The 63,558-nt window shown below is 45.9% G+C and overlaps 2 protein-coding genes across 2 annotated transcripts; both read left to right on the forward strand.

The window, feature by feature from the left end:
* Positions 1-443: 443 nt before the first annotated feature.
* LOC308170956 (immunoglobulin-like and fibronectin type III domain-containing protein 1) lies at positions 444-15,196 on the forward strand (the record flags this gene model as incomplete). The annotated part of the gene is made up of 23 exons (XM_080545810.1): positions 444-483; positions 4,385-4,411; positions 5,327-5,449; positions 5,544-5,683; positions 5,943-6,042; positions 6,206-6,232; positions 6,408-6,459; positions 6,630-6,822; positions 7,773-7,886; positions 8,306-8,474; positions 8,898-9,170; positions 9,485-9,718; positions 10,933-11,048; positions 11,375-11,516; positions 11,634-11,927; positions 12,046-12,348; positions 12,587-12,772; positions 13,218-13,346; positions 13,485-13,564; positions 13,724-13,916; positions 14,119-14,415; positions 14,787-15,077; positions 15,192-15,196. The coding sequence occupies 23 exons, from the start codon at positions 444-446 to the stop codon at positions 15,194-15,196; spliced, it is 3,528 nt and encodes a 1,175-aa protein (XP_080401936.1).
* Positions 15,197-21,135: 5,939 nt separating this feature from the next.
* On the forward strand, positions 21,136-42,143 carry LOC308170957 (immunoglobulin-like and fibronectin type III domain-containing protein 1; the record flags this gene model as incomplete). The annotated part of the gene is made up of 21 exons (XM_080545811.1): positions 21,136-21,175; positions 23,272-23,298; positions 24,415-24,537; positions 24,634-24,773; positions 25,029-25,189; positions 29,940-30,135; positions 30,375-30,488; positions 30,804-30,972; positions 31,508-31,780; positions 32,095-32,445; positions 33,948-34,072; positions 36,740-36,881; positions 37,428-37,721; positions 37,922-38,221; positions 38,367-38,543; positions 38,844-38,972; positions 39,162-39,470; positions 39,626-39,711; positions 39,863-40,055; positions 40,279-40,575; positions 41,794-42,143. 21 exons carry the CDS (start codon positions 21,136-21,138, stop codon positions 42,141-42,143), a joined length of 3,996 nt encoding a protein of 1,331 aa, XP_080401937.1.
* Between the last annotated feature and the right edge of the window lie 21,415 nt (positions 42,144-63,558).

Below are 63,558 nucleotides of genomic sequence, written 5' to 3' on the forward strand. Positions count from 1 at the left end.
AGGGGGTCGTTAGACAGGCTGTCAGCCGTCAGGTGGGGTTTCTCAGCAACGGTGCCAGCCTCGGTGGCAGCTCAGCGAGTCATGGCCCTCCCCTTAGACATGGTATCACAGTCACCATGACATCATAATGAGAGAGAGTTAGATTTGCGTGAAGACGTGAAAGGTTGCAGACTTTAAATGTAGGCAATGTGTCAGTGGCAATGTGTTAGTATCAGGCAACAGTTATGATAACACAACGCACATTTTCAGCAGGTTCAAATAACCCCTTTTGATATTTATCCAATGATATACTGTATAGTACATGAAAACAATAGGATATGATATTTGAGGGAATTTAATTAAGTGAGCCGTGTAGATACAAAAGCAAACTTATATATGAATTGTTTTACAGCCATAAACAGCTCTAGAGCTTTCTGAATTGACCTTCGATTCAAGATACCATCATGTCTAAGAAACCAACAGAGAACCAGGTCCCAGGGAATGGTAAGTCTCTCATCTAACTCCTGTCCTTCTCTCTTCTTCTTCACCCACACTAGATAATTATTGTGAAATAAGGTTAAATAGCACCTTTAAATAGGCCACATTGTCACAAATTGCACAGTGTAATTCACTTCAGAAGCAATCTTAAGCAAACCCAAGGACTTCACAGGACCACACCAAGTGAAAAAAGAGAAGTCAAAACACTCTGCCCTTCCTCTGCGCAGTGTGTACCCTCTCAGACATCCATTACCCTCCACCCGTCCCCTGTTCTAGGTTACTTGCTGGCTGTCAAGCAGTCTTTGGTTTATGGTTTATAGTGGTTTATATAGCCTTGTTTATGGAGTTAGCCTTTATAAAGGTGGTGAACTATCACGTCCATTCAACATGGAATTAAATGAGAAGATGATGTAACAGAAAAGTCTCCTGCTGTAAAATTGTTCTACCAATCCTCTCCTCTCCAGTCCTCTCCTCTCCAATCCTCTACTCACGTCTCCAGTCCTCTCCTCTCCAGTCCTCTCCTCTCCACATGAAACAACAGAGATTGAGGTTGAACAGATAATTTCAACCTCAAACCTCTTGGATGTTTGGAGCACAGATCATGTTCTTTCTATATCACATGGTCCTCTTCAAAACACAACATGTAGATATGTCTCGAATGGAACACTCTTATTCTATGAAGCTAAAGCCCAAAGCCTCCCTCTGGTGATGCATAATTGCGGCCTAAGGAACCATTGCACCCCTACTGAGCACAGTAGCAGTTACCAGCTAAACTTCTGTGCATTCACGTATCAGGCAATGGAAGCCGTCAGAAAGCTACACCATGAAGGATCAGGCGTCATACAACATACATGTTACATACAGTACATGTTACCTTCCAGAGGCATGACGTCATGGAGATGATCAACACTAACATATTGTTGAAATATGTCAGAAATTATGTTAAACAATGTTTAATGCTAAATGTCCTTTCAAAATTGAGCAAACAGAATTCCACAGTGCTCCACGACGTTGATTCACCTGTGAATAATCGTTAAAACGCCAGCTCGGCAGAGAGCCTGTAGGCTCTGATGACACATGATATATGGATGTCTTTCACAGCCATTATCTCTGCTCCCAGATGCCCATCTTTAATGTACCGGAGCAGCGTGCTGTAGCATACAGGCAGGGGGGCAGAGTAAGTGGCAACAGTTAAAGCAGCCTCCAGATGCAGCCAGCGTGGTCTGCAGGCAGTGGTCAACTCTTATGCAATCACAAATCGAAGAGAATTTTAGAAGCGCGACGTGGCAAAACATTTTGGCAGACGATTTTTCAATTAAACTGAAGTTGCATCAATAGAAGATATTAGACCCATCCAGTTCCCATTTAGAGCATAGAAATCAGAGGACGGGCTTATTGTAATGCATGTTATGGATACAGGAATGGCATCAAACAGACATGTTTGATACCATTCCCTCATTCCGTTCCATGTATTGCAATGAGCCCGTCCTCTGATTTCTACTTCCCACAGCCTCCCCTGGTGTTCTACCTCCACTAGCCTGCTCCCCTGGTGTTCTATCTCCACTAGCCTCCCCTGGTGTTCTATCTCCACTAGCCTCCTCTGCTGTTCTACCTCCACTAGCCTCCCCTGGTGTTCTACCTCCACTAGCCTCCCCTGGTGTTCTACCTCCACTAGCCTCCTCTGGTGTTCTACCTCCACTAGCCTCCCCTGGTGTTCTACCTCCCCCAGCCTCCCCTGGTGTTCTACCTCCACTAGCCTCCTCTGGTGTTCTACCTCCACTAGCCTCCCCTGGTGTTCTACCTCCACTAGCCTCCTCTGGTGTTCTACCTCCACTAGCCTCCCCTGGTGTTCTACCTCCACTAGCCTCCCCTGGTGTTCTACCTCCCCCAGCCTCCCCTGGTGTTCTACCTCCACTAGCCTCCCCTGGTGTTCTACCTCCACTAGCCTCCCCTGGTGTTCTACCTCCCCCAGCCTCCCCTGGTGTTCTACCTCCCCCAGCCTCCCCTGGTATTCTATCTCCACTAGCCTCCCCTGGTGTTCTACCTCCACTAGCCTCCCCTGGTGTTCCAGGTCCACCAGCCTCCCCTGGTGTTCTATCTCCACTAGCCTCCCCTGGTGTTCCAGGTCCACCAGCCTCCTCTGGTGTTCTACCTCCACTAGCCTCCCCTGGTGTTCTACCTCCACTAGCCTCCCCTGGTGTTCCAGGTCCACCAGCCTCCTCTGGTGTTCTACCTCCACTAGCCTCCTCTGGTGTTCTACCTCCACCAGCCTCCCCTGGTGTTCTACCTCCACTAGCCTCCCCTGGTGTTCTCTCTCCACTAGCCTCCCCTGGTGTTCCAGGTCCACCAGCCTCCTCTGGTGTTCTACCTCCACTAGCCCTCCCTGGTGTTCTATCTCCACTAGCCTCCCCTGGTGTTCTATCTCCACTAGCCTCCCCTGGTGTTCAATCTCCACTAGCCTCCCCTGGTGTTCTACCTCCACTAGCCTCCCCTGGTGTTCCAGGTCCACCAGCCTCCCCTGGTGTTCTACCTCCACTAGCCTCCCCTGGAGTTCTCTCTCCACTAGCCTCCCCTGGTGTTCTACCTCCACTAGCCTCCCCTGGTGTTCTACCTCCACCAGCCTCCCCTGGTGTTCTACCTCCACTAGCCTCCCCTGGAGTTCTCTCTCCACTAGCTTCCCCATGTGTTCTACCTCCACTAGCCTCCCCTGGTGTTCTATCTCCACTAGCCTCCCCTGGTGTTCTACCTCCACTAGCCTCCCCTGGTGTTCTACCTCCACTAGCCTCCCCTGGTGTTCTACCTCCACTAGCCTCCCCTGGTGTTCTATCTCCACTAGCCTCCCCTGGTGTTCTACCTCCACTAGCCTCCCCTGGTGTTCTACCTCCACTAGCCTCCCCTGGTGTTCTACCTCCACTAGCCTCCCCATGTGTTCTACCTCCACTAGCCTCCCCTGGTGTTCTACCTCCACCAGCCTCCCCTGGTGTTCTACCTCCACTAGCCTCCCCTGGTGTTCTACCTCCACTAGCCTCCCCTGGTGTTCTACCTCCACTAGCCTCCCCTGGTGTTCTACCTCCACTAGCCTCCCCTGGTGTTCTACCTCCACTAGCCTCCCCTGGTGTTCTACCTCCACTAGCCTCCCCTGGTGTTGAATGAATGGAATGAATGAATGGTCTTTATTTGTCATTGCTATAGTACAGGTACCAAACAACGAAATTTGGGAGGGGTGGGGTGAGGCTAGTGGTGTTCTACCTCCACTAGCCTCCCCTGGTGTTCTACCTCCACTAGCCTCCCCTGGTGTTCTACCTCCACTAGCCTCCTCTGGTGTTCTACCTCCACTAGCCTCCCCTGGTGTTCCAGGTCCACCAGCCTCCCCTGGTGTTCTACCTCCACTAGCCTCATCTGGTGTTGTACCTCCACTAGCCTCCCCTGGTGTTCTACCTCCACCAGCCTCCCCTGGTGTTCTACCTCCACTAGCCTCCCCTGGTGTTCTATCTCCACTAACCACACCTGGTGTTCTACCTCAACTAGCCTCCCCTGGTGTTCTACCTCCACTAGTCTCCCCTGGTGTTCCAGGTCCACCAGCCTCCTCTGGTGTTCTATCCTCACTAGCCTCCCCTGGTGTTCTACCTCCACTAGCCTCCCCTGGTGTTCCAGGTCCACCAGCCTCCCCTGGTGTAACATTGTGTCTGTGGTAAAGACTCAGATCACCAGTAGCTCAGTACGGGTTGCCAGTCCTTACTTTGACGTAGATGTTTGCTTTCCGTTGTAGGTCCTCATGTATTGTGTATGTTATGTGGCGTAGTGCTGAGCTCCATTTAGGATGTGAGTGCCTTTTCATGTCAATAAGCTGCAGTGCCATTGTGTCAGTATCTCAGCTGTGTGTCTGCCTCTGTTCATGTGCTTCCAGGAGATGACGACGTGCCCGCGGGTAAAGGTAGGAGGGACACGCGTCACGTGACCAACATGCACTCCTCCTCTAAGCATGTTCACACAACTCCTTAGATGTGTTACATCTGAAGAATCTCTGTGATTCCCGATTCACTTCAGGATGGGGGAGAAATTACACTCACTGAAATAAAAAGATGTCGGCCTACACATATACGTAATTGGTCTTCCATATATCATATATGGCCCCCTGTCCTCTAGTGAAGACCGATATGATGTAAAAACAGTGAAATTGATCATAATGGTTATAAAACCCTGTCCTGGGTGTCAAAACAAGTATTTGCTCTTTTTTATATATATACTGTATGTTTTCAAAAGGACAAAGGAATATACATCAACCTTTTCAGTTAATAGAAGATTTTTTTTTTTTTTACCAATATTCCTTTCCAGGACAAGGGTTAATCTTTCAAATATTTACCATTACCATTTACTAATGAGCTAAATATCTACTTCACACAAATTACCATCCGCTATTGTTCACTGGGGTGAGGTATTCCATTTGGTATTCATTTTAAAAGTATTTTTTGTTCATTATTGCTGTATTAACCAGTATATCTTCATAAATACTTGGTTTACAAGAATAGTTTTATAAATACTTATTTGTCTCTATTCATTGGTTCATTTGATTCCATTCTTTTGGAAAGGAAATAGTGAACTCTTGTGGAAGGTACATGTAAGTACAAGAGATGGAATACTACCCTCTGTATAATACGGAAGCTGTGTGCATTTGAAAATGGTGTGAGAATAATATATATATATATATATATATATATATATAGTGTGTGAAAACTTTGAATGGCATTTTCTCTGTTAGTTAATTTGAGGCGTACTTTGGTTGCGTGCCTCTTCTGTGGGTGACAAAATGTGTGTGTGATTCTAAGTGGTTGTTTTCTGTCGGCAACAGTGTGTATCAAGAGGAGATCCAGGGTGCCAGGGGTCATGATCACTCAGTACGTGGAGAGGGTCCCAGGGGGGAAGGCCACTCCAGACTTCACCCGGAAACCCGTTCCTCTGACCATCCAGGAGAGTAAGGGGCTGTTATTGGTTTAACTCATTCACAAAGTGTTAGTGAACAGTTTATCTCTAACTGTAATTTTTAAAAATCTTTTCGTCTTTCTCAGCTAAATTAGCCTACTTTAAAGCCGTGGTGAACGGAATCCCTGCTCCAACTGTCACTTGGGGCCGTAATAAATGTGAACTGACTGATCCAGAGAAGTATATCAACAGATATGATGAAAGAACAAACGAATATTTTCTTGAGGTAAAACACCTGCATGCCAACACAGTTCATACCTCCAACAGGTGTCTGTTCTGTATAATTTAGAGGAAATGCCAATAACCTTCACAGAAGAAAATATGTTAGATACAGTACAGTATACTCTAATCTAAAATACAGTAGATACTATAACTCTACATACAGTATAAACTAAAAGACTATAAACTAAGAGATCTTCTCTGCACACTGTGGAGATGCTGTGAGAAGTGTGAGGTCACATCTCAGTGTGACGTTGTTCCTTCAGATGCCCAACGTCTCCTCAGAACAAGCTGACACCTACAAATGTTATGCCACCAATGAGTTTGGACAAGCGGTCTGCGTTACCACCTTGAATGTGATAGCAGGTGAGGATGTTGAGAATGACTTAGGGGAGGAAGTTGAGGTTGACTGAGGGTAGAATGTTGCGGATGACCGAGGGGAGGATGTGTTGAGGATGATAAATGACACTGTGCATGATAATCAAAACTACAAATCCTCAATATGAAAATATGTTTCTCTAATTTTCAGTTGGATTCAAGAAGCCCAAGCCAGAAGGTGTGAAAAACATAAATCTGTTAATCTGTCATTCTGTTTATAGTACATGACCATCTAGCCTGCGCCCCGGGCCGATGTAAAAGTTGGATGGGGGGCGCATTATAAATAAAATTAACATTAACATCTCAGTAGGAATGAGGAGATAATAGCGAATCATCTTTTTGTTATTTTCTAGTCGCCCAGACGTCTGGAGCACCAGAGGACTTCAGAAAAATGCTTAAAAAGAAGTAAGTCAACTTTATATCATTTGAAAATCCCACTCTTCTTCTAGGCGTTCTTCATTTATCAAATGTCTTATGTTATTTTTATTATTATAATAATTATTTGAGTTATTAGCTATTATAGCCAAATGACACGTGGTTTCCCTTTAGCACTAACTGCTCTAATCCCCATTCAGAGTTGTTCGTACTAAACCAGTACCACCGAAGAAGAAGGAGGGTGAGATTGATCCAAAGTTCTGGGAAGTGTTGCTGAGCTCAGCTAAAAAGGATTATGAAAAGGTCTGCCGTTCGTATGGAATCACCGACTTCCGCCCGATGCTGAAGAGACTCAACCAGATGAAGAAGGAGAGAGAGGATGAGCAGAAAAAGGTATTGGTAACAATGTACTAGATTTACTAGATTTTGTGTTTATAAAATTATTAAACATTAACTGTACAACGACGTTTGAACACACAAACCTGAGATCCCTGCACTGGCTACCAGTCTCTCTTAATCTCTTAATTCAAAATACTCCTAGTTACATACAAATCACAAAATGGTCTTGGACCAAAATACATATCAGATCTCCTCCCATCCTATATTCCAGAGAGGCCCCTAAGGTCAACTGAGACTAATCAGCTAATCATTCCAAGAGTGAAAACAAAACACGGTAAGGCAGCATTCAGTCACTCTGCCGCATGCTCCTGGAACAAACTCCCTGAAGAAACCAAAAAGGCCCAAACCCTACAAATATTTAAAACTAAGCTAAAAACCTGTTCTGCAGCAGTTATGATTAAACACTAGCACTCTAACTATGCCTTTTATCCATTAACTATTATCTTATTAAATGTTTTATCTTTTTACTTCTTATACCTGCAGCAGTTAGGAGTTTTATGATCCATAATCCAAGCGCTATAAATTCACTGTAAATATAGGCTAAATGTTTTTATCAAACGTGTCATTTTACACTGCGATCTCACAAGATAGCGGCTAAACACAGATGCAGTACCTGCAATCTCACACACCATATGAGGTATTATTGCAGTAATAACACTTTTATCTATATATTTTTATTCATTGTCTTATTATGTTGTTAAATGTTAATCTATTTATTTTCTATATTTAAAAATAAATAAATAATAATCTTACCATCCTCCTTTTTCTGTATTTGTTAATGTTATAAGCACTTTGAACTGGCCCTGTATGACATTTGCTATACAAATAAACTTGCCTTGCCTGTATGAAACCCTTGCTGGTGCAATTGCAACCTGATCTCATTAATCATGTGTGTGATCTCCCTGTTATAATCCTCCCATGTCTCTCTCCCTGTTGTCATCCAGGTGGTGGAGAGTCTTGAAAAAGAGAAACAAATCGAAATGCAGACAGACGGCTCAGCAGAGTTTTCACTGAACATGAAACTCAAAGACCCGAACAGTAATATCTACCTCTATAAGGTGAGCTGTGTTGGACCACCATGCTAGACAGTAAATCTACCTCTATAAGGTGAGCTGTGTTGGACCACCATGCTAGCCAGTAAATATACCTCTATAAGGTGAGCTGTGTTGCACCACCATGCTAGCCAGTAAATCTACCTCTATAAGGTGAGCTGTGTTGGACCGCCATGCTAGCCAGTAAATCTACCTCTATAAGGTGAGCTGTGTTGGACCGCCATGCTAGCCAGTAATTAACAAATCAATAACAATCACTCATATTCTGTTTTGATATGTGAAACTGTTACAATGTTCTCTACACTGAACAACCTTGCCAACAGCTGCTTTGAGAGACAGGAACTGTCAACTGAGGCGCTGTGATCATGAAGGATGATGAATACTACAATGTTCTGCTAAGTAACTGTTATTTTCCTGATTCTCAGGATGGTGTCCAGGTTAATTACGGTAATGGTGATGATCATGGCAATAAGCACAGCCTGAAGCAGGAGGGGGAGAGTTACGTGTTCAGCATCAAGGATGTGAAGCCTGAGGACTCTGGCTTCTACCAGGTGGATGTGGGGGACACCAACGTTCTCTGCACAGACTTAAACAGTGAGACATTATATTTTTGGGGCATTTGGCCTTTATCCAGAGTGACTTACAAAAAAATAATTTTGTCTAAGTAAGTGAATCATCTTTCTATTAGTCATCATAAGAGCACATCTATACTAGGACCTGGGGCCAGTCACAATGTTTTTTTGTACATTTTAAATGTATTTACAGTAAATAAACTGTACAGAGGGGTAGTAGGGAGGAAGAGGTTTTTAGGTGGGACAGTTAAGATGTAGCCTGAAGAGATGGGTCTTCACTCTAGGGCTGAAGATAGGTAGTGACTCTGCAGTCCTGATAGCAGTGGGAAGCTCGTTCCACCAGAGACCACGTCTCACCATCATTTTGCAACTATACATTGTACATCACATTTGTTTCCTTGAATGTGTCCAAGATCTAATTTCTGTGTATTTGTTCTCCCTCTAGTCGTTTCAACAGAGTTTGTTGCCAAGCTGAAGGACGTGAAAGCCAAAGAGGGAGAGGGCGCTGTCTTTGAGTGCGTCCTGTCCAACCCCGTGCCGTCCATCGGCTGGTTCAGGAACAACGTTACGCTGGAGCACGGGGACAAGTATGACATCACTGTCTCCGAGGATAAGCTCACTCACAAGATGGAGGTGAAGGGCTGTACCCCGGCTGACAGTGGCGTCTTCACCGTGATGGCCGGTGTCACCCACAGCAGCGCCTCGCTCGCCGTGGAAGGTGGGACCGCTTCTCTAGACCAATCATCAACAACTAATAACTGACCACTACTCTTAATAGTATGTTTAAATACTGTATGTTTTAGGGCCTTTCTGCTTTATTGGGATAGAGACAGTTGAGGTTGACCGGAAGGATGGGAGAGAGAGAGAGGAGGGATGACATGCAGGATATGTCGATCGTCAGGATCTTTATAATGTACAATTTACTTTTAAAAGCAATTAGTGCTTTTAAAATGCTCCCATGTAAAATGATGTTTATTGAATGAAGCTAAACCTAACCTTCTCTGACCTCTTCCTCCTGCATGTCCCTGTCAGCTGGTGATGGGACAGACAAAGGCACCGGCTCTGGAGAGGCTCTGGACCAGCAGGCAGCAGCGAAAGGAGCCGGGGATAGTGGGGATGGAAGAGATGGAGGAGATGGAGGGGACGGCAAGGGTGGTTCTGGAGATGGTTCTGGGGGAGATGGGACTGGTGGAGATGGGGGTGATGGAGAGGATAAGAATAAGAAGGGGGTCGGAACTGGTCCCTTGCTCCCTGAGACTAAAATAGGTAAGGAGTTCCAAAATCCATCTCTGTCTTTCTCTGTGTGTCTCTCTCTCTCTCTCTCTCTCTCTCTCTCTCTCTCTCTCTCTCTCTCTCTCTCTCTCTCTCTCTCTCTCTCTCTCTCTCTGAGGTTTATGAGTAGCTAGAAGACGTGATGCAATGGATAAAAATACATCACCTAACTTCATTCATCGAAAAAAAATATTCCATCTCAAATCATCAGTTGTGAAGTAATAACACCATTGAGGTAACAATATGCAACTAACAGCTGTGAAAATTCAAACTTCAAAAAAGTAATTGCCAAAAATATGATTAATGATGAGCCTGAACAGGCTCAGGAAGTGCTTGGGGACTTAGAGTTATTTAGGGTTCAATCTACTTCCTAACATGTTTTGGAGTGCTGTCGACCAAGGTGGCTTACTGCAGCACTTGACACACAAGTCATTACCTCCAGTGAAATATGTCATGGATACAGAGCCTTGTTGAGAGACAGTTTGATGAAATATTTTTGTCCTCTTTAGATTCATAAGGGCAGCCATGTTTGTGGGCACACTGCCCTTTGAGAGTTGAGTCAGAAGTAGAGCAGTACTTGCAGTACCTCACAAATAGCACTAGAGGGAGACATTTACCAGCTGTGCTGGATGGTGTGACTGGTGGGTTGAGATACTTCGGTGTATGGCATGCATGGGCGTAGGAAGCATTGTGGGTGAAATAATGTCATTGGGGGTCTAGGGGTTCTCCCCCTGAACATTTTTAACAGAGTAGATGTCATTTCCTGTATTCTGGTGCCTCTTAACAGGTGGTTTGATCTGAAAATACTGCAGAGTGGATAGACTGATGCACTGATTTATTTTTGACATGGTAAAAGTGGGGGGGTCTAAACTAATAAGTACTGTTGTTCTGTATATTAATAATCTCAAGCACATATTCAAGAAAATGTCAACATTCATAATAAGTAACAGCATTCACATTACCATGCATGTGATAACAGTGAAAGCAATCACATTACCATGCATGTGATAACAGTGAAAGCAATCACATTACCATGCATATGATAACAGTGAAAGCAATCACATTACCATGCATATGATAACAGTCCCAGTATATAATGTTAATAGAACACAGTATATTTACTTTGTTCATTAGTCTACTTGACTATTAAAAGTTGAGTTTGGAAAAGCAACGTGTCAGATGTTGACCGTGTGTATTGTGCTGTGTAGAACCCACCATCGTCAGCGGGCTGTCAGACGTCTATGCGGTCCGCGGCCAGCCAGCTCAGCTGGAGTGTAAGCTGGACATTAAGTGCGATGGAGCTTGGTTCAAAGATGGAGAGAAGGTAAGGACTGATTAGGTACTGCGTTCAGAATACCTAGCTCATGAGGCTGGACGCAGGCAGCATTACATGTAGTTGTTTTTTTGACAAAGCATTTGACCTCACTGAACTCCTTCAGCGCCCAGGGTGAATAAAGTCACACAAATGGTCAACATTCTAGAGTGCGACTTTATTCACAAAAAATACATTATGATTCTTCATTTGTAACCAATCAAAGTGTTGTTGCTAGGTAAATACCACATAAAATGCTTGGCACTCTGGGTGAGTATATTATGAGTGTTTGCGGAACTCTTTGGCAGTTGGTGAGTTAATGTCTTTTGGCTTTTTAGTTGTCTCCCAAAGTTGGACTCGACATATCCAAAGTTGACACGTCTCACCAGCTGAAGATCGCACGCAGCCTGGACGAAGATGCTGGACTCTACCGTTTCGAGGCAGGAGGATGCAAATCAGAGGCAAGCGTCAGCGTTGGAGGTATGTGAGGACTTCCTAGTGCAGTAAAAAAACAAAACACTGAACACTATACCGATGAGCGATGTTTATATGACGGTCACCTCCAGAGCACCAGCCATTTGTTTCCTCGTCTCCTAGATATTCCGGAATTTGATGCTGACGACCTCCTGAACTTCTCCAAGCCCGTGATCGTGAAGGTGGGTCAGACCGCTGCATTTAAGATGCCCTACACCCCCCAGGAGGGCCTGCAGGTCCAGTGGTTTAAGGACAGCGTGGAGCTCAAGGACAGCGGGGGGGTAAAGGTCATGAAGGAGACCAATCACAGCCGCTTGCTGCTCAAGGACTGCCTGCGCTCGGACGGCGGCGAGATCAAGATCAAACTGAGCAACCTGTTTGGCGCTGTTGAAGCCACTTGCCAACTCATTGTCATCGGTAAGAGCACACACACACACACACACACACACACACACACACACACACATACTCACACACTTCTATGTTCTTGTTAGATTATGACTTTACATTGAAATATCTTCTGTTTGCCTTTCAGACAAGCCCGGGCCGCCCGAGGGCCCAGTGGAGGTGGTGGAGAGGTCCTCCACGGTGATCGAGGTGAAGTGGAACCCACCCCTGGATGACGGCGGCATCCCTCTCACCAACTACATGATCGAGCGGCAGCAGATGGGCCAGAGCATGTGGATCAAGCAGGGGGACGTCGCTGCTGACAAGACCAGCTACCGGGACCGCAACGTGGCCCATGGCAAGAGGTACCTCTATCGGTTCTCGGCAGAGAACCCTGAGGGCCTCAGCGATCCACTGGAGACGGAGAATTCCATCATGGCCGGAACACTGAGTGAGTCAATCAGAGGCCTTTATCTTCTTCCTCAGAGGGCCGCTGTAGCTATTGTATTACACTCATTGTTTTTAGCTCCTGTAGAAGTAAGCCTTACAATAATGACATCCATGTCCTTCTGGAGGTTATTGTATCCGTATTATAAACAGTATCTGTCACCCATCTAGAGATAGAATGGGACTTTCTGTTCCATTACAATGCTCTCAATATGGTGATTGGTTGTCGTCATATCCGTTAGTCTTCCCTAACCCACCTGGGGCACCCAAAGTGGTCAGCACCTCCAAGACGTGTATCAAGCTGACCTGGACTGCTCCCCCTGAGAGAGACCCACCTGGACCCAAACTCATGGGCTACCAGCTGGAGAAACGGAAGAAGGACACAGCCCAGTGGATCGCTCTGAACACTGTCAACGAGCCCATGGAAGGTCAGAAGGTCTTCAGATTAAGCTGCTCTTCTGAACACACAGTGTTTAACAACAAAGAACCACCATTACATTGGATGCCATTAAACAATCCGTGTTTGGTACATCCATTTTTGTACTTTAAATGTAATGATATATTCTTTTATTATTGGATTATATAACGTATGAATGCCTCATGATCTTAGTTCAACTGTTGCCCCATTAGAACCCAAAATAAAACCTTGTATACAACGCAGTATAGCTTCAACTATTGGTTGGTCAGTACTTGCAGATCCGTCTATGATTCTGGTTACATTTCTTCAACCCCATCCCTCAGCTGTTGTTTAAATTCAGAACTGTAAAGTCAAAATGATAGTTGGTCTAATATCCTTACTCAAAGAACACAGTGACATTAGAATGCACATTTTAACTGTCAATGGTCATTTATTGTCTCTCTCATCATCTTCAGGGGAAAGCTATGCGTGCAAAGACGTGACAGAGGGGTCTGAGTACCAGTTCAGGGTGTCGGGCATCAATGTGTCTGGAGCCGGAGACCCCAGCCCCCCCTCTCCCATGACGTGTGCCAAGAATCCGAACAGTCAGTTGCTTTCAAAGATGTCCGCCTCTGGAAGCATATGCCCAATGGCTTCATACCAACAAAATTGTAATGAAGTTTCCTTTGATCCAAGTTAGGGTAAAATTCCTAAAAGCGTACCTCTGTGTGTTTGTCATTCAGTGAAGCCGCAGTTCAAAGATCCTGAGGACTTCATGGTGGTCAGAGCTGGAAATTCTGTGAGAATCAAAATTAACTACGAGGTAAACATCAGAGTCCACAGGAAGGGGGAGACAGGCTGCAAATCATCACAATTTCTGTTATTTGTTTGAATTTTACCGTCTTGTTACCGTCTTGTCACAATGAAATGTGTGTGTATCCATCCTGCCTACAGTATGTGATCATTATATCAACCATTGTAGGCGGAGCCTCCCCCCGACATCACCTGGCTGAAGGATGGCGAGCCCGTCTCCGCCTGGCTCAACGTCATCAACAAAGATGGCTCCTCCCAGTTGGTCGTCCCCTCCTCCAAGCGCTCCGACTCTGGCGTCTACACCATCATTGCCAAGAACTCGGTGGGCCAGGCCAGCTTTGACATCGAGGTCAGAGTCACAGGTAAAGCCAAACATAGTCCTTCATCATGCTCTACTGGCCAGTGGAGATCTGCCGAGTGTGTTTTTGATGGTTCCAAAGCACAACGTTAAATGAGTGGGACATTACTGATATTATCTGCCGTTTCTTCATTCATGAACATACAGGTCACGTATGTTCTCATGTCACGTATGACCTTATGATCTCCTCTCCTGTGTGTTCCCAGATGAGCCCAAGCGCCCCGGGGCGGTGGCGTTGGAGCAGACGGTCCACGGGAAGGTGGAGGTGTCATGGGAGCCATCTCCAGACGAGGAGATAGACGACCGGCTGCACTACCTGCTGTCGGAGCACGACTCCAACAGCCGCAAGTGGCGCACGGTGGCAGACCGCCTCTTCTGCAAGACCTACACAGTCCACACCATCCTGCCGGGGAGGGAGTATCACTTCCGCGTCTACGCCAAGAACGACATGGGCCTCTCTGACCCGTCCGACTCCCCGACCTGGGGCATCAACAGCAACAGAGGTCAGTCGGACTCCAGCTCATGTTTACTAAACAATAATAATACAACTTTATACGATTCTGTCTGCTCTGCTTGCAGACCCCCCACACACACATACACAAACTGCAGCCTTGGGGTCAAGTCTATTTAAAGCTTGTCGGAGGAAGGGAATGAGTTCTTGAATAATTATTTATTATTCTATTTCTGTAACTCATATGCAGCATTTGATTTGATTTCCAGAAGCGCCAGGTGAGGTGAAATGGAATAGTCCCCAATCTCCCTTTTCATTTGCTTGTCCTCTCATTTGATTTGTATTCCAGATGTATTATATACATTCCACTTTTTTTTTTTTTTTACTCTCTAGTTCTGATAACAACGAACACATCAACTGCAGTCAGCTTGGACCGACCTCCATCCATCCTGGTCCCCCTGAAGGCGCACACCCCCCCCAAGGGCTACCAGCTGTACATGACCTGCGCCGTGGGAGGGTATCCCACCCCAACGGTCCTGTGGTACCTGGATGGCGTTTGCATCAACTATGACCACAATTACTACATCACCAACGCGCAAGGTGTGTGCTCCATCTACATCCTCAGAGTCGCGCCCAAGGACAGTGGCGCCTACCGGGTGGTGGCAGTGAACTCCTTTGGCAAGGCGGTGTGCTCCACTAACCTCGTTGTGAAAGGTGAGAATCCCAGCAGACAGACAGAACTGTGCTGTGCATCTGTTCAGAGATGTGTTGTTGACGAAGGCCTATTTTACTCCCTTAACGTTCTCTCTTTGTGTCTTTTCTCCACAGACTGAATCTGAAGCTTGAACATTTGTTTTCTGCACATCCTCATCTAATTATATGTATTAAAATATATATTTTAATAGTTTGCTGCACACATCTTGTGGACTATTGTTGTGTATGTATGTTTAATGTTTTGCCTGTTGTTCCATACTTTTATGTAGATTCAACTATTTGATGATCTTAGTATTTAAACATTATCTAAAGAGGCTTTCCTCTTTTTCGTTTCTTTCAAAACAGTTTCCCAAAAGGTTCGAAATGTACTTTGGAAAACTACAGTAAATTAGTTGACTGGCATTCCGTATGTTCTCTGTTGGTTATTTCGCCTGGATTTCATTATTTTCACACACGTTCTCTGGCGTGACAGGATCACCTGAACAACGAGCACAGAGGCGGCGGATCCTGACATTTGCAGTATCACTCATATTAATTGCATTTATATATAGCGTCTTTCTAGACATCAAAAGCGCACACATAAGAGGAAAGAACACACCTCTTCACTACCGTTGCACAGCACCTGCCTGGGTGATTCCACAGCAGCCATTTTGTGCCAGAAAGCTCACCACACATCAGCTGTCCGTGGAGAGGCGGTGTTGATATCGCTAGCGCCCACTGTACCACAGCATTGTTTTATGTTGCAGTAGGAATAGCTCTGCCTCGGGGAGGTTCCAGTTAATAACAGACTCTATCAGGAGTCCTCCCTCACACCGTCACAGATGCTCCAGATCCTCATCATACGTTACGTGTCAAGTGTACATTTTCATTGCATTTCCAAAAATATCCACTTAAGCACCCTCAATAAATCTCTGAGGATCATAATGATGCAGATATAGAAAGAGTCCTGACTGCGTCTCCAGTCACATGACCCTAGAAGGAAGCCTCTCTAGCGGAGGCTCGCTGGGAACTCTGGAGGTTTACGCCCGGCAGGGGAACACTAACTCCAGATCCACAATCGAATCATCATACAAATGTCCCATTGACATCAGTGCAACATGCAAATCCTTATGCAAATGTAGGAGATGCAGATCAAGTTAGGATTCCACCCATCATGAAGTAGGCTGGGAAATAAGTATTGTACACATCAACATTTTGGCCAGTTAATGTATTTCCAATGAGCCTATTCAAGTGGAATTTGCACCAGACTTTGGTATTAACTCAAACAATCCAGACAAAAAAAACTAAACATTAAAGTCCATATGTAAATAAAGTTATGTGTAATAAAGTGGAATGAAACAGGAAAAAAGTATTGAATGCACTAACTGAAATGAATTCAATTCATACAGCTTCAAGGCGCTTTCTGTATGGAGTAACTAATCGCCCGCAGTATTTAGGTGTGATTTTGGCCCATTCCTCTACACAGATTATCTTTAAATATTTTTAGGATTGCAGGGGGCCTTCTTGTGAATCTGGATCTTCAGATGCTTCCACAAATGTTCAATTGGGTTTAAGTCTGGTGATTGACTGGGCCATTCCAACGATTTTCTTTCTCTGAAAACAATTGCGAGTTTCCTTTGCTGTAAGCTTTGGATCGTTGTCCTGCTGAAAGGTGAAATGGCAGGAGGTTCATCTCAAGAATCTCTCTGTACATGGCTCCATTCATTGTTCCTTCAATGATATGAAGTATGCCAGTACCACGAGAGGAGGAACAGCCCCACACCATGATACTTCCACCTCCAAACTTCACTGTTGGTATAGTGTTATTCGGTTGCCATTTCTCCTCCAAACATGGTGTGTTGTATGACAGCCAAAAAGTTACACTTTGGTCTCATCTGACCGGAGTACATGCTCCCAGTAGTTCACTGGCTTGTCCAAATGTTGTTTGGCAAACCATAAACGAGCTTCGACATGTATTTTTTTCAGTAGTGGAGTCTTGCGGGCTGAGCGTGCACAGAGGCCATGGTGGTGGAGTGCGTTGCCTACCTGCTGCCTCCAAGTCTTTCTGGAGCTCTTTCCTAGTGGTCCTTGGCTCTTTGGATACTCTTCTAGGTATCCTTCTGAGTCCCTGATCAGAGATCTTGCGAGGAGCTCCTGTGCGTGGCCGGTTGATGGTGGAGTGATGGTGCTTCCACTTACGGATAATGCCCCCACTGGAAGATTCAGTTGTGAAAAACGTCTGTAGCCAATTCCATTCCAATCTCCCTCCCCTCCAGCTACCTTTATCTCTTGAGTCCTGAACATATCTTAAACTAAGAGATTTGTATTTGGATCAAAACACTCACAACACACATATTAAGCTGAATGATTGGCAATGAACAATGTTGCTATTATTGAGCAACTACAAGAAACAAAGCTTCTTGGTGTAACTTTAGACTGTAAACTAACATGGTCAAGACATAGATTCACTTGTGCAAAAGATGGGCCGAAACATATGTGTAGTCAAGAGATGGTTTTTTCAACACCACATCTGACCAAACATGTCCTGCAGTCTCTAGTAGTAGCCTATCACAATTAGATTACTGCCCGGTGGTCTGGTGACCAGGTGACTCTGGTCAGGCACTACTAAAACACATCTAGGGAAGCGACAACAGGTTCAGGACAGCAGCTTTCCCTGCAGAGCACAATGAGAGCAAACATAAACAACCTGCCTGACCGACTCTTCTGGCTTAAAGTTGATGAGAGGTTAAAAGCACCACTTCTTTCATTTGTAAAAAAAAAAAAAAAGTATGAATGCTCTGAAATCACCTGTCTGTTTGTATAGGCAGCTTACACTCAGTCTGATGCACACACATACTCCAGCAAACATGCCACGAGTGGTAACTACACTAAGTCCAAAAACTAAAACAAATTTGAAACAACATGCAGTGCTGTATAGAGCGATGGTTGAATGGAACGCCCTACCAGGTCATATCTCGGCCCTGTGGTAGAAGCTGTTCTTCAGTCTGTTTGTCTTAGCGGCCAGGGTCCTGAACCGCCTTTTCGAGGGCAGCCTGGTAAAGTGTACGTACCCAGGGTGGGTCGGGTCCCTGGAGATCTTGGAGGCCTTCCTGAGACAGCGTGTAAAACTAAGGCTGTGAGCAGTGCTGACTTTTATTTTGTTTAAATGTTTTGTTATTATGTTATTATGTTATGTATGTTGATGTTTTTCTTCTTTGTTATGTTTTGTAATGATTTCTTGTATATGAACCCCAGGAAGAGTAGCTGATGCTTTGCTTTGCTTTGCATCAGCTAATGGGGATTCTAATAAATCAAACCAAATCAAATATTCTATGAGGTCACATGACCAATTACATTCTATGAGAGGTCACATGACCCATTATATTCTATGAGAGGTCACATGACCCATTATATTCTATGAGAGGTCACATGACCCATTACATTCTATGAGAGGTCACATGACGCATTACATTCTATGAGAGGTCACATGACCCATTACATTCTATGAGAGGTCACATGACACATTACATTCTATGAGCATGAAGGTGTATTGTAGGATACGCTGCAGGGGTGTGTGTGTGTGTGTGTGTGTGTGCATGCATGAATGCATGCGGGCCATGGGGTTGAAGATGGTAAATTACCACCAGGTCAGAGGGTGATGTTAGTGTTTTTACTCCTGTTGTGTCTTTGGGTCACATGGCCATTTAGGTCAAATGGTAAAATAATGTTAACATCAAATGTAAAATAGCTGTAACCTATGGTTACCTAATGTCTTTTTCCCAAATAAAATGTCTCATGTTCATCTTTAATGGCCTATAAACATCGACTTGAGCTCTCCTGTTACTGGAGCCTTGGCTAAATGCTCAGCATTATCTGTCATACACTGATGGAACACATTGACAGAATCTAGAATGTTGTTATTGCTCTGAACGAATGCCAAAACTATGTTAGAATTATTATAATGATATCAAACGATATCGTTCACCAGAGACAGGGGGGTGGCGGGCGGACAGGGGGGATGGGAGATTAAGCTCGATTCCACAATGATTGTCAACACGTTTTCCATCATATCAACTACGAGGTGATCAAATTCATGGAGCAGGGAAGAGATCCCTCCCCCCCTACACACACACGCATTTCTGCGTGTTCCACTAATATTTTATCACCGAACAAAAAGAGGCGAGGCAGCTGAGAAACAGAGAGAGAAGACAGAGCTTGTCTGGTCTGACGGACGTCCTGAACCGCTGAGAGGTGAGTCCCTTCTCTCTGCTGAGTGCGTTCCCCAGGTACACACACACACACACCTGGGGAAGGTTTGAGCCATTTAAATATGTCCTGTGTCAGTCTTAATAATGTAGAATTCCACTGCATTGGAAAGTATTGTACATTAAGTTTGATTAATACTGTTCAATAAAGATAGTTATATATGAATATATACCGTTGAATGAAGACAGTTTAATATTTGCTTGGAATGTACATACATTTGAATGTCCAGTATGTGTCTCAGTGTGTGAGACCTCCAAGTCTACTACAGGTGTAGCTAAACGGTGCTGGTGTACCACAACAGATAATGATATTGATAATAATATAGATAAGGATATAGATGCTGATTGAATATTGCAGTAACAGTCAAATATCACCTGGTTTCAAACATAGAATAGGTGTCGAGTTGAATGCTAAGAATTATGGAAATCTCACAATGCAAAATATGTGTTCGCAATTTCAGAAAAATATATTCTTGTACTTGAAAAGTTCGTTAACCGCAAACAAAGAGAACATGAAGAGCGTCCTTGATAACAGCTTATTTCATTTCATGCATTCACGGGGTACTTCTCTGGGTCATTCATAAACAAAAGGAGAGATAACAAGAAGAAATAACAATGGACCAAAATGTATGTTTATTCATCAAGATTATCCTATGCAGATTGCCATGATGACATGGCTGTGAAAGTGTGCCTATAGTTTTATGAGTTATGTGACCTATCTGACGCAGATTGCCTGTCTCGCCTTGTGGGTGGACTAAGTAGGACTCCATGAAACAGAGAATCTCATAAATATGTTTACTATCGGTTTAGCATTACGGCAGATGCAATACGTATCAAATCCATTCTTAATATAACTTTATTAGTCAGAGTCTGGATTTGTGAAGGTCAAATATAATGGGGCACAGGCAGAGAGAAAAAGCAGGGAGTTATCGATGGACTTTTAGACTTCAAATAAGGTCTGTTTTGTAACCACAGTTAGATGTAAGTCCATTGTCATAACTTAAGAAATAAAGCTAGGCCAGAATTCAATCAATCATAGATATACACCTTCTGCACGGCACTTTCAGAAGAATTTGTATAGCAGCCAGTGCTTGAGAGAGGAAGTTGATGTAGAAATCATTAGTCGGTGTGCCAGATGGACTTCCTGGCAGAAAGGTCTGCCTTTGCCAACAGAGCATCATGGGACGGTCTCTAATCGAGTGTTAAGATACAGGATTTACAGAATCATGTCAAAGTCACACCAGCCCCACGGTCACACCACGCTGGCTCGGTACTAAGTTTAGGCCCGGGACGGTGGGCCATTAAAACTCTGGCACGGCCGTCTGACTCCAGGGGGTCGTTAGACAGACTGTCAGTCGTCAGGTGGGGTTTCACGTTCCTCAGCAACGGTGCCAGCCTCGGTAGCAGCTCAGCGAGTCATGGCCCTCCCCTTAGACATGATATCAGTCACCATGACATCATAATGAGGAGAGAGAGTTAGATTTGCGTGAAGACGTGAACGGTTGCAGACTTTTAATGTAGGCAATGTGTCAGTCAAGTATCAGTCAACAGTTAAAAAAGATAGCCTAAATCAGATAAATCTTTCAAAACACAAGGCACATTTTCAGCAGTTCAAATTTCCTGAATAACCCCTTTTGATATTTATCCAAGGATATATAGGCCTAGTACATGAAAACAATAGGATATGATATTTGAGCGAATTTAATTAAATGAACTGTGTAGATAGATACAAAATCTAACTTATAAATGAATTGTTTTACAGCCATAAACAGCTCTAGAGCTTTCTGAATTGACCTTCGATTCAAGATACCATCATGTCAAATAAACCAGAAGAGAACCACGACCCAGCGAATGGTAAGTCTCTCATCTAACTCGTGTCCTTCTCTCTTCTTCTTCTTCTTCACCCACAATAGATAATTATTGTGAAATAAGGTTAAATAGTGCTATTATAATAATGGACCAAATTGTCACAAATTGCTCAGTGTAATTCACTTCAGAAGGAAACAGCAATCTTATGCAAACCCAAGGACTTCACAGGACCACAGGAAGTGAAAAAGGAGAGGTCAAAACACAGTGCCCTTCCTCTGCGCAGTGTGTACCCTCTCAGACATCCATTACCCTCCACCTGTCCTAGGTTACTTGCTGGCTGTCAAGCAGTCTTACCAGAGGGGGTTTATAGCCTTGTTTATGGAGTTAGCCTTTATAAAGGTGGTGAAGTATCACGTCCATTCAACATGGAATTAAATGAGAAGATGATGTAACAGAAAAGCCATGTGCGGTAAAGTTGTTCCACCAATCCTCTCCACTCCAGTCCTCTTCTCTCCATTCCTCTACTCACGTCTACAGTAGACCTACAGTAGAGAGTCCTCTTCACATGAAACAACAGAGATTGAGGTGGAACAGAGAATTTAAACCTCAAATCTCTTCGATGTTTGGAGCACAGATCATGTTCTTTTTATATCACATGGTCATCTTCAAACACAACATGTAGATATTTTGGAAGATCTCAAATGGAACACTCTTATTCTATGAAGCTAAAGCCCAAAGCCTCCCTCTGGTTAAGCATAATTGCGGCCTAAGGAACCAGACCAGTCACTTGTAGGATACATGTGTCTGAGCACAGTAGCAGTTACCGGCTAAACTTCTGTGCATTCACATATCAGGCAATGGAAGCCGTCAGAAAGCTACACCATGAAGGATCAGGCGGCATACCTTCCAGAGGCATGACGTCATGGAGATGATAACAACACTGCAACAATATTAAGAACGATTGATCGTATTGAATGAATACTCAGCACCCAGCCGGCATGTTACCGACCTTCAACACTAAAATATTGTTGAAATACAGTATGTCCGAAAAAATATATATATATTTGGACAGACAGAATTTTTGTTATTTGAGCTGTTTACCAAAACATCTTCAAGTTACAGTTATATAATGAATATGGGCTTAAAGTGCAGACTCTCAGCTTTAGGGTAAGGGTATTCACATCGAAATTGAAGGAAAGGTTTTGGAATTACAGCTGTTTAATATGTAGCTCCCTCTTTATCAAGGGACCAAAAGTAATTGGACAATTGACTCAAAAGCTGTTTCATGGGCCAGTGTGGGCTATTCCTTCATTATTTCTTTATCAATTAGGCAGGTAAAAGGTCTGAGTTCATTCCAAGTGTGGCATTTGCATTTGGAAGATGTTGCTGTATACGCACAACATGCAATCAACGGAGCTCTCAATGCAAGTGAAACAGGCCATCCTTAGGCTGCAAAAACAACCAAAAAATCCATCAGAGAGATAGCAGGAACATTAGGAGTGGCCAAATATAACTATTTGGTACATTCTGAGAAATAAAGAACGCACTGGTGAGCTCGGCACCACAAAAAGGTCTGAACGTCCATGGAAGACAAGAGTGGTGGATGATCACAGGATCCTTTACATGGTAAAGAAAAAGCCCTTCACAACATCCAGCCAAGTGAAGAACAGTCTCCAGGAGGTAGGCATATCATTATCCAAGTGTACCATAAACCGAAGACTTCACATGAACAAATACAGAGGGTTCACCACAAGGTGCAAGCCGTTCATAAGCCTCAAGAATAGAAAGGCCAGATTACACGTTTGCCAAAAAACATCTAAAAAAAGCCAGCCCTGTTGTGGAAGCGCATTCTTTGGACTGATGAAACTAAGATCAACCTGTACCAGAATTATGAGAAGAAAAAAGTATGGAGAAGGCTTGGAACGGATCATGATACCACATCATCTGTAAAACAACGGGTTGCCAGTCCTTACTTTGACGTAGATGTTTGCTTTCCGTTGTAGGTCCTCATGTATTGTGTATGTTATGGGGCGTAAGGCTGAGCTCCATTCAGGATGTGAGTGCCTTTTCATGTCAGTGAGCTGCAGTGCCATTGTGTCAGTATCTCAGCTGTGTGTCTGCCTCTGTTCATGTGCTTCCAGGAGATGACGACGTGCCCGCGGGTAAAGGTAGGAGGGACACGCGTCACGTGACCAACATGCACTCCTCCTCTAAGCATGTGCACACAACTCCTGATGTTACATCTGAAGAATCTCTGTGATTCCTGATTCACTTCAGGATGGGGGAGAGATTACACTCACTGAAATAAAAAGATGTCGGCCTACACATATAATTGGTCTTCCATATATCATATATGGCCCCCTGTCCTCTAGTGAAGACCGATATGATGTAAAAACAGTGAAATTGATCATAATGGTTATAAAACCCTGTCCTGGGTGTCAAAACAAGTATTTGCTCTTTTTTTTATATATATACTGTATGTTTTCAAAAGGACAAAGGAATATACATCAACATTTTCAGTTAATAGAAGAAAATGAAAAGAAATACCAATATTTATTTCCAGGACAAGGGTTAATCTTTCAAATCCAAAAAATTGATTTGAATTACCATTTACTAATGAGCTAAATATCTACTTGACACAAATTACCATCCGCTATTGTTCACTGGGGTGAGGTATTCCATTTGGTATTAATTTGAAAAGTATTTTTTGTTCATTATTGTTGTATTCACCAGTATATCTTCATACATACTTGGTTTACAAGACTAGTTTTATAAATACTTATTTTGCTCTATTCATCCATTGGTTTATTTGATCCCATTCTTTTGGAAAGGAAATAGTGACCTCTTGTGGAAGGTACATGTAAGTACAAGAGATGGAATACTACCCTCTGTATAATACGGATGCTGTGTGCATTTGAAAATGGTGTGAGAATAATATATATATATATATAAATAAATATATATATATAGTGTGAAAACTTTGAAATGCATTTTCTCTGTTAGTTGATTTGAGGTGTACCAACATTTAATCTTCTTCAACTTTTCTCAGATTTCAATGTATGACATCATTTCAAAGCTTACAATCTGCCCTTTCATAATCTGTCAAACTGAAAAATGACTTACCCCTACTTGTGGCCTTTTTCACCAGACCCTGTCGCATATACTTACATAAACAACATTTCTAATGTTTTGTCATTTTTGTCATGTCACTTCGGTTACGTGCCTCTTCTGTGGGTGACAAAACGTGTGTGTGACTCTAAGTGGTTGTTATCTGTCGGCAACAGTGTGTATCAAGAGGAGATCCAGGGTGCCAGGGGTCATGATCACTCAGTACGTGGAGAGGGTCCCAGGGGGGAAGGCCACTCCAGACTTCACCCGGAAACCCGTTCCTCTGACCATCCAGGAGAGTAAGGGGCTGTTATTGGATGAACTCATATTCACAAAGTGTTTGTGGACAATTTATCTCTAACACAGCATTTTTGGAATCTTTTCATCTTTCTCAGATAAATTAGCCTATTTTAAAGCCGTGGTGAACGGAATCCCTGCTCCAACTGTCACTTGGGGCCGTAATAAAGGTGACCTGACTGATCCAGAGAAGTATATCAACAGATATGATGAAAGAACAAACGAATATTTTCTTGAGGTAAAACACCTGCATGCCAATGGAATACACAGTTCATACCTCTAACAGATGTTTGTTCTGTATAATTTAGAGGAAATGCCAATAACCTTCACAGAAGAAAATATGTTAGATACAGTACAGTATACTCTAATCTAAAATACAGTAGATACTATAACTCTACATATAGTATAGACTAAAACAAAGAGACACACTGCACACTGTGGAGATGCTGTGAGAAGTGTGAGGTCACATCTCAGTGTGACGTTGTTCCTGCAGATGCCCAACGTCTCCTCAGATCAAGCTGACACCTACAAATGTTATGCCACCAATGAGTTTGGACATGCGGTCTGCACTACCACCTTGAATGTGATAGAAGGTGAGGATTTGAGGATGACCGAGGGCAGGATGTTGAGGATGACCGAGGGCAGGATGTTGAGGTTGACTGAGGGTAGAATGTTGAGGTTGACTGACGCCGGGTGCACACAGGGCCATTGCGTTGCACCGGAAGTCATTCATCTCAATGGGGCCGTTGCGTTGATCAGTTGCCTTGCTCTGCATTGCGTTTCTTGACCATCAGGGTGCGGCAATCAGTCAAAAAATGTCAGCTTTTTGCGTTGCGTTGGATCCGGAAGTAAACCGGAAGTAGTTTCTTGCCCGGAGCTCTCGCCTCAGATTTTAAATCCTAAATTTTGGCCGCCATTGGCTAAAATCTGTAATTTGGCTCTACAAGTGTTAATATGTCATTTTATGAAGTTTTTATATGTTTTCAGGCGAGAAAGTAACCATATATATTCACAAAATGTGTCCAGTTTATCAAAATAACCCGTTTATATATCTGATCTGACGTTTTTTTCCCCACTTCTGTGGGAAACTTCGCTAGCAACACGAGTAGAGTTGTTGCGTCTGCATCGCACGTTGAAGTACGTCAAGTCCATCCCAACAGGTTGCGCCAGAACGACGCAACGCAATGGCCCTGTGTGCACCCGGCGTGAGGGGAGGATGTTGAGGTTGACTGAGGGTAGGATGTTGAGGATGATAAATGACACTGTGCATGATAATCAAAACTACAAATCCTCAATATGAAAATATGTTTCTCTAATTTTCAGTTGGATTCAAGAAGCACAAGACAGAAGGTGTGAAAAACATAAATCTGTTAATCTGTCATTCTGTTTATAGTACATGACCATCTCAGTAGGAATGAGGAGATAATAGCGAATCATCTTTTTGTTATTTTCTAGTCGCCCAGGAGTCAAAACCACCAGAGGACTTCAGAAAAATGCTTAAAAAGAAGTAAGTCAACTTTATATCTTTTGAAAATCCCACTCTTCTTCTAGACATTCTTCATTCATCAAATGTCTTACTCTCACACCAGAAGATTGATCAGCAAATATTGATTTGACAATTGTAACTCTCTCACGGCTTTGGTTGTGAGGAGCAATAAAGTATTTTTTGGCCAGAACCCAGATGGTACTTTTAGAGTGTAAAACAATGAACAATTAATCTTATAAATACTGAATTATATTGAATATATTGTAAGCTATTAATTATTCTTGTATTTGTAAATAAAAAACATATATACATAACAGTACAGGCCAAAAGTTTGGACACACCTTCTCATTCAATGCGTTTCCTTTATTTTCATGACTATTTGGTACATTGTAGATTCTCACTGAAGGCATCAAAACTATGAATGAACACATAGGAATTATGTATTTAACAATAAAGTGTGAAATAACTCTAAATATGTCTTATATTTTAGATTCCTCAAAGTAGCCACCCTTTGCTTTTTTGTTGTTAATAAAAGATATAATAATAATATTAAATATAATATGTGTTAATGTATATATATATATATATATAATATTATTATTATATATGTTATTAACAACAACAAAAACATATTTATTAACAACAAAAAAGCATATGGTTGGTAATATGTATGTAAGGAATTGGTAAATATAAACCTGTTATGTCAGATAAAAAAGACGGGTTCTGATTAAATAAAGATTTCATGGTAAAAACAAAAAAGATCTATGATTGCACAAGGGGTTCACATACAGTACTTTCAAGCACCACTGTATATATATATATATACAGTATATATAAAAATATACTATACAGACCCCTTAATTTTTTGCACATTTTGTTGTGTTATGGACTCAATTTAAAATTGATTAAATTAAAACAATTTGCCATTAATCCACACACAATATTATTATTGATTCAAGATGGTGGCGCGTTCGCACGCGAGGCTGGAAGGGCTCCCGACGTCGGGGCTTTTTAGCGTATTTAAGTACGTTAGTCTGTATGTACATTTTTATGTCAGTACTTATAGGGAACTGTTGTGTAAATAGTACCTACAGCAGACTAGACTTACTAGAAGTTGGTGCGTAAAACGAGAAGACAGTAACAGCGGAGTTCCTGAAGCAACAAAATATCCCAAACGATATCGCTCGCTTACCGGGAGAACAATGGTACACAGTCCCGTCCCTGAGGCGCAAACGTCGGCGTCGAGACCGTAAACAACGCCGAGGCCGCAGGGGAGGCCTGCTAGCTAGGCTAAGGAGAAGCCCGGATAAACCTGCTTTGCATAGTATATTCCTCTCCAACGTAAGATCCCTAGCTAACAAGATGGACGAACTGAGACTGCAGGTTGCTTCCAACAACACCGTGGGGGACAGCTGTGTGATTATTCTCACAGAAACCTGGCTCAACGGTTCCATCATCGACTCTGCGGTCGCGCTAGAAGGCCACACTTTACACCGAGCCGACCGGACGCTGCTTAGCGAGAAGACGCGCGGGGGCGGCCTCATTATATCTACGAAGGACAGCTGGTGCTTGAACACGAAAACTGTAAGTAGCCACTGCTCCCCAGACCTGGAATACTTGACTGTTAAATGCCGACCCACATACCTCCCGAGGGAATTCAACGCGGTGTACATAACAGCTGTTTACATTGCACCAAGCGCAGATGCTAGCTTAGCATTGGCGCGGCTACATGACGTCATCAGTGGTGGACAGAGCGCGGATCCTCAGGCAGTGCACATCATCGCGGGGGATTTCAATCATGCTGACCTGAAGGTAGTACTACCAAAGTTCTATCAGCATGTTAAATGTGCAACACTGGACAAGGTATACACCAACACCAAGCGTGCTTACAAGGCTAGACCGCTAGCTCATCTAGGCATGTCTGACCACGTGTCCATCCTCCTGATCCCAGCCTACACTCCCATGAGGAAAAGTGCTCCCATCACCACTAAGACTGTCAGAACCTGGCCAGCAGGGTCCGCTCCACTGCAGATCTGCCTGAATGACACCTCATGGCAGGAATATGAGCATGAGGACCTGGAACAGTTCACGTCGTCGGTTCTGAACCACATAGTGAACTGCACCAACTCAGCCACCGTGGACAAACGTGTCCGGGTCTACCCCAACACGAAGCCATGGATGACTGAGAAGGTCCGAAAACTGCTCAAGGAGAGGGACAACGCCTACTCAGCGAAGGACACACTGCTGTACAGCACCACCAGGGCTAACCTAAACCGTGGCATCCGGGAGGCCAAGGCAGACCACAGAGAGAAGATTGAGGAATGCTTCCTGAGCAACGACTCCAGGCGGGTGTGGCAGGGGGTTCAGCACATGACAAACTTCAGAGCCAACAGGCTCACAGCCGCGGAGGACGACCCCCTGCTGGCGGAAAAGCTGAACTCCTTCTACGCCCGGTTTGACGAGGGGCGAACGGAGGTAACCACAACACAAACACCACTCTCTCCAGCTCTCAGCAGCCTCACCCTCACAGAGCATGAAGTGAGACGCGTGCTGAAGGCGGTGGACCCCAGAAAAGCCTCAGGGCCGGATGGCGTCCTGGGACGGGTGCTGAGGGACTGCGCCGACCAGCTGGCCGGGGTTTTCACCAACATCTTCAACCAGTACCTGTCCCAGGCCACCATCCCACCCTGCCTGAAAACCTCAACTATCATCCCAGTCCCGAAGAAAACCACGGTGAGCTGCCTAAACGACTACCGCCCGGTGGCACTCACACCAATCATCATGAAGTGCTTCGAGAAACTGGTCCGGGCCCACATAGTCACACGCCTCCCGCCCAACCTGGATCCATACCAGTTCGCCTACAGAGCCCACAGGTCCACAGAGGACGCCATCGCGACGACTCTCCACTCCACTCTATCCCACCTGGAGAGGGGGAACAGCTACGCGAGACTGCTCTTTGTGGACTTCAGCTCTGCCTTCAACACCATCCTTCCAGACAGGCTAGTGACCAAACTACTAGACCTGGGACTATCACACTCCATCTGTGCATGGATCAAGGACTTCCTGTCTGACCGCCCCCAGAGGGTGCGGGTGGGCTCCCACACCTCCACAGCCCTCAGACTCAGCACTGGGTCCCCCCAGGGCTGCGTGCTAAGCCCCATCCTCTACAACCTCTACACCTACGACTTCACCCCCGTCCACCCCAGCAACTCCATCGTAAAGTTTGCAGACGACACCACCGTGGTGGGCTGCATCTCGGGGGGGGACGGGGAGGCGTACAGGGATGGGTGGAGCAGCTGGGCAAGCTGTGCAAGGTTAACAACCTGCTGCTGAACCAGTCAAAGACCCAGGAAATCATCGTGGACTTCAGGAGGAAAAAATCTGAGGTCCAGCCCCTGCTCGTCGATGGAGGGAGCGTGGAGAGAGTCTCAACCCTCCGATTCCTGGGGGTGCACATACAGGATGACCTGCCATCATCAAGAAGGCACAACAGCGGCTCTACTTCCTGAGAGTCCTCAGGAAATACCACCTCAAACAGGAGCTGCTTGTGACCTTCTACCGCTGCACAGTGGAGAGCATCCTCACCTACTGCATCTGCGTGTGGTTCTCCAGCTGCACAGCCGCAGAGGAAAGCGCTACAGAGAGTCGTGAGATCGGCCCAGAAGATCATCGGCGCCCCCCTCCCCTCTCTGGAAGAGCTGTACAACACACGCTGCCTCAGGAAGGCCTCCAAGATCTCCAGAGACCCATCCCACCCTGGGAACGAACACTTTGTTTGGCTGCCCTCGGGCAGGCGGTTCAGGACCATGTCCGCAGGGACAAATAGTTATTATTTGAGTTATTATTTGAGTTATTAGTTATTATAGCCAAATGACATGTGGTTTCCCTTTAACACTAACTGCTCTAATCCCCATTCAGAGTTGTGCGTACTAAACCATTACCACCGAAGAAGCTGAAGGAGGGTGAGCTTGATCCAAAGTTCTGGGAAGTGTTGCTGAGCTCAGCTAAAAAGGATTATGAAAAGGTCTGCCGTTCGTATGGAATCACCGACTTCCGCTGGATGCTGAAGAGACTCAACCAGATGAAGAAGGAGAGAGAGGATGAGCAGAAAAAGGTATTGGTAACAATGTACTAGATTTACTCGATTTTATGTTATGCCTTGCCTGTATGAAACCCTTGCTTGTGCAATTGCAACCTGATCTCATTAATCATGTGTGTGATCTACCTGTGTTATAATCCGCCCATGTCTCTCTCCCTGGTATAATCCTCCCACGTCTCTCTCCCTGTTATAATCCTCCCATGTCTCTCTCCCTCTTGTCCTCCTCCCATGTCTCTCTCCCTGTTGTCATCCAGGTGGTGGAGAGTCTTGAAAAAGAGAAACAAATCGAAATGAAGACAGACGGCTCAGCAGAGTTTTCACTGGACATGAAACTCAAAGACCCGAAGAGTAATATCTACCTCTATAAGGTGAGCTGTGTTGGACCACCATGATAGCCAGTAAATCTACCTCTATAAGGTGAGCTGTGTTGGACCACCACGCTAGCCAGTAAATCTACCTCTATAAGGTGAGCTGTGATAGCCAGTAGTTAACACATCAACAACCAATCACTCATATTCTGTTTTGATATGTGAAACTGTTACAATGTTCGCTACACTGAACAACCTTGCCAACAGCTGCTTTGAGAGACAGGAACTGTCAACTGAGGCGCTGTGATCATGAAGGATGATGAATACTACAATGTTCTGCTAAGTAACTGTTATTTTCCTGATTTTTCTTCTCAGGATGGCGTCGAGGTTAATTACGGTAATGGTGATGATCATGGCCATAAGCACAGCCTAAAGCAGGAGGGGGAGAGTTACGTGTTCAGCATCAAGGATGTGAAGGCAGAAGACTCTGGCTTCTACCAGGTGGATGTGGAGAACACCAACGTTCTCTGCACAGACTTAAACAGTGAGACCATTATATTGTTGGCATTTGGCCTTTATCCAGAGTGACTCACACATTTTTTTTTGTCTAAGTAAGTGAATCGTCTGTCCATTGGTCATCATAAGAAGTAGTAGGCATGAAGTAGTAGGCATGAAGTGGTTTTTAGGAGGGACAGTTAAGATGTAGCCTGAAGAGATGGGTCTTCACTCTAGGGCTGAAGATAGGTAGTGACTCTGCAGTCCTGATAGCAGTGGGAAGCTCGTTCCACCAGAGACCACGTCTCACCATCATTTTGCAACATAATAATAATATATGCCATTTAGCTGACGCTTTTATCCAAAGTGTCTTACATTGCAGTGGGTACAGTATATATGGTCCCAGTGGGAAATAATCCCACAACCTAAGCGTTGTTATCACTATGCTCTACCAACTGAGCCACAGATAACCACATGGAAAATAGTTAATTATACAACATATTTGCACACTATACATTGTACATCACATTTGTTTTCTTGAATGTTTCCAAGATCTAATTTCTGTCTATTTGTTCTCCCTCTAGTCGTTTCAACAGAGTTTGTTTCCAAGCTGAAGGACGTGAAAGCCAAAGAGGGAGAGGGCGCTATCTTTGAGTGCGTCCTGTCCAACCCCGTGCCGTGGATCTCCTGGTTCAGGAACGACGTTACGCTGGAGTACGGGGACAAGTATGACATCACTGTCTCCGAGGATAAGCTCACTCACAAGATGGAGGTGAAGGGCTGTACCCCGGCTGACAGTGGTGTCTTCACCGCCATGGCCGGTGTCACCCCCAGCAGCGCCTCGCTTGCCGTGGAAGGTGGGACCGCTTCTCTAGACCAATCATCAACAACTAACAACTAACCACTACTCTTAATAGTATGTTTAAATACTGTAAGTTTTAGGGCCTTTCTGCTTTATTGGAATAGAGACAGTTGAGGTTGACCGGAAGGATGGGAGAGAGAGAGAGGAGGGATGACATGCAGGATATGTCGAGCGTCAGGATCTTAATAATGTACAATTTACTTTTAAAAGCAATTAGTGCTTTTAAGATGCTCCCATGTAAAATGATGTTTATTGAATGAAGCTAAACCTAACCTTCTCTGACCTCTTCCTCCTGCATGTCCCTGTCAGCTGGTGATGGGACAGGCAAAGGCACCGGCTCTGGAGAGGCTCTGGACCAGCAGGCCGAGCTGCAGGAGGAGAAGGACGACCTGGAGGTGGCAGAGAAGGACGCCAGGGATGCAGCGGCGGCACCAGCAGCGAAAGGAGACGGGGATGGAGGGGATGGAAGAGATGGTGGAGATGGATTGGATAAAGGAGATGGAGGAGATGGAGGGGACGGAGGGGATGGCAAAGACGGTTCTGGAGATGGTTCTGGTGATGGTTCCGGGGGAGATGGGACTGGTGGAGATGGGGGTGATGGAGAGGATAAGAATAAGAAGCGGGTCAGAACTGGTCCCTTGCTCCCCGAGACTAAAATAGGTAAGGAGTTCCGAAATCCATCTCTGTCTCTTTCTCTCTGTCTCGACGTTGTGCTGCCACAATGTGTCTTGTTAGTGTTACTGCTGTTGTAAATGTCGTCAGCCATATCCCACTCCTGAGTTGTGAACATCTATAATGACAGTGATAAGATTAATGAGCATCGGTTGTGAAGATGAACTGGGACACATTTTTTAAAAAGGACATTCAAGGTCTGGAGGGTCGTTATGTGATACTGCAATGCGGAATCGCGGATGTGGCAGAAAATGGCATGGAGGATCATGACTATAATAATTTATACTCGATTATATGAACATGAATTATACTTAATTTAGAATTAAATGGCTTATTATTTTGTAGGAAAAGAATCACTGATAATAAGAACTGAGGTTTATGAGTAGCTAGAAGAAAACGTGATGGATATCACTTCATAAGTTCAACTTCATTCATAACATTGAAGAAAATGAATAATTCCATCTCAAATCATCAGTTGCGAAGTAATACCACCATTGCGGTAACAATATGCAACTAACAGCTGTGAAAATTCAAACTTTTAGAATCTGAAGTCATTGCCAAAAATAGGATTAATGATGTGCCTGAACAGGCTCAGGAAGTGCTTGGGGACTTCCTAACATGTTTTGGAGTGTTGTCATTATGACAACGGTGGCTTACTGCAGCACTTGACACACAAGTCATTACCTCCAGGGAAATATGTCATGGATACAGAGCCTTGTTGAGAGACAGTTTGATGAAATATTGTTGTCCTCTTTAGATTCATAAGGGCAGCCATGTTTGTGGGCACACTGCCCTTTGAGAGTTGAGTCAGAAGTAGAGCAGTACCTCACAAATAACACTAGAGGGAGACATGTACCAGCTGTGCTGGATGGTGTGACTGGTGGGTTGAGATACTTCGGTGTATGGCATGCATCCCCCTGAACATTTTTAACAGAGTAGATGTCATTTATTGTATTCTGGTGTTTGATCTGAAAATGCTGCAGAGTGGATAGACTGATGCACTGATTTTCGACATGGTAAAAGTGGGGGGGTTTAAACTAATAATGTTTAAAAGTGGGTGGGACTATAATAGCTGCAACACCCGTGGTGGAAAGCATTAACGCACGCACGCACGCACGCACGTGACTGCCAATGGCCCCTGGTCCGAGCAGAGATTACTTTTCTTGCAATGACTGATGAATAGATGATTCACTTACTTAGTCAAATAAGTTGCTTTGGATAAAGGCATCTGTTAAATGCCAAAAATGTAAATGTAGATGTAATCAGTGTGTCCTTGCATCTGTGTATGTGTGCTCATGTGCTAACAGTAAGAGTTTATAAAAGTGTAACAGTAACAGAGTTTATAAACGTGTATGTCAGTGTCTGCTGGCTCTTGTTTCTGCTGTGTGTGATACAGAAAGAGTAAACATGATTTTTTTCAGCCATTTTGATTGTGATATTATTTGGTGAAGCCTACTCTAACATATTCTGCTGTCTTCACTGATGTTCAGATGTCGGTGTTCAGTTCATCAGTGGGCTCTCAGATGTGGAGGCTAACCTGGGCCACCCAGCAGAACTGTCCTGCAAGCTGAGCAGCGAAGACTGTAAGGGAGTCTGGTACAAAGATGGGAAGGAGGTGAGAGATGACCGCCCTTAGAGACGTTAGCATTGCTGCCCTGGTGTGGCTGAGAGACGTTAGCATTGCTGCCCTGGTGTGGCTGAGAGACGTTAGCATTGCTGCCCTGGTGTGGCTGAGAGACGTTAGCATTGCTGCCCTGGTGTGGCTGAGAGACGTTAGCATTGCTGCCCTGGTGTGGCTGAGAGACGTTAGCATTGCTGCCCTGGTGTGGCTGAGAGACGTTAGCATTGCTGCCCTACCAATCACACCCCTTCACTTTTTCCACATTTTGTTATGTTACAGCCTTATTACAAAATGTATTAAATTCATTTGTTTCCTCAAAATTCGACACGCAATACCCCATAATGACAAAGTGGAAAAAATATGTTTTGAATCTTTGCAAATGTATTAAAAATAAAACACTCAAATATCACATGTACATAAGTATTCACACCCTTTGCTCAATACTTTGTTGAAGCACCTTTGGCAGCAATTACAGCCTCAAGTCTTCTTGAGTATGACGCTACAAGCTTGGCAAACCTATTTTTGGGCAGTTTCTCCCATTCTTCTTTGCAGATCCTCTCAAGCTCCATCAGGTTAGATGGGGCGCGTCGGTGCACAGACATTTTCAGATCTCTCCAGAGATATTCAATCGGGTTCAAGTCTGGGCTCTGGCTGGGCCACTCAAGGACATTCACAGACTTGTCCTGAAGCCACTCCTTTGTTATTTTGGCTGTGTGCTTAGGGTCGTTGTCCTGTTGGAAGGTGAACCTTCGCCCCAGTCTGAGGTCCAGAGCGCTCTGGAACAGGTTTACATCAAGGATCATTGTTGCATTCATCTTTCCCTCGATCCTGACTAGTCTCCCAGTTCCTGCCGTTGAAAAACATCCCCACAGCATGATGCTGCCACCACCATGCTTCACTGTAGTGGACAACAGATGGTATTGACCAGGTGATGAGCGGTGCCTGGTTTCCTCCAGGCATGACGCTTGGCATTCAGACCAAAGAGTTCAATCTTGACCGAATTGAAGAGTTCAATCTTGGTTTCATCAGACCAGAGAATTTTGTATCTCACGGTCTGAGAGTCCTTTAGGTGCCTTTTTGTCAAACTCCAAGCGGGCTGTCATGTGCCTTTTACTGAGGAGTGGCTTCCGTCTGGCCACTCTACCATGAAGGCCTGATTGGTGGAGTGCTGAAGAGATGGTTGTCCTTCTGGAACGTTCTCCCATCTCCACAGAGGAACACTGGAGCTCTGTCAGAGTGACCATCGGGTTCTTGGTCACCTCCCTGACCAAGGCGCTTCTCCCCTGATTGCTCAGTTTGGCCGGGCGGCCAGCTCTAGGTTTGGTGGTTCCAAACTTCTTCCATTTACGAATGATGGAGACCACTGTGCTCGTTGGGACGTTCAATGCTGCAGACATTTTTTTGTACCCTTCCCCAAATCTGTGACTTGATACAATCTGTCTCGGAGGTCTACAGACAATTCCTTTGACTTGCTCTGACATGCACTGTAAACTGTGGGACCTTAGTTATATAGACAGATGTGTGCCTTTCCAAATCATGTCCAATCAATTGAATTTACCACAGGTGGACTCCAAGGGGTATTGCTTGTAGAATTTTGTAGAAAAAAAGAGAATTTTATAGATTTTGGAATAAGGCTATAACATAACAAAATGTGGAAAAAGTGAAGTGGTGTGAATACTTTCCGGATGCACTGTATGTTTAAACGGCATAGCATCTCAATGGGGTAAGCACAGTCGTCATCTGAAGGAACGACGACAATGACTAGTAAACGGCTGAATAATTGAGATTGAGATTGATTGAGATTGAGATAACGTTTATTGCCACTATGCATTACACATACAGTATAGGAATTTGCTTCGTCACCACAGCAAGTGCGTTTATACTTTTTTCACATATCAAAAAACAGGACAACACAACAACAACACAGGACAGACAACAGTGCATTGGATAGTGCGGTATAAAGTAAAGTGCAGTGCAGAGTTTTTTTTTTACAGTGAGTCCAGTTCAGTCCTGGGCAGACTTGGGGGTGGGGGGGGGGGGGAAGCCAGAGTCATTTAACAGCCTGGCGGCTGAGGGGTAGAAGCTGAGCCTGTGGCGGGCCTTCAGTGCCTTAGGCAGCCGCAACCTTCTTCCAGAGGGAAGCAGGGTGAGGAGGCCGTGGGCCGGGGTGGAAGGGGTCTGCCATGATCTTCCTTGCCCTCCTCAGAGCCCTGGTGTCATGCAGGGAGTTGAGGGAGGGCAAGGGACAGCCGATCACCCTCTCTGCTGAACGTAGCACCCGCTGCAACTTGGCCTTGTCCTTGGTCGTTGCAGCAGGGAACCAGGTGATGATGGAGTGGGTGAGGATGGACTCTATGATGGCCGTGTAGAACTGGACCATCATGGACCTCGGCAGCCTGAGTTTCCTCAGCTGCCGGAGGAAGAACATCCTCTTCTGGGCCTTCTTTGTGAGGGCCTCTGTGTTCTGCTCCCACTTTAGGTCCCGGGAGATGGTCATGCCTAGAAAGCGGCATGACTCCACGGAGGCCACCGGGGTACCTCCCAGCGTGATGATGAACAATCTATTTGTTGAAAGTGGAAATTAATTACTGAATTGAGAAAGTATTCAAATTGTTTTAACGTCGGTGTCTGATGAAATGACGCTTCTGTTTGTGCTATCAGCTGAAAGACGGGGACGGGGTGAGGATCATTAAAGATGGCGCCCTCCACAAGCTGGTGATTGACGACTGCCAGATGGGAAATGCAGGAGTGTATCGCTTTGAGGCGGACGGACGTAAATCAGAGGCCTCCCTCACTGTCTTGGGTGAGAAAGGACACAGCAGAGTTGTGTTGTTGTTGTTGTTGTTGTTGTTCCCTTGATTACTTTAAAGGGGCAACCTGGGATTTCAACAACAACAAAGCAGCCCTCCTACCATGTTGTTTGGTAAACAGCTGAAGGGCGGTGCTGGAGAGGACTCACTGTCCAAACATGGTTTTAACCATGTTTTGAAGCTATACAGTGTTTGTTTATGATTGCATTGTTTAAAAAACAATGGAGTGAAAGAACCTTCTATTTTGGGTTCTGATGAGACAGTTGAACTGAGCTTAGGAGGCATTAATGAATTGTATTGTTCAAGAATCAAGAATGGCTTTATAGAATTAATTTCAAGTCAAAAAACGGATATACCAATCCCAGATTGGCCTTTAAAGCCCTATAATGAAAATATTAATGATAATGAAGATAATGAAAATCATCTGATAAAATGTGACATAATAAAACCTCCAGCCAATCACCATTGAGTATTCGACAAAGCTGTGGTAATGTTTTGAAAGTCTCTATTGGATGACTTTCTTCTCCGCCATGTTTTAGACCCTCCGACCATTGACCTGGATGCCCTGGGTAGGTTCTCCCAGCCTGTGATCGTGAGAGCAGGCGAGACAGGAGAGTTCAAACTGCCCTTCTCAGGCGGAGACCCCATGAAGGTGCAGTGGTTCAAGGATGATGTGGAGCTCCTGAGTGGCCTCAACATCCAGATCGACAACACATCCTCCCAGGGTCTGCTGCGACTCAGCAAATGCCAAAGGAAAGACATGGGAGATGTCAAGATCAAACTCCAGAATGACTTTGCTTCAATAGAGGCCATTTCCAGACTCATTGTGCTTGGTAAGTCAAGTTATGAAACCGGGTAGAACAGGTAACTATGCTCCGGATGATAAAAACATAACAACTTCACACTGCGATACCTCTCATTTTTGTGAGGCTTGCGGCACCACGCTTTCTGCGATTGAGGTGTTTTATGGAATTTCAATTTAGATTCCTCTTGTGGGATCATGTGATATGGTTCTCTCTCTCTCTCAACACAGACAAGCCTACCAAGCCCCAACGCCCTGTGGAGATTTTAGAAAGCACTCTGACCTCAGTTGAGTTCAAATGGAAACCTCCGAAGGATGACGGTGGCTGTCCAGTGACAAACTACCTCATGGAACGACAGCAAGTAGGCCTGCATAAATGGAAAGAGATGGGGGCGATCCCCGGTGACCCCCCCAGCTACCGGGACACTTCGGTAGAATGTGGGAAGAGGTACTGCTACCGGGTCATAGCCCAGAACGAGGAGGGGGTCAGCGAGGGTCTGGAGACGGAGGACATACAGGCTGGCGTGCTGCGTAAGACCAACATCTCCCCACACACACCCACTGGATATTCCCAGATAAAAACTTTAACTTGACAGCTTCATTGAATTCCAGAAGGAATCGTCCTCTCAGATTGAATAAAACAGTAAGTCAAATGGGTGTGTTAATGTGCTTCTAGGCTACCCAGGAGCCCCTGCTGCCCCCAAAGTGGTCAGTGCCTTCAAGGACTGCATCAACCTGGTGTGGGCTCCCCCTGCCAACACCGGAGGAACCAACATCCTGGGATACAACCTGGAGAAACGCAAGAAGGGCAGCAACCTCTGGGTCATGGCCAACATGGGCGAGACCATCAAAGGTCTGGTCTCCTCTTAGTTGGTGTTTATTGATGACAATATACAATAAAAAGGAGTCTAGTATATGCAAGTATATGTAATAACTGTTAAAATAAATAAAACAAACAGTATTTAGGTCCTCCAGTGAGGGGTGGTGGTGGTGGCTGGGCAAAAACAAATAAAGTTTTTCTTGGAAATGTGCTGTGCAATTCAGACTACTTATGAACTAGGGGTCAAACCATGTCATGCAGAACATGTGGCACTTCAGTGAATATGGATTCATAATGAATCTCTAACGCAGCTCTGACTACCTCCTCTCTTAGAAACTAAATATGGAGTGAAAGATGTTAACGAGGGAACAGCGTATGAGTTTCGAGTGACGGCGATCAACCTCTCTGGTGCTGGCGAGCCCAGCCCACCTTCAGCTGTGGTCTTTGCTAGAGACCCCAAGAGTAAGTCAACGCTGAACGCTTTCTTGGTTCTGAAATTATACTACAACTGTCTGTCACTTCAACATCACATTCACTGACTCACATGGAAGTATTTTGTTCACAAATGTATAGTCCATAACCTACCACAGTGTACAATTGCCCATTTCAAACAATATGGAAATGATAACCAACCCATTGCTGTTATTCCAGAACCCCCTGGTAAAGTTATAGACCTAAAGTTAACCTCCTCCAATTACACTACGTTCTCTCTGGCTTGGAAGAAACCAAAGATAGTGGTGAGGATTGAGGATGAGGCTGAAGGCTACTTTGTGGAGATCAGACCAACGGAGAACCCTGACTGGACTCGTTGTAACCCCATCCCTGTGACCCCCACATCCTTCAGTGTGATTGGTCTAAAGGCGATGGGCATGTACTGGGTGAGGGTGGTCGCCACCAACTACGGGGGTGACGGGCCGCCCCAAGGCTTCGATGACTACCTGATCGCCATGCCTCCCCCCGGTAAGACGTATGTGTTACTTTAAATCACTTGTTTGTTGTTGATCTTTCATTTCTAAGGAAGAGAGAGTTGGTCTTCTCTAGAAAGGTGAGAGTTAATCTAGGTTTTGGAGAGAAGAGTGAATCTCTAACAGATATTTGATTATTCTCCCTGGAAGTGAGGCCACGGTTTACAGACAACAAGAGGAAGAGCTTCATGGTTGTGAGGGAGGGGAACACCGTACGCATCAACATCGCCTTCGAGGTAACGTGGCACACGTTCAACTGTCAACAAAGATGATGAAGTATAATAAGATGAATCACTCCAGATAAACAGAACTGTCCTGTAATGACAGCCGTAGAATCCTGCTCATGTAGTCAAAGTCTTCAGCTTCTCATGCCTGTGTATTCTGCAGGCCTCTCCTCTGCCAGACATCATCTGGCTGAAAGACGACTTGCCTGTGTCCAAACGCGTAACCATTAGCAACTCTGACGTGGGCTCGCAGCTCCTGATCCCCACATCCGAGCGCTCGGACTCGGGAATCTATACCATAATAGTCAAGAACATGGTTGGCATGGAGTCCTTCAGTGTTGAGATCAGAGTGACAGGTGAACGTCAAAGATTACGGTCATGACTTTAAGATGTTTTATGTGACTATTTCGTTTTTCAGCTGATGAACATAGTATTCATTCACCACGGTATTCATTCACTTACAGACTGCTAGCTAATTTATTATGTTAACAGGTGAGCTTTTCACCTATCCACCTCGAAGTAATAACAAACCTCAGCTGTATAGAGGAGATAACCCTGTGTCTGACCTGTGACCTCCAGATGACCCCAAGCCCCCGGGCCCAGTGGAGCTGGAGCAGAACGTGCCAGGCACGGTGACGGTGAACTGGACTCCCTCTCCAGACGAAAAGAGGGACGACAGGCTGCACTACCGGGTGACCAAGAGAGACTCCGTCAAACGCGCCTGGAGGATCGTCAAAGACGATCTCTTCAACAACAAGTTGACCATCATCAACATCATGCCAGGGAGGGAGTACTCCTTCAGAGTGTTTGCTAAGAACGACATAGGCCTCTCTGAACCCTCTGAGTCCCCGACCTGGGGGAGCCAGAAGAGACGAGGTTGGTGTGTTCACTACCGATATCATTGCAGTTTTTTAATTTTTATTATTCATGTTCTGAAATCTAATTTGTTAATGACAACAAATGCAACTGCACTGATTGAGAAATGGTAACATGTAACAGGTGCATCTGTTTGTACTCAAGACTTCACAATGACAAACGTAAGAGAGCTTAAAAAAATAAACACATCTGAGATAGGGCTGGGTTCAAAAAATCGATTTCCCGATTCTGAATCGATCTTCATTAAAATGAGCGATTATCGATTCATAAATCCCGAGATCGATTTTTTTTTTTTTTTTTTTTGCTTGCAGCTTCAACCCGCAACGAGATCTCGTGGCCAGATCTCGCGCTACAATAATTTATCATATCTCACGCAACGTGAGGTCTCAACACTAAAATCTAAAAACATGGCGATGGCAGGGACACTCAAGTCACCACCAGGCTTAAAGTCAGATGTCTGGGTGCATTTTGGATTTTAAAAATGTGACGATAGAGATGAGCTGGACAAAAGCAAGGTCATATGTAAATAAAAAGTACATTCATGTAACTGCTTTGGAGTCAATTCATTGATATGTTTAACATATCAAACATATCATTTTTGATGATATCAATGTCAATTCATTGATATGTTTAACATATCAAACATATCAAACAACATATCAAATGGTTCCTTGAACCATTTATAGCATTAGTTCAGAGAATCTCTTTCATATTCAAGCAAAAAATGTATATTGTAACTAGATCGAATCGGAATCGAATCGAATCGAATCGAATCGTGAATCGAATCGAATCGGGCTGTGAATCGAGCTGTGAATCGGAATCGAATCGTTTTGGGAAATCAGTGGCGATACCCAGCCCTAATCTGAGAAGATGCGGGAACCCCACACACACACACACACACACACACACACACACACACACACACGTTGGCTTGTGAGGTCAATGGCCAAAGGTGAGTCCCAGTATTTCCCAAAGTCCCAGTATTCAAGACCCTCACACCCACCTCAATGCCTTCCTGTACAGCAGCAATCCAACAGGCTGTAAATGTCAGCAGATACTGACTCACGACACATCAATACAACTTAAAATGTCTAACAACTGAAATGTATAACCATTGATTTCCTTTGTTTACATTTATATTTCATTGACTTCAGAGGCACTCTCTGTATTCAGACTGTTCTCATTGAAGGGGACCATTTCCCTCTCTCTCTCTGTCAGAGAAGTTCCTCGCGGACACACCAGAGTACAGCGGCTTTAACTTCCAGACAGCGCCGTCGTTCCTCGTGTCCCTGCGACAGCGCACCGCCCCCAAGGGGTACGAGTGCTACATTAGCTGTGCCGTGAAGGGTAACCCCGCCCCCCATGTCACCTGGTACCGTGACAGCGTCAGCCTCAACACCAACACCAACTACCTCATCACCAACACCTGTGGCGTCTGCTCCATGCTCATCCTGAGGGTCGGACCCAAGGACACCGGAGAGTACAAGGTCATCGCTGACAACCCCCTGGGCAGGGTGGAGTGTTCTACTAAACTATCTGTCAGAGGTGCTCTTCTCTTCCCCCTGTGATACAACTGTGCTGTTGTCTCGGCGTGTCTGATTAAGATTGATTATACAGAAAGAATCATGACTAAACAATATCATAAGATTATCATGTGTATTGTACAACAGTGTAGTATTTGTAGAGATAACTATGTGCCATCTGTTTGGTTTTGTTTTCAGAGTGAAGAGTTCAAACAGATCACTAAATGGCAGCAGGTCAAACCAGTAGGCCTACGTGATCTTTTCTGGTTGATGGTTGAGGACGACTGATGAGAGACAGAGAGATCCTGCATCCTGTCCTGTGTGATGAAATAGGCTTTAGTCCACCCGCCCTGTTCCGCCTGATGTTCTGTTCTGTCTGACTGACTGTGTACCTTGAAATAGGGGAACTATGCATAAAAAGTGAACGAATGGTGAAACCAATATGCACACAAATACCATCAAATAAAAGCTGAGAATCTCTATTTTAACCTCATAGTACTGGTTTGATTAAAAATCCAAACTTTTGGACTGTTGGGCCAAAAGAAGACAGACCTTCGTAGCTATGTGCCATTCTTAGCCGCTTGCTGTTAGCAGCGTTTGTTGTGACTTTTCTCCCATTCTGTGTTTGAGGTGTACCAACATTCAAATACCCGTGTCGTCTTCAATTTCTGTCCAATTTCAATGTGTGACACATCATCTGAAAGCTGAAACCAACGTGCCTCTCAAAGTTAACTGATTTGTTCCTAGAAATGTCAAAATATCCACAATGGAGGACATGTAGTATCGATTTTTATCCAGTTGTTCTGTGTTGATCAATGTGGAAATCTCAGTGCCAGTAGCACTATGTTTCTCTCACTCCCTCCAGATGACACATCAGGTGCTCTTTAGAAGTAGCAAGTTCATGAAAGCCTGCATGCTTCCAGTTGCAATATCCATTTAGAGTGAAAGTTGAATCCACACCAACGTTACATGCTAAACGAAATTTCCAACAGGGGTAACAAAAACCTGGGTCGGCCTTTACTCCAACCAGTCTCTCCCATCATACCAGTTTCTAACAAACGCACGTTTTTTCTCACCATGAATGCGGCTTGGATATTTGCCCAGCTTAACCTGAATCGGGTTTTCACCACTGAGATCCTCAGGTGGACTAGGAGGCTCCGGTCCAATTCTTGAGCTCCTTGTGTTAGCTGAGGAGTTGCTAACGTCGTCATTAGCTAAGCTAGTTTGAGTGGCAGGGATGGAAGCCTGGGATGAAACTGATGATGGTGGTTCCTGGTTTGTGTGGATTTGAGTGGATCCTGGAGGAGATGCTGGTCTGTGTGGTGCTGGTGCATGGGGCTTTGAGCCATTTTCGAATATCCATTTTCGACTGCTAGCTAGCTTCCACATAAAATGAATGAAACAGGTGCGCGGCGCACGATTGATGATGATGACGTATTTTCCAGTCAGGCGATTTGATTTTACACTAAGAGGAGGGGGGGGGCATTAGGGGGAATGCCTACTCAAGGTCAGGCCATTATTTTATGTATTTTTAACGTGTTTTCAAAGTAATTGTTTTAACAATTTGTCAACAATAACAATACATGTAACAATTATATGTAAAGAATTTAAATAAAAATATGTTTACAAATGTTACACAAAAGCCCATTTGGGGGGGGCACAGCAGCCCATTTGGGGGGGGCATTGCCCCCTATGCCCCCCCATGACGCCGGGGCTGTATATATGTACATATTATGTTACGGTACATGTGGGAAAACTAGGGTTTGGGTTAGGTGCTAGGGTGACTTGGTACATGCTGGCATGTCTAACCCTAACCCTAACCTTAACCCTAGCACCTAACCCTAGTTTTCCCACATGTACCGTAACATACACACACACACACACACAACATTGACTCTTCAAGAATGTTCCAAAAAACATGTTGTATAAATAAGCTCTCAGTTAGGGTAGGCCATACATTTACTTTCACTGGTCTTATTTATTAAAAACACATCCTTGGGTTGGTCTAGAAGTAATATTATGCCTGCCATATAGCATACAATGCGCTTGTATGTCAGATAGCCTGCGGGTTAAACTATTCATACCAGCAGTTGGGAGTTATGATCTATTCAAGTCATTGCAATTAAATTAAACACCTTAAGACAACCATGGCGTTTGTGAAGAAGACTCCTCAATGTCGGTTTATAATATTTATTCAGACAAAGATGTCAACACCCTGTGGGTGGGAATACAGCGTATGAGTAAATACAATTACCAAAACAAGACATACATAACAAGATATAAACAAACATGAACGATTACTATTAACCACAATCTGATAATAAGATACATATAACTAATAACAGACTTACGTATAACAGGCAAACACGTCCTAAAGAGAGAGGAGAAACAGCGTGTATCCTCGGACCACCTGGCATCCACAATGGCCACCACAACTTCTCCTAACTCTAACCTCTTAACAGAGAGTACTAAACACATAAACCAATACTATCGCCCCCTAACGGTCGGGAGTACACTCCACCCTGCATCCCCCCCAGACCGGGGAGCCACGAATCCACGTGGGTCCACGGGCTCAAATCCATTGGCCAGACTCAGCTTCATATCGCTTAGGTGGCCTCCTAGCACGGGCCGGCCGGGCGGGCCGCAGTGGCGACGGCGCAGGAAGAGGTGTAGCGGGAGCCACACCAGCGGGAACTAGGGGTGCGGGGAGAGACGACGCCCCGCCTGAAGGCCCTAGCAGAGAGGGGCCCAGAACAGCAACACGGGGCCCATCCGTCCCCAGCCGGGCGTCACCCTGGGGCACCACTGGACCAGAGGGGGTAGCTAGGGGCAGAGAGTCCAGGGAGGGAGGAGGCAGGGGAGGCGGCGACGGCAGCCGCTGGGTACATGGGGCGACTGGCGTGTAGCCACGGAGGAACCGCCGGTTGCGCAACGTCAGGCGTCCTGAGCCATCAACTCTCACCCGATACTGATCGTGGCCAAGCGACTCCACCACCACCCCAGACCTGTCCCACTTATTGGGGCTCGGGCCCTGCTGATTCTGGATGAACACCCTCTCACCGAGTGCCAGAGGGCGAAGTGGTCTTGAATGAACCCCCAGAGACTCGGTGGTACGGGACTAGGGCTGCACGATTAATCGATTTTAAATCGAAATCGCGATTTGAAATGACGCGATTAGCTAATCGCAAAGCCTGCGATTTGCCTGCGATTTTTCTTTTTTTTTTTTTTTACAAATTTTTTTTTTTTTTTTTTTTGCCATTTAGCAGACGCTTTTTTAATCCAAAGCGATTTACAATTACGAATTACAGGGACATTCCCCCTGGAGTAACTGAGGGCTAAGTGCCTTACTCAAGGGCACACTAGTAGTGGTGTGGTTTCAGGCGGGATTTGAACTCACAACCTTCCGATTGTTAGATAAACTGAAAGCAATTGGGTTCGATAGAACATCGGTGAGCTGGATGCAATCCTACTTAGAGGGGAGGGAACAGGTGGTTAGTGTGAACGGAACACTGTCCCCCCCCCTCCCAGTGACCTGCGGCGTTCCACAAGGAAGCATATTGGGACCTTTACTGTTCCTAATATATGTGAATGACATGTCATCAGCATGTAATTGCAATTTGTTCCTGTTCGCGGATGACTCGGCTCTGCTGGTCTCTGACAGGGACATATTGCAGGTGGAAAAAGCGCTAAGCACTGAACTGAGTAGAATCTGCATCTGGCTAGCTGACAATAAACTATCAATACACCTACGTAAAACTGAAACCATCCTATACGGATCCCCATCTAAACTCAGAAAGGCTGAAAATTTTAAAATAAAAGTGGGTAACATTAATATCACAAGAAAAGAGGATATTACATACCTGGGCTCCATCTTAGAGGCAAATCTTTCCGGAGATAAAATGGCAGCAAAAGTAATCAAAAAAGTGAACCATAAAACTAGATTCTTGTACAGGATATCCTCACTTGTCAGTAAAAACACACTGAGGACCCTATCAGGAGCTCTCATTCAATGTCACTTCGACTATGCCGTAACATCATGGTACTATAGAACCACAAAGGCCCCTAAAACAAGACTCCAAGACAGCCCAAAATAAACTGGTTAGGCTTCTGCTAGGCCTCAACCCTAGGACACATCTAACCGCTGCTCATTTTTTGAGCCTTGATTGGCTACGAGTAGTTGACAGAGTGCAGCAGCTTGCACTGGGCCTAGTCTTCAAGATACGCTACACCACAAAGACACCCAAGTACCTGTCAACATACTTCCAAAAAGTGAACAACGTCCACACTTACAACACCAGAGGAAGCTCCACGAACCACGTTCAACCGCGTTGCACCACAAACAAGGGATTAAACTCGTTTGCAAACTATGCAGTAAAGATGTGGAACGCCCTTCCTATAATCTTAAAGGAGTGCAAAACACTGCCCACCTTCAAAACCACTCTCAAAAAACATTTACAGGAGGCTGCAATCCGTAACTGGACCCTCTAAAACAAAAATCAGATTAAAAGACCCGAACTACCCACTGTACATACTTTGTGTTTTGTCCCCCGCCCCCACCTGTGGTGTATGTCCCCACCTGTCCTACCCGCTGTACATACCTTATGTTTTGTTGTATTGTTCTTCCCATGATGGATGTACGTTTATCTTGTAGATAGTAATAGTTATTTGTCTGTATTATCATGTAGATAGTACTAGTTATTTTCCTATGTCTGTCTTACATGTAACGAGGAATTGAAAATCAAGGACCCCAATTGAAATAAGCCAGTGGCTTTCTTGGGTTTTTATCCTATTAGTTTGACCTTGTATGTAATATGTACTTTCATGTACCTACTTCTGCAAACATTCTAATAAAGTTTTCAATCAATCAATCAATCCGATCACAAGTCCAACTCACTATGTGTTTCTCAACCCTCTCCTCGGGGCGCCCCAGCCGCTCCACATATTTGATCTGTTCCACCACCAGCACACCTGATTCAACTAATCAAGTCCAAATCATAATTGCTTTGGACTTGATTAGTTGAATCAGGTGTGCTGGTGGTGGAACAGATCAAATATGTGGAGCGGCTGGGGCGCCCCGAGGAGAGGGTTGAGAAACACCACTACCCGTATGGGATACGTCATACAGCGCGTCGGATTCAACGTCAATGAACGTCAACGTCAATGAACGTAAAAAAAAAAGACACTTGTTGAGAGAAACAAAATGGTGTTGCTGTTTAAAAAAAACATAAATAAATATGTTGTCCCAATTCATATCTTTTAAGTTCTCATCCTTGCATTAGAATTAGAGCAGTTAATAGTTTGATGGTATCATGTGGTAATGCTCTCTGAAAATAGGTGATAGATAGATTCATCCAATCACCTGCCAAGTATTTTTTGAAAGTACCTGCCCTTTTCCAAACAGCTTCCAATTAAGCTTTCCTAGATGGTTGTGTGAAACAAACCACCTGAGTCAGGTTAGTAATGCTCCATCACATGTTTTAATCTGAAGCTTGATTTTAAAGCAACCCAACTTTAAAGCAACCCAATGTAAGTTTAGTTCTTTCACTCGTAGCTCGGGCTGTGGGGGTGCTAGAGGAGGGAGCCTCTAAGTCCCCTGAAGACGTACAAACAAACTGCACGTTGATACGACCTTCCTAGCCGGAGATATGGCCACACTTTACAAAAACTCCCCTTTTTTTTTTTTTTTTTTTTTTTTGCTATTTAAAAAAAAAAAAATCGCAAATTAATCGCAATCGCGATATCTGTCCAAATAATCGCAATTCGATTTTTTCCCCAAATCGTGCAGCCCTATACGGGACATCCGCGTACGAAGGGCATCCTCCTTCACAGCCCATGCCTGACGCCAGAGAGGACGGATATGCGGGTTCGAAAACTTCTCCAGCCTGTTAACGAAGGAGAGCGAGCCTCGAAGGGGGTGACCGAAAATGATCTGTGCTGGTGAGAGGTTGCAGTCTGGGTCGGGTGTGTTACGCAACTGTATCATCGCGCGCAAGAAGCGATCCTGGTCGAGACTGCCCGCCGGGCCACTGTTGGACATCAGAAGCCGCTTCGCAGTCTTAACAGCGACCTCCGCTCTCCCGTTAGACTGTGGGAAACTGACGGAGGACACACGATGCCTGATCTGCCATAGGCGGAAGAAGTCCTGAGTGTGGCTTGCCATAAATTCTGGGCCGCCATCGCTTGAAAGCTCCTCAGGCACCCCAAAGGTCCGGAAGAATGAGCGGAGGTGGCGAACAAGGCCAGCTGCGCCTCCAGCATCAGTCCCGGCCGCAGCGCCCAGGACCTCCACCCAGCCTGAGAGCCGATCCCCGACGACCAGGTAGTGGCGGCCCCCGTAATCAAAGAAGTCAGCAAACACTGCCTCGAACGGGGTGGACGGTGGCGGAGATGACAGAGGGGGCGTAGCTGCCTGTGATGGAGCATTGCGTTTGCAGTCCGCGCACCCGGTCCTGACAGTGCGGATATCCCCAGACATCCCAGGCCAGTAGACTATGGCCCGGGCGTGCTGCTCCATCGCCGAAACCCCCTGGTGGGCAGCATGAAGGTGTCGAAGGACTCTCCCGCGGAGGGATAGGGGAATCACGACGCGATCCTGATACAGCAAGACCCCGTCCTGCGCATAGATGGAGTCACAGACCGGCGACAAACTCACCACGGCAGGGTCATGCGCGTCCACTCCGTCCCCGTGCTCAATCATGTCCAGCAGGCGGCCGAGGCATGCGTCAGCCGCTGTCTCTTGCGCGAGGAGGGGCCAGGAGACGGCGCCGAGCTCCTGAGCATCGACGCAGATGGAAGCCATGAGTGCCAACTCAACAGTGTCAGGCACGCCTGGCGGTTCCAGGGAGAGGCCGCTAGCCGAGCCCGAGGGGGAAGGGTGCCTTGAGGCAGCGTCAGCGGCATGGTTGCTCACGCCAGGGAGGTAAACAATCTCGAAACGCCATGGGAGGGTACGCTGTTTGAGCCTGAACAAGCGTGAGTTTGTGATCTCGTCGAGTGTGCGGTCCCCGAAGATCTTCACCAGGGGCTTGTGGTCGGTGACCACGACGAGATCGTCGCATCCCTGCGTGAAGTATCGTGCCTGCTCCAGACCCCAGGCCACGGCCAGGGCCTCCCCTTCGATAGCCGCATAACGCTGCTCCGCGGAGGACAGGAAGCGAGACCCAGCGAGTGTGATTCTCCAACCTCCCGGGCAGCAGTCCGGCACGCCCGAGGCACAGCTGCAATGCTGTTGGAGAAGGAAGTAGCCAATGCCTCGCCTGGACCAGTCGGGGCGGAGGCAGGTGCGCTTCTGCATGTCATAGATCTCTACACCTTCGCGAATGGCCCCAATTATGGCATGCTTAGACGCCTGGAAGGCCTCCTCCAGCTCGGTTGACCATGCGAACTTGCAGCGTGGGCTGAGGAAGGGCTTGAAAGGAGCCATAGTATCGCGCAACTGGGCGTAGTTAGTCACTTGATTTACAAGGCCGAACCAGCTTCTGATATCTGTCGTGGAGACCGGGCTGGGGAAGTCCCGGATGGCGTCCAGGTATTTGGGAAGTGGCTCGATGGTAGCGTCCGACACCCTGAAGCCAGCGAAGTCCACGCTCCTCTGCGCAAACTGAAACTTGCCCGGGTTCAACACGACGCCTGACCGCCCGACACGTGTCAGGAAATCGATGGTCCTCCACCAGTGCTGCTCCAAGTCGGTGTCGTAGTGGACCGTGTCATCCACACACCGTTCCTTGCGTTCAAAGTCTGAGAGGATAGCGTCAAAACGGCGGTTGTAGCCATCACCCGACGAGAGGAAACCCTGTGGTGCCCTGGTGTAACGCCACCGGCCAAAGGGAGTGATGAACGTTGTCAGATGACGGTCAGACTCGCGCAGTGGCACACTGTGATAACCATTCCAAGCGTCCGTGACTGTCTTCCAGGTGCCCTTCGGGACACGACGTGCGAGGTGGAATGGGGACTCAGTGGCGAACGTCTCACGCTGGCAGAACTTATTGAGAGGGGAAAGGTCCACGGTCCTGCGGGGGGACCCGTCGTGCTTCCGGGTAACCACCATCCGGTGGCACCATGTAACCGGTTCGCCGTACGGCACACGCTCGATGACACCAAGGGCCTCGTCCCGGAGAAGGTCGTCGTGGACCTTCTGCTGCCAGTGGAGAGGCACACCGGCTGCGGTGTGGCACGCTTTCGGCGCGGCAGCAGGGTCCACATGCATCTCGACGGGCGGCCCCTCCATGCACGGCAATGCCCGATGGGGGCACGTGTTAAATGTAGATGAGGCATACCTCTCAATCAACCACCCCTTCATCCGGCTATTGTTCTCAGGCTCGCAAGAGAATGGCAGCGCCGCGGGGCGTGACGGAGGGACTGCACGCTGTGGACACGAGCACCCGGCGTCATGGGGGTCGCTCGGGCCGTCGCAGCCGCCGTTGGCGGACCTCAATGCATTCACAGACAAGGGCCGACCCGGCGAAGACGGGGGGGCAGGATCGTGCGTGTCCCTGGGTCGCCCCTCACCACCTGTTGGGAAGTCCTTAGGCAGGAGGCTGAGGTTGAGCAGCGACTCATAGGAGAGGTACATTCCCCGGACCGAGCTGCTCACATACACCATTGAGCGGCAGGACGACACCTCGCCGCCGTTGGAGACCGCCGAGAGTGTAGCAAAGAATGCGCCATCAATGGCTATGGGGGAGCGATTTGCAGCCGAGAGGCTGAGGCTAACAGGGCGCAGGTCGTCACGCGAGAATCCGCAGGACAGGTACTCCTCTAACGACCAAATGTCCGACTGCGCACCTGTGTCTGCGATGGCGGACACCTCCACCATGTTCCCCGAGGGCCGACAGCCGGCGCCGCCCCCCTGACCCACCGGATTGTCAATCGAGACGGAGATCAGTGCCCGGGGGTGTTCCCTCAGCCTGGCCCGCCTCCATTCGCCCTTGGAGAAGATATGGTGCTCGAGTCTGAGAGGTGCCGTTGTGCGGCGCCGACGATGGTTCCCGTAGTGTCGATCTGGGCGCGCCTCAGACTGAATGACCGAGAGCTGGGAGATTGGCTCCGACTCCAGGGCGGCCTGCTGACCGTTAGACGGCGTCCGCAGCCACACCTCGGATCCCATGGTAGCCTGCTGACCGTCAAATGGTGGCAGCCGCCGCTTGCGTCGACGGGCCTTGAAGCAGTCGACACAGAGCTGGTGAGGCCTGATGTTCCATCCGCGAGACCCCTCTGTAAAGACATGGAACGTGTTCTGACACCCTGGGCACACGGCTCGTTTTGCCACATCAGCTGGACTCGGGGCCAAGGAGGGGCTCCGCTGTGGGCTTGGCTGTGGGTCCTTCCTCAAGCGCTGGAATGAGGAGACAGCCGACAGGGCGGATGATGGAAGGGCGTTACGAGCCATCTCCTTGCCCTCGACGAGCGCGACCACATCATTAACGGGCTTCAGAAGAATGTCAGGCGTCCCTAACGCCTCGCGGCGTATGTCCGGGTCGTAGATCCCATTAACAAGGACATCGCGGATGATGTGATCAGTGTAGCTCACACTCTTGCCACACTCGCAGACAGCCACGTAAGAGCACGTCTCCGCCTTCCCACGCACTCTGGCAGTAAAGGCGCGGAATGTCTCATCGCGTTCCTGGCGCAGCTGAAGCAGCTCTGTGCGCAGGACGCATGTGGCGACCGGGACAACGGCCAGCAAGCGCATAGCAGCAAGTAGTTCCTCTAGAGCCCCAGAGGCGACGTCCGGGTCCGCTTTCAACAGGCTGTCTCCAAGTTCGATCCCCGCGCACTGAAACAGCTGGAACGGGGCCTGGGCGGCTCCAATGCCCGACCCCGCCCGGAAGACCTCCCACCGCCGGACGAACACGTTCCACTCCTCCGTTGAGATGCCGGTGTCAACCCTAGGCCGCTCCATCCTCGGGCCTCGGGGAGCTGGGGTCTGAACCGCCGCACCTCGATGGAAATGTCCATGGTTTGTCAGCAAGACGATGGCGAGTGCTTCGGACACGTCTCTGGTCTCGAAGTCGCAGCCGGGGAAGGGGCATTCCACCTTCATGGTGTTGACATGAAGAAGACTCCTCAATGTCGGTTTATAATATTTATTCAGACAAAGATGTCAACACCCTGTGGGTGGGAATACAGCGTATGAGTAAATACAATTACCAAAACAAGACATACATAACAAGATATAAACAAACATGAACGATTACTATTAACCACAATCTGATAATAAGATACATATAACTAATAACAGACTTACGTATAACAGGCAAACACGTCCTAAAGAGAGAGGAGAAACAGCGTGTATCCTCGGACCACCTGGCATCCACAATGGCCACCACAACTTCTCCTAACTCTAACCTCTTAACAGAGAGTACTAAACACATAAACCAATACTATCGCCCCCTAACGGTCGGGAGTACACTCCACCCTGCAGTTTGAACAACACCAAACTAGCTAGCTGTTACGTAGCTAATTGAGGTTATCTATCTAACTATACTAGGGTAGCTAGCTAACTTGCCATTACCTGACAAAGTCTAAACAAGTTTAAATACATCGTCAAAAACAGCAGCCATACATCATAATATTAATAGTTAAACGATTACAAAACTCACTAGGTGTTGGGCATGAGCCATTTTCTCTCTTCTAAATAGTATATTCTCTCTTCTCTCTTCTCTCTTCTTCTCTCTTCTAAATCGTATCTCCAGTCTTCAACCGTCAATTTTCTCATCTCCTCCAATCGCCATTGGTCCGTAAATGTTGTGATTGACAATCAGGCCAGCCAATCAGACATTTTAACACATTTAAGAACTGGCCAGCCAGCCAGCCAATCAGAATTCTGTCACATTTCGAGCAGGGTAAAATGTTTCGAGAGAGAGAAGAATCCAATGTTGCCGGTCAAGCAAATGTTGACGATCAGCTGTGCTGCGTGCATTATCGACTTTAGCAGAAATGCAAATAGACAACTTTTATTAAGTACAAAATCGATTTTCCTTTGTTCAAAAGTGATTTTCCTTTGCGCAATTATTATTATTTTTTCTCAAAATAAATGTTCCTTTGCGCAAAACATTTGTTTTCTCTCGCAAAACATTTATTTTCTCGAAATAATTGTGGCACATAAATAACGCCATACAAACACATCGTTAGAGGAGAAGCAACGGGTCCGTTACATTGACAAACACAGACATTCGCGGAACACGTGACGGTCGCCTATAGACGGTTATGCAAGTGTCACATTAGACGCCAAAACAACGTGCTCCTGCTTGCCACGCCCCCTTCCACTATCGCTGGGCATCACTGAATGAAAGCGCTCTTGGGAAATAGAGAGAGCCACAAGCCATCGAGATAAATTGGGCCACCCGACACCCACACACCCCAAGCATCTCACTCCCTGCGGCCCGTCTGGACCTCGTGCGTCTCCCTCCTCTCCAGAATGACCAAACGCAAATCAAAGACCGGGAACAAACCGGAGGAGGAGGATGGCTCGTTCTTACTGGAGTCGCCGGTGCCGGTGCCCAAGCAGGCCCGGAGATCATCTAACGGAACCGGGAGGTCCTATGTCCTACCGTGCGTACTGTTCGTGCTGGTCGCCGTCGGGGGGTCCACGGTGGGCTGGTTCTGCACCCAGCAGCAGAGCTCCATCGACCGGCTGTCAGAGTCCTGCGCCGCGATACAGATGAGGATGACCAAGGTCCAGCAGGGGCTGGGGGTGAGAGACGCACAGGTAACTATGAATGAATGAATGAATGAATGGTCTTTATTGTCATTGATACAGTACAGGTACCATACAACGAAATTTAGGAGGGGGGGCTCCCCTGGTGCTAGGAAAAAAATACTAAAAACAAGAAGGGAAAAGAGCTGGTTTACATAAATAAAGGCTATGTACACTATCCACTATACTACTATACTATACAAATAAAACACTGTGCTGTACTCTATGCTATGCTATAAATATCCTAACATTTCCTATCTCTGAACCTTATGTACACAAGGGTTGTCATATTGCACATAGTATTATTGCACATAGTCTTATTGCATATTTTGACTGAAGCTGCCAAATGCTCATACAGCGCTTGTGTTCCTGACAACGCGTGGTGTCTTTTTGACTTTTGCTATTTATAGCCTAAACCCTAACCCCTGATTACGTTTCCCAACCACGTTGAAATGAGTCCAATTGACATTTGTTAACATGACAAACACCTGTTATAAATAGCCTCCTCGGCCTGTCAGCACCTCTGAGACAACTGCACATGCTGTATGATGTATGAGGGGGAAATGTTTTTTTCCTTCTTCTAGCATTATGACTGCCAATGGCCCCTGGTCATAGCATAGATTACTTGTTCTTATGATGGCTGATGGATAGATGATTCACAAATGTATCTGCTGTAAGTCGCTTTGGATAAATGCATCTGCTAAATGTCTACAATGGAAATGAGTGTAAGGCGTTTCTGTTCAGAGTTGATTTCAAAAGTGAGAAGGTATTCTATCCCATGTTCACATGATGTCATATTCTCATTCAATACCAAAGCATTAAGGCCAGAGTTATTAGTGATCAACTAAATGGATGTCACAATGAAACAACATAACTTGATCTGTTTCTCCCCATCGGCTGAAAAACCAGGGCCGTTTTGTTGTGTCCCTGTCTGTCCCTGGTTATAACTACATGTCCCTGTTTATCTCTAAATAGAGTTCTGGAAGTGTGATAGAGGAGAGGCTGCAGGCGCTGGAAGAGGCCCAGAGGCAGGGCCAGGTGAATGCTGAGGTTGCCCTGGCGACGGCGGAACAGCTGCAGAATTCCAACCTGGGCTCCCAGATATGGGCCCTCCGCTCCGAAATGGACACCCGCCTGGCCGAGATGCAGCAGGTGGCCGTCTCCACAGAGGTCCTGCGGGCTGCCATGACCAACCACAGCCAGGAGGTGGAAGCGGTGAAACAGAGCCTGGCGGCCATTTTGAGCTCCAACTCTGCGCTGGCGGCGAGCGTGGCGGGGCTGACCGGCACGGCGACCAGAACCAGGGCTGGGCTGGACCGGCAGCTGGAGGCAGTGGACGGGCTGGCCACGCTGCTGGTGGGACAGGCCACAGAGCTGGGGGAACTGAGGGGGTCTCTGGAGGTCACCGGAGCTGCGCTGGAATCCACCAACCTGGAGGTGGTTGTCATTAAGTAAGTCAAACAGAGGTCAAATTGTTGCAAACAGTCGCTCCGCAATTCAAGTCACTCCGACTGAGTCTCGAACTCAGGATGAGGTAGCTCCCCCTGTCTTCAGGGTTCAGGAAACGGATTAACTTGCTCACTGCTTCGCAGGAAGCGACAAGGCTCTCGGAAATATGGAAATAATGCAGATTGCAAAATTAGAAGTCATTTAATCCATGCGCTCAAACAGGAAGGTGCATCGTGATGTACAAATGGTTGATGCTTGTGTCTTCCACGTGGAAGACTCCAGTTCCACATGGTTCCACTATCCATTACTGTATTATTCCCAGCCACTGGTTCTGATAAGCCAGCTACTGGTTGGGTTCTGATGGCCCAGGACTGTTCTGTCTGTGTCTCAGGGAGCTGCTGGTGTCGGAGCGGGCGAGGCGGGCCATGGCTCTGGAGGAGAAGCTCCAGTCGGTGAAGAAGACCCTGGATGACCATCACAGCAGCTCCCAGAGCCTCCACATCAACCTCAGGACCAAGCTGGAGGCCGTCCACAGCCAGGTATTACAATCAGAATCGCTTTTATTACATCTCACTGTACAAGTACACCAGAGTAAAATTATTTGGCTTTGGTTCCTCAACATTGGCATTGCAGCATTCAGATACAAAATCACAATAATAACGTAAATAAGTAAAATAAGTAATGCTACATAATAAAGTGATGGTTCTACAGTGGCTTCAATAGTGCAAAAATGCTGTGCAAAGTATGATGATTATGAAATGCAATATAATACAGTACAGTAGTTAAGTAGTCCAGTGGTATACAAGCAGGGGTGTAAAGGATCACGGCTGGTCCGTGATCCATACGGATCGCCCCCCCACGATTCGGCAGGCATGTGCACCGCGGATCAATTGCAAAATGTAACCAAGTAACAATATTACTTAATATCTCTTGGAAATCACAATGTAGAGTTGCCATGAAAAGATAGACGAGACAGTTGCGTGCTTTGTTTTACTCAAAAGCTCAATGATAGGTTGATAATGCAAAGAATTATAATCCGTTGTTTACTCACTACACGTGAAGCTGGGAATCCACAACAAGGCTGCGTTCGTAAATTCGCTCTGGAATCTGATCAGCATTCATGGAACCCCTTGTCCAATCAAATTACTTGGTCCCTTTATGACGTCGGACCCAGAGTGCGCTGCGGCACTCTCAGAGCGAATATACGAACGCGGCCCAAGTGTATCATGGCGAGTAGAGTGGATCCGATCCGTGAGTTAGGTGATCCGTTACACCCCTATATACAAGTAATGTAGGACACCCTCCCACACACACAGCTAGGTAGGACAACCCCGCACAGACCCCCCCCCATATCTAGACCCCCCCCCCCCCCCCACAGCCAGGTAGGACACTCCCCCCTCCACAGCCAAGTAGGACACCCCCCCCCCCCCCCCACACACACACACACACACACACACACACACTTAATAGATCACTCTGTTCTTAACACCAAAGAATCTGGTCAGAGAAAAGCAAAGGGTTTCATCTTCATAGGTTCAAGAATACATAACTAATATTTGAGAGGTACATACATTGTAAATATGTAACTGTTCAGACCCGAGCTGTACTTCGTGTGAGTTGTCCTCTTGAATGTTCTGACTGAACTCTATGTTCCAGCTGGTGAACGGAGGTCAACCAGGCTCTGAACCAGAGGAGGAGGTTCAGCCCGAGGAGGAAGCCCTAGTCTCAGAGGAGGAGGAGGCCTCGACCATGGTAGAGGAGGAGCAGGAGGAGGAGGTCACCGAGGATCAGCAGGTTGAGGAGGAGGAGCAGGTAGAAGAGCAGGAAGCTGAGGAGGAGGAACTTCTTGAGGAGGAAGTTGTTGAGGAGCTGCCACTGGAACAGGAAGTGGAGGAGGAAATGGCAGAAGATGAAGTAACAGAAGAAGAGCCAGCGGAACAGCTAGTTGAGGAGGAGTCGTTGGAAGAAGAAGTTACCGAAGAAGAAATTGTGGAGGACGACATAGTGGAGGAAGAGATGGAGGAGGAGGAGGAGGAGGAGGAGGAGGAGGAGGAGGAGGAGGAGGAGGAGGAGGAGTAAGGACAGGCATCATTATCCATGCCCAGGTGCGGCCAGATAATAAGTAATTTTGGTGTTTGATACTTTATTGTATTATCAGTAATGAAATGACATTTGACTAAAATGGTGAAGTCTTACGGATGTGTTTAGAAAATATTTTTCTATGTAGAATAACACATTCTAACTCAGACACACATTCAAACACAGTTGTCTCACAAGAGACTAGAAATATCACAGAGAAGAACACCGCCATGCCAGTCACTGACAAGACGGCTGTCACTTCTACAGTGTTTCTCATATTAAACAGTATGACTATTACAGTCTGCTGCTGAGAGGTGAACTCCATAGTTCATAACAGCAGTTTCCAGTGTTGAGAAACTACTGGCTACTTTAAGGGAACAGCAGATCAAAAGGACTTGAAGATGATTTTATATTGTTTCAGATGTGAATGTTTCAGATGTAAAATATTGCATTACAGAAATTAAGATTTGAATATTTGTATTTGATAAAAACAAATGCTATGGTGTTCAACAGGAAGATGGATATAAATGAGTTGTCGTAACTGTCAATTTTGTAGAGTTAATGACAACTACGTAGATTGGGTGCCTCTTTATTTCTGAATAAAACCTATGGCATTTTCTCATCGACAATGATGCACTTTTGAAATAAAATGTGTTTGTTTTGTGTGTGATATCACCCATTGTTGAGATAGTCAGTGGTATATCGGAAGGCACTGTAGATTTTATTGAAAGGCTTAAAGAGAATGGAATGCATTTAGGCATGTACACAGTCACACATGCTATAATGTGTTACAGTTCAGTAACCGAACACCCCGGCCACTGCCTCTCCCTGACGGTTATTTCTGGTGGAGGTCAGACCTATAGCTGCACCAGCACCGAGGGGAACATACTGTTCATGTGAGGAGTTCCCTGGAAATGAACATGCTGTTCTTTTGCCACCAGTGTTTGTCAGGCTTTTAAACGTCCTTCCTCGGGCCACTGGGGGGCGCCAACGTCTACACATCATTTTACATTTGGGCCATTCAGCAGAGGCTCCCATCCAAACCGACTGACAATAAATACATTTTGTCATCAGTCATCGTAAGTTAAACCTTCTATAAGAACAAGTGTCATCAGGCAGTCACAGTACTAGAGAAAGGAAGAAAATAAGTTAGGTTTTAATTTTTTATCACTGGGGGTGTGTAATTGTGTTTTACATCCAATATTGATGTTATCAGGAATAATGTGATCTTAGAAGTACTTTGGCTACGAACAGTGGTGTAGTTGTGTTTACCCAACCAGAACAGGCGACCTTGTGTCCTGGTCACTGTCCCTACACACACAGGGCTGATGCATGGTGCCGTGAGAGATGTCATACACTACTGTCACTTATTTACCCGAGGCTCTGAGCCCCTCAGGGAAGTAGGGTTGGGGTTAGTTAGTCTGAGGGTTAGGATTAGGTAGTCTAATGTTAATAATAATAATAATGTTAATGTTAGTCTAATGCCACGGCTCCACGGTTCATTGGTGGAAAGGCATTTTTAATGAACTCCCAGCAAAGTCAAAACACGAAAATCTGCGCACACTACCTTTTCCAGTTGAACATAAACTAAACTATTTCAATGCTGCTATTGTTTGCGAAGTTACAAGATCCTTACATTCCACCATATGTTTCAAAGGATGCGAAGTTCTAATGTACTGGAGACGTGACAGGCGCGTGAGACTATACCATATCTGCCACATATCATACCTCCTTTTTATATGTATTTATCATAATATTTTTCTATATAAAAAGGAGGTATGATATATGGCAAATATATATATATATGGTATATGGCAGTCTCTGGCAGGTGCTCCACCTCCTCATAATATGAATATTGTAACGATCCTGTATGAGGCCCCGTTAACAGCTCCTCCAAGGGAGTTAACTCTCTTGGTATAGTGGTTAGCGCGGCCGGGAGATCGGGGTTCGATTCCCGCATGGGGCGAGTTACACTACCAGTCCCGTTCGCTACACTGGTGTCAGAAGTGGGATGGAAGGAAGGCCATCGGAGAGCCGTGTCCACGTGAGGGACTTGACATAGTGAAGCGTGAGGGCACGCTCTCCCGAACGGTGAGGATAGTGCAACGATCCTGTATGAGGCCCGTTAACAGCTCCTCCAAGCGAGTTAACTCTCTTGGTCTAATGGTTAGCGCGGCCGTCGGTTATGTGGGAGGTCGGGGTTCGACTCCCGCATGGGGCGAGTTACACTAGAAGAGTCCCGTTCGCTACACTGGTGTCAGAAAGTTGGGATGGAAGGAAGGCCATCGGAGAGGCGTGTCCACGTGAGGGACTTGACATAGTGAAGCGTGAGGGCACGCTCTCCCGAACGGTGCGGATAGTGTAACGATCCTGTATGAGGCCCCGTTAACAGCTCCTCCAAGGGAGTTAACTCTCTTGGTATAGTGGTTAGCGCGGCCGTCGGTTATGCGGGAGATCGGGGTTCGATTCCCGCATGGGGCGAGTTACACTACCAGTCCCGTTCGCTACACTGGTGTCAGAAGTGGGATGGAAGGAAGGCCATCGGAGAGCCGTGTCCACGTGAGGGACTTGACATAGTGAAGCGTGAGGGCACGCTCTCCCGAACGGTGAGGATAGTGCAACGATCCTGTATGAGGCCCGTTAACAGCTCCTCCAAGCGAGTTAACTCTCTTGGTCTAATGGTTAGCGCGGCCGTCGGTTATGTGGGAGGTCGGGGTTCGACTCCCGCATGGGGCGAGTTACACTAGAAGAGTCCCGTTCGCTACACTGGTGTCAGAAAGTTGGGATGGAAGGAAGGCCATCGGAGAGGCGTGTCCACGTGAGGGACTTGACATAGTGAAGCGTGAGGGCACGCTCTCCCGAACGGTGCGGATAGTGTAACGATCCTGTATGAGGCCCCGTTAACAGCTCCTCCAAGGGAGTTAACTCTCTTGGTATAGTGGTTAGCGCGGCCGTCGGTTATGCGGGAGATCGGGGTTCGATTCCCGCATGGGGCGAGTTACACTACCAGTCCCGTTCGCTACAATATGATAGGCCATGAATGTGGTTCATATGGCTGGTTAGTGTTTATTGTAAATACATTAAAAAATAAACGTTTATAGCAGTGTGATCTGCTTTGAAGTAGCCTATCTGCATTTATTCAAGTTGAACTTATTCATAAATTGGTAAAATAGCTAGTGGAGATGAGGGACCCCAAGTGTATTCGCCACCTCCCTATCGATAGCGGGTTAGCTACACCACCTAAATGAGGTGAAATGGACTACACCAACAGCCTAGTTTAAAGCACAACATGTTGACGTTTTTGGGATGCATTTAAAGAGTTTGCCCAACTTTTGGACTCCAGCTAACATTAGCTGCCCATCCAACATTGAAAATGATATGTAGCTAGCTGACGTTAGCATTGTGATGTGTAGCATTATATCTTACCTGAGAGTCCAAGTTTGGAGCCGATCTCACCCCGTGTGTAACCCTTCTGTGCTGGATGTTGTATCAAGAATGCCACGGCCACACAAGACGTTGCTCTTCTGTCTTTTTACTGGTCTGGTATAAGAATGACAAATCAGTCATGAGGGTTCATGTAACCACTCAACGAACAGCTCACAGGGTATATACATGGTATATACAGGGTATATGCAGGGTATAATAATCCATAGAGAAAGATATTGAAAATGCTTGTAGCCAACTACGCTCGTGAGTGGTCGCAGGCAGCTATTGCGAATTGCTAGTCACATGACATGAGTCAGCTGTCAATCACCAGGTGTTTGTACCTTGTTGAAGAAATGGACGACGAACGGCTGATACTTGAGGTGGATTATTATTTATTTTTTATATGCGACAAATGATCGATTGTACCATGATGCCCAGGTGAAGGTGTGTAACAGAGTTAGAAATGCTGTTATGTGTTATGTATTTCTAGAAAATAGTTGTTTTGTTTTAGAGCCCCCTGGTGGGCTGGGCATGTAACTGCAGGTTTCCTCTCCGCGTGCTGCGTGCCTCAGCAGAACACACCGGTACTTCAAGCTGAGGTGGGTGTGTGAGAAATCTGTCAGAACGAATAAGTATATGATTATTGATGGTTTGGAATAGATTTGTCAGTGAGAGATGGTATGTATTTTGGGTATAAGCACGGTCACTATATTATTTAAAAGTTAGCAGCTGTATTTGTTTTGTTTGATTGATGTTTCTATGATAAACCTAGCTAGCTACCGTACGTAGATTACTAGCTAACATTCCGTTAGCTAGTTTGCGTCCGTTGGATGCCGTTAGTTACACTTATATTAACTCTCTGCACTCGTTTTCTTTATTTCTTTCCTGTATTTTTATGTTAATGTCTCTATTCTTTATTACACAGCTGTCATTGAGTCGTTACATGAACCCTCATGACTGATTTGTCATTCGTATACCAGGTGGGCACTGTTTATATTTCTATGTCCATGTTCGGGATCCTTTGAATGTGACGATCTTTTGAATGTATAAGAGCAGGACATATACTTCATGCTGCATATACCCTGCATATACCCTGTATATACCCTGTATATACCCTGCATATACCCTGCATCTACCCTGCATATACCCTGCACGTACCCTGCATATACCCTGCATATACCCTACATATACCCTACATATACCCTGCATATACCCTGTATATACCCTGTATATACCCTGTATATATCCTGCATATACCCTGTATATACCCTGCATATACCCTGTATATACCCTGTATATACCCTGCATATACCCTGCATATACCCTGCATATACCCTGCATATACCCTGTATATACCCTGTATATACCCTGTATACCTGTATAAACTCTTGCTCTTCCCCTCCACCCCTCTAGGAACGGGATACAAACCATGATGGAGCGTTTTGGAGGTAAATAACAAACTGTAGCCTACAACTTCATTTCCTTGAATCGGGTGTCTGTATTTTCTCAAATTAGAAATTGTTCTATCATGACATTTTACATTTGACATGTTTGGTATTTAGCAGATGTCTTATTCCAAAGCGACTTACAATCGATACATTTGACTAAGCAAGTGAATCATCAATCCACCAGTCGTAGCAGGAAGAGTAATCCAGCTCAGGCCCAGGGGCTTTGGCAGTCTCAGTGATAGAAGGAAAAGATTGAATAAAGATTATTATTATTTATTTAAAAATAATAATAATAATAATATAGACACTGGAGACACAGTGCTGGGGGGTGGTAGATGTCTCAGGAGACACAGTGCTGGGGGGTAGTAGATGTCTCAGGAGACACAGTGCTGGGGGGTAGTAGATGTCTCAGGAGACACAGTGCTGGGGGTAGTAGATGTCTCAGGAGACACAGTGCAGGGGGGGTAGTAGATGTCTCAGGAGACACAGTGCTGGGGGGTAGTAGGTGTCTCAGGAGACACAGTGCTGGGGCGTAGTATATAATTTAATTTAATTTTGCCATTTAGCAGACGCTTTTATCCAAAGCGACTTACAATTATGAATTACAGGGACATTCCCCCTGGAGTAACTGAGGGCTAAGTGCCTTACCCAAGGGCACACTAGTAGTGGTGTGGCTTCAGGCGGGATTTGAACTCACAACCTTCCGATCCCAAGTCCAACTCACTATCCACTAGACCACCACTACCCGTAGTAGATGTCTCAGGAGACACAGTGCTGGGGGGTAGTAGATGTCTCAGGAGACACAGTGCTGGGGGGTAGTAGATGTCTCAGGAGACACAGTGCTGGGGGTAGTAGATGTCTCAGGAGACACAGTGCTGGGGGGTGGTAATGTAATGTAATGGGTGTGCAGTAGTCATGTGACTCTCCTCCTAGTCAACATAGACAAGGTCATGTGTCTCTCCTCCTAGTCAACATAGACAAGGTCATGTCGTGAGTTTAGAATGATAAGGTTCTATCTCCGTTTAGAATGATAAGGTTCTATCTCCGTTTAGAATGATAAGGTTCTATCTCCGTTTAGAATGATAAGGTTCTATCTCCGTTTAGAATGATAAGGTTCTATCTCCGTTCAGGGTAGTTCAGAGATATTGAGCGTCAAAGTTTTTACATTCCATTATGTTTTGTGAGATGGAACCTTTGTATTTTATGAATTACTAACTCAAAAATGTCAACATTTGAAAAAATAACACCACACAGGCATTAATAAACACCTAATGGATCAGATTAGGTAAAAAACTCAATTTTGACCAAAAATTGAGATAGAACCTTATAATTCTAACATCACAATGTGTCTCTCCTCCCA

Source organism: Nansenia antarctica, assembly GCF_963989245.1.
Source record: "Nansenia antarctica genome assembly, chromosome: 15".
Taxonomy (NCBI): Eukaryota; Metazoa; Chordata; class Actinopteri; order Argentiniformes; family Microstomatidae; genus Nansenia; species Nansenia antarctica.